The following is a 72,089-nucleotide window of genomic DNA, read 5'->3' on the forward strand; positions in this document are numbered from 1 at the left end:
GAAACATGACTGCTTGTGAACCCAAAGGGAACTGAAGAAAGATCCCAAAGGCAGTTGGTGTCACCACAACACTGGTGACATCACAGAAGATGCTAGGGATCTCTTAGATACAATAGATTGCCCAGTGAAGTGCTTACTGGTGATGTCACTGGAAAGTTCTATGGCCTACCTAATAACCAGCTCTCCCCAAACTAATGATTTTCTGTGGGGACCCTTTCCTCCAGTCTCTCATGTGTCGCTGGGAATACCATTTGGCAACCTCTATTTCAAAGCTAGATATTTCTCTCTGCTTCATTAGAAGTCAACAATGCTTTTGCTGGGGAGGGTTGCTTACAACCCTGAATTTGAGAGCAGATTTTTCTTAGCACCCAAATCTCTAGGGACCAAGGAGGAGGGAGACTTTACTTAAAAGTAAATCTACTACTTGAGACAATGCATGTGACACACATTTCCATTCCTAAGGTTTTCCCTTTTTCTGGAGGCCAATATATTTCTTCTATACCTCTGAGTGTATAAAACCTGGAAATATTTGCTTACTGTGCAGTCCTTGACAGCCGACATTGTTTCCATTTACATATCCATGTATTTCACAAAATCAATGGTCTATAATCCTATTTTTTTTTGCAATAAAAACTCCTTTTCCATGGGAACATAGGGATCAACTAGAGGGCATATATAAAAGAATAAGTTTCTGTCCATTTTATATATTATGTAGGATATCTTCCCTTTCTCAAATATAACAAGACAATTAAATTGGACATCAGTGAGCAAATGTCAACCTGGACCTTGTGTTACTACATTGTAACTACATAGCCATCACTTTTACAATATCATTCTTCCTGAATAGCCAAGTCCACGCATGAGAATATTGGGGGCTGCACCATGATCTTTTACTTCTAGCAAACATAACAATCAGGAGGACGGGAAGGGAGTGGAATGGCGTGAGGTCAGGTTGAAGCTCAATTTTAATGGGTCCATAAGTTCTGGAGGGTGTCCATTTGGCATTGTGATATGTGGATTCTGTCTTCTTATCCTAGGTTTTATAATCCCACCTGAATGTGTGCTATAATGCCACCAAACCTCACAGATGTAAGAGTGAAAATCATGTATGACGTTTCTGGGAAGAACTCTGCCTTTTACTACCATCTGGAGTTATACAACATCACTATACAAAGCTCAGAAGAGAGGGGTGCAGATGTGCGGGCCTTAGAAGTTGAGGATCTTTTCTTCTGATTAAGCCACTTGTTTTTCCTATGTAATTTTTCCCTTGCTCTTTTACTAATGGTAGCTGACTTCTTTCCTGGCCTGAGGCAAACTGGAGTCCAATCTTGTGGATTACTGAACCTTCTATTTTTGAGATGACAGGCCCACCAAGGGTCCTACTGCATAGAGAAGGTATGAGTAAGTCTCATGGGCTGGAGTAAGTTAAAAAGGTCTGTGACAACAAAGAACTGATTAAGAAAACAAGAGACCAGCTGCTCATCAAGATCACAGTTGTATGATAGTAAGAAAATGTGAATAGGGCATCAGCTGACAAGATAAATTAATTCGGAGTTCATAGGCCTAGAAGGGTTATCGTTTGCTCTCAGTGGAGCTTCCATTCTTTCTGCCATTCCTCGCCCTCTGCCACAGGACCAGAGACTTCCCCAGACAACTGGCTGGCCTTGCCAAAGACCTGGCAGGGCTTCTCCCTGCAGAATAGGACATGTAGAGTCCTTGAGGACTCACCAAGAGGTCTCCTCCACACAGGTTCCTTGTTGTCAAAGGGAAATGTTCCTGTAGAATCCTGCCATGGCAGCAGGAATTTCAACCTGGCTGCTCTTGGTCCAGCTCACTGGGTGCAGGCCTGAGGCCCAGGGGTATCTGGGGAAAGAAGCAGCACACACTACCTCACAGCTCTCTCTTTGTTGGATGCAACTGCTAGGACTGTGATAGGATTTTTGTTTCTTTGTGTGTTTATTAGAAATACCTACAAAGCTGATTAAAGTTGTAACAGGCCTTCATACCCAGAGTGCAGAATGTTTTTAAATCATTGTTGTTCCTGTTTTATGTTTGGATTTTGTTCTTTAATTCCCTCAGGAAATTTCCCTGTGCTTAGAATGTTAAGCACATGCTCAGGAGGGATCGATTATTCAAGTTAGGCAAAGGTTTTGTTCTCACCATCATTCCACAGATGATGCCATTACTTACTTTCAAATAAGAAAACAGTCATAGAAAAGTAAATTAACCTGTAAGCTATCACAGAAGAAACACATCATTATTGTGGAATGGTAACACAGTATTTTGTATTTCCTAATTTATTTTTATTTTAAACTTTTTTATTGGATTTTTTGGGTACATTTCATTTTTTTAAATCTTTAAAGGTATCTTTTATTCCTCTCCTCCCATTTACAAGGTGGAATTTCACCTGTGATTGTTAGTCCAGATGGTTTGGTCAATGGCTTAGATATCACCTTGGCCTAGTTTCCCTGGCATAAGCTGAGTTAGAAGCAGACACAAAGGTTCAGGACTCAACAAATAATGAATTCCACTACATCTGGATACCTAGCCTCACAGCCAGGAAGGGACTGTAATTCCATTCACTATTTAAAAAAAAGATGCAGTTCATTAACATGTAAAAAATTTCTCACGTATATTAAAGTGTTTACCATGGTCATACAGTTTTTCAAATACCTGGCATTCATCTTTTTCCAAATATTAAACTGTCTTTCTTATTCACATTTTTTGATTATTTTTTGGCATTAGTATCATTTTTTTAAATTTTAGTTTTTTTAATAGATATATATGTTTTATTCAAACGTTATTCCCTTTCCTAGCTTTTGGTCCATAAACCCCCTGCCGTGCCCTCTCCCATATATATGGTCCCCCAATCCATGCCACTTAGAAACCCCTTCCCGGACATTCCCCTGCACTCAGGGTCCAACTTTGTTAAGAACAAGGGCTTCCACTTCCACAGGTGCCCCAACAAGCCTATTCTCTCCTACAATTGCAGTTGGACCCCTGGGTCAGTCCATGTATAGTCTTTTGCTAGTGGTTTATTTGGTTGGCATTGCTGTTCTTATGGGGTTGCAAGCCCTTCAGCTCTTTGAATCCTTCCTCTAATTCCCATAAAGGGCGTCCTGTTCTCAGTTCACTAGTTTACTGCCAGCACTGACCTCTTTATTTGAAATGCTCTGGATGTGTCTCTCAGGGGAGATGTATATCCGGTCCCTTTCAGTAAGCACTTTTTAGCTTCATCAATCTTACCTAGTTTGGTGGCTCTATATATATGGGCCACATGTGGGGCAGGCTCTGAATGGCTGTTCCTTCAGTCTCTGCTTTAGATTTGGCCTCCATATCCCCTCCTATGGATACTTTTGTTCCCCATTTTAAGAAGGAGTGGAACATCTGCACTTTGGTCATCCTTCTTCTTGAGTTTCCTGAGATCTGTAGATTGCATCTTGGGTAATTTGAGGTTTTGGTCAATATCCACTTATCAATGAGTACATACTGTCAATGAGGGGTGCTGAGAATCTGGAAGAGAATGGGGGACAAGAGACGTGACGAAGGACTCCAAGACAAGAGTCTGATCAAGGCGACAATTTTATTTTTCCCCAAGGCTGAATTTGTACCATAAAAAGGGTAACAGAGAGAGGAGAGAAGTAAGAAACAATTACCCACGCCAAGGACACAATATTCATGTGGTCAGGGAATCGGCTGATGTTGACAGGTTGTCAGAAAGGTCACAGGTTTGTCATATCTATTAGTCAGCAGGATGATGTTGGTTTTTCAGAAAGGTTACAGGCCATGACATTGGGTATCTTAACGTCACACGTTATCATATGATTATTCATCTTGACCACCATATTTGTATTAGTCTTCTGCAGCTGGCTGGGGATTTTCCATGAACCCAGTCATACTTAATGCTAACCATAATAATAACATCAATAATGGAGGGCTTCAAGGCCATCGCTCCCAAGAGCATACCAAGTGTGTTTTTCTGTGATTGGATTACCTCACTGTGGATGATATTTTCTAGTTTTTTCCATTTGCCTATGAATTGAACGTAGTCATTGTTTTTGATAGCTGAGTGGTACTCCATTGTGTAGATGTACCACATTTTTCGAATCCATTCCTCTGTTGAAGGGCATCTGGGTTCACTTCAGGTTCTGGCTATTATGAATAAGGCTGCTATAAACTCAGTGGATCATATGTGTTTGTTTTATGTTGGAGTATCTTTTGGGTATATGCCCAGGACAGGTATAGCTGTGTGCTCAGGTAGTGCAATGTCCAATTTTCTCAGGAACCTTCCGACTGATTTCCAGAGTGCTTGTACCAGTTTGCCATCCCAGCAACAATGGAGGAGTGTTCCTCTTTCTCCACATCCTCACCAGCATCTGTTGTCACCTGAGTTTTTGATCTTAGCCATCCTGACTGGTGTGAGGTGGATTCTCAGCCTGTTTTGATTTGCATTTCCCAGATGACTAAGGATGTTGAGCATTTCTTTAGGTGCTTTTCAGGTATTCGATATTCCTCAGCTGAGAATGTTTTCTTTAGCTCTGTACCCCATTTCTTAACAGGGTTGTTTGGCTCTCTGTAGTCTAACTTCTTGTGTTTTGTGTATAGTTTGGATATTAGCCCTCTATCAGATGCAGGATTGGTAAAGATTCTTTCCCAATCTGTTGGTTGCCTTTTTGTCTGAATGACACTCTCCTTTGCCTTACAGAAGCTTTTCAGTTTTATGAGGTTCCCCCATTTGTCGATTCTTAATCTTAAAGCATAAGCCATTGGTATTTTGTTCAGGAAATTTTCCTTAGTTCTTATGTCTTCGGGACCCTTCCCTAATTTTATCTATTACTTGTAGTGTATCTGGTTTGATGTGGAGGTCCTTGATCCACTTGGACTTAAGGTTTGTACAGGGTAATAATGATGGGTCAACTTGCACTCTTCTGCCTGCTGACCTCTAGTTGATCCAGCACCATTTGTTAAAAATGCTATGTTTCTACCATTGGATGTTTTAACTCCTTTGTCAAAGATCAAATGACCATAGGTGTGTGGGTTCATTTCTGTGTCTTCAATTATGTTCCGCTGATCTGCCTGTCTGTATGCCAATACCATTCAAACTATTGCTCTGTAATACTGCTTGAGGTCAGAGATGGTGATTCCCCCAGAAGTTCTTTTATAGTTGAGTATAGTTTTTGCTATCCTGGGTTTTATGGTATACCAAATGACGGCAAATTGTACTTTCTACCTTTATAAAGAATTGAGTAGGAATATTGTTGGTGTTGGCATTGAATCTGTATATTGCTTTTGGCAAAATAGCCATTTTTTACCATATTCATCCTGCCAATCTATGAGCATGGGAGATATTTCCATCTTCTGAGATCGTCTTCAATTTCTTTCTTCAGAGATTTGAAGTTCTTGTCATACAGATTTTTTACTTGCTTGGTTCAAGTAACAGCAAGTTATTTTATATTATTTGGGACTATTGGGAAGGGTGTCATTTCCCTAATTTCTTTCTCAGCCTGTTTACCCTTTGAGTAGAGGAAAGCTACTGAATTGTTTGAGTTAATTTTATACTTGGACAGTTTGCTGAAGTTGTTGATCACATTAAGTAGTTCTCTGGTGGAATTTTCGTGTTGCTTAAGTAGACTATCATATCATCTTCAAATATTAGTGTTTTGACTTCATCCCTTCTAATTTTTTCTCATTGACCTAATTTCATTGTGTGATTGCTATGGCTAGGACTTTAAGTACCATATTAAAAAGTAGGGAAAGAGTGGGCAGCCCTGTCTACTCCCTGATTTTAGTGGGATTCCTTCAATTTTCTCAGTTTAGTTTGATGTTAGCTACTGGTTTGATGGATTTTGCATATTCCTATATTTAGATTCAGGCCTTGAATTCCTGAACTTTCCAGGACTTATTAATGAATTTTGTCAAAAGATTTCTCAGCATCTAATGAAATGATCATGTGGTTTTGACTTTGTTTATATGATGAATTTCGTTGATGGACTTCCGTATATTAAACCATCCCTGCATCCTTGCCATGAGGCCTACTTGATCATGATGGATGATCGTTGGAATGTGTTCTTGGATTCAGTTTGCAAGAATTTTATTGAGCTTTTTTGATCAATATTCATAAATCAAATAGGTCTGAATTTCTCTATCTTTGTTTTATCTTTGTATGGTTTAGGTATAAGAGTAATTGTGGCTTCATAGAAGGAATTTGGTAGTGCTCTGTCTGTTTCTATTTTGCGGAATAGTTTGGATAGTATTGGTATGAAGTCATCTATGAAGGTCTGATAGAATTCTGCACTAAATCCATCTGGTCCTGGGCTGTTTTTGGATGGGAGATGTTTAATAGTAGTTTCTATGTCTTTATGAGTTACGGGTTTGTTTCGAAGGTATATTTATTCCTGATTTAACTGTGGTACCTGGTATCTGTATAGAAAAGTGTCCATTTCCTCTACATTTTCCAGTTTTGTTGAATATACGTTTTTGTAGTAGGATTTGATGATCTTTTTAATTTCTTCAGATTTTGCTGTTATGTCTCCCTTTTATTTCTGATTTTATTAATTTGTATACACTCTCTGTGACCTCTGGTTAGTATGGCTAAGCGTTTATTTATCTTGTTGATTTTCTCAAAGAACCAGCTCCTGGGTTTGCTGATTCTTTTGATACTCGGTTATGTTTCTTCTTGTTTGATTTCAGCCCTGAGTTTCATTATTTCCTGCTTTCTACTTCTCTAGGGTTTATTTAATTTTTTTCTAGAGCTTTGAGGTGTGCTGTCAAGCTGCTGACATATGCTCTCTCTTGTTTCTTTTTGCAGGCACTCAGAGCTATGAGTTTTCCTCTTAGCGCTGCTTTTATTGTGTTCCATAAGTTTCAGTATGTTGTATCTTCATTTTCATTTGCTTCTAAGAAGTCTTTAATTTCTTTCTTATGTCTCCAATGACCAAGTTGTCACTGACTTCAAATTCCATGTATATGTGGGCTTTCTGTCCTATTTGTTGTTATTGATCAGTAGCCTTAGTCCGTGGTTTTTTGATAGGATACATGGGATTATTTCTATCTTCCTGTATCTGTTGAGGCCTGTTTTGTGACCGATTATATGGTCAATTTTGGAGAAGGTACCGTGGGATGCTGAGAAGAAGGTATATCCTTTGGTTTTAGGGTGGAGTGTTCTATAAATATATGTTAAATACATTTGGTTCATAACTTCTGTTAGTCTTTCTATGTCTCTGTTTAATTTCTGTTTCCCTGATATGTCCATTGATGAAAGTGGGGTGTTTAAATCTCCTACTATTATTGTTTGTGGTGCAAAGTATGATTTTTTTGAGCTTTAGAAAGGTTTCTCATTGTTTAGGGACACAACTGCTATATACTTGACAAATATAGCAATCACGCAGAACATCTGTAGAAAGCCTGTGACCATTGGCCATATGAGGATGAGTGTCTTTCAAAGATGATCATGATTTTTGGTAAGATCTTCCCTGTAATTGGTGGCATGGCTTCCCACAAACATGGTCCAGTTGTCTAAAATCTACTCCTTGGTAAGAATCTTTTTTTATCTGACTCATACACCAGATGCCAGAACTCAGCCTGTGCATGGTCATAGTCCTGAGGGAGGATCCAGTGGCGAATCTCATCCTAGTCCAGCTTCCCATCCTTGTTCAGATCTGGGAAATCATAGAACTGCTCCCCAGACAAAACCAAGTCTGTCTCAGGGCAATTGTCCTGGTGAGAAAAAGATGTTCACAATGTACTCATCCTGGTCCACAAAACCATCCCCGTTCTTGTCGATATCCTCCAGGGTTTCCAGAACTACAATCTCCTTCATATGTTCTAAATCCTCTTAGTGTAGAAAAGCAATGAACCCGTCCTGAGTAGCTGTCAGGTCACCGTCAAGGCCTTAAACCTCCTCTCATCTCATGGAGGCAACTTTTTAAAGTTGTGATGATCAGAGCTATCTTGGAATTCAGCAAGGTTAACCAGGTAGTAGCCATAGTTGGCCTGATTGTATTCTTCCCAGGAGATCTTTTCGTATATGTCCCTATCCCAATCGTTCCAGAGTTTAGCCACATTTTGGTTGATGTATCTTTTCTGTACCTGTTTTATCCAAACTTTCAGGTCTTCAGTAGTAACAAGGCCACCTCCATCACTGTCAATTGGATCAACAATTTTCCCCAGCCTCTCCTGCTCTCGTCCAGGCTTACTATCAAAGGTCTTGGAGTCCTCCTTGCCCAGGAAGTCCTCATGATGGTACAGGAAACTGTCCTAGTCCTCTGGTTGCCACTCGCCCAGCTCTGAATCGGGACAAACCATGTGCTCCTTGCTCATCATGCTCTTGGCCCTGAACACCAGGACCAGTGCCAGCAGCATCCCATGGGGAGTCCCAGGCTGACACCATACACCACAGTCGTGATCAAAGGGAGGCAGCAGGGAAGTAGTTGCTCAGAGCACCTTAGCCGCTGTCCATCCCCAGAGAGGGCTTTTATTACATTTCAAATGTTATCCCTTTTCCTGGTTTCCCATCCACTAAACCCCTTATAACAGGCCTCCCCCTTCTACTGTGAGGGTGTTACCACCCACCCAAACTCCCAGGCCGACCTGCCTCCCTGTTCTGGTTTCCTCTATACTGGGGCATCAAGCCTTGACAAGACCAAGGGCTTCTCCTCCCATTTGTGCCCAAGAAGGCCATTCTCTTCTACATATTCAGCTGTAGCCATGGGTCTGTCCATGTGTACTCTTTGGATGGTGGTTTAGGCCCTGGGAGCTCTGGGTGTTTCTTACTGTTGTTCTTATGTGGCTGTAAACCCCTTCAGCTCCCTCAATCCTTTCTCTTAACTCTCCATTTGGGACCCTGTTTTCAGCTAAATGGTTGACTGCAAGCATCTGCCTCTGTATTTGTCATGCTCTTTACCCCACTCTTTTGAGCAGATCACCACAGAGCAACGAAGATGTATTGTCTTGGCGTGATGATGTATAGACAAATAGTTGATTTCTTAATTCCTAATGATGGTTCTATAAGAATTCCTAAATTAGATTAGTAATTTTAAGCTTTTATAATAGGATTGCTATTATGTTTTCTCTGGTAATCAAAATTGCATTGAGATCTCTTCTATTCTTAAAGTTTCATGAGTGAATTGCTTCTCCAATACCAAGGAGGCATCTACAAATTAGAGCCCATCCTAAGAGGGTATAAACCAATTAACCAAAGTTCATAAAAAGAGAACGAATCATTTACTATAGGTGCAAGGACTGAACATAAATAACTGACTGGATTTGCCTATAGGTAATTTCACTTATTTTTTTCTCATAAAAATTACAGCTTTTAACTCTCCATGAATGTGCGGAGCTGGTGACAGATGGTGACTGTTTATCCTGAGGATTACTCTTCATGGATATGCATGTAAACATTCTCTGTCGTAAACTGATTATCCAACTTATGATTTGAATTCCTGTGCAAACTTGTGGTGAACATTTCACCATGTGATGCTGTGTTCAGAAAGATATACAAATACTGAGTACAAAGAGAGAGAAGCTTTTTAGACAGAACTGAACTGAAGAGAACAGAATTCAAGAAGAACTTAGAAGTAAAGGCATAGCGTTGAGAGGAAGGCCTTGAGAGTAAGGAAATTATTGTGTCATAAGAGCAAGAGGAAAGGAGATAAGAAGAAGAGAGCAAGGAGAACCTTTTAAGTCAAACTTTATGTATGCAAACTTTTCTCTTTTAGGAAAACTGAAGAACTTAGAAATAAAGGTTAAAATCACTGCTCTTCAGCCTTCAGTCAGGCTCACTGGCTAGCCTCTGCTCTTCAGTCAGGCTCACTGGCTAGCCTCTGCTCTTCATTCAGGCTCACTGGCTAGCCTCTGCTCTTCAGTCAGGCTCACTGGCTAGCCTCTGCTCTTCAGCCTGGCTCACTGGCTAGCCTCTGCTCTTCAGTCAGGCTCACTGGCTAGCCTCTGCTCTTCAGTCAGGCTCACTGGCTAGACTCTCCTCTTCAGCTGGGCTCACTGGCCGATGGAGCCCTAGCACATTGCTTAACCATCTGCTCATGACTACGTGACCACACTGACCACCTGACCGCCCTGACTTCTTAAAGTCATTCTCTAGAAAGAGCACAAGAAACCAAAGAGAAACACCACAGCAAACTTTTCCCATGGGCTCTGCTTTAACCTTAAGTGCTTTCATTATTTCTTTAAAAGAGTGAAATATAATTTAGGCTATTTATATGTCCAAGAGAACTGTGCAGTAGTCATTGCTTTAGGGAATTTGGTGCTAAATCAAAAGATTCCTTTATTCTATTACGATGTTATCTGTATGCTGTACGATGTATGTTTAGAAAACACAAAACTAAATTCCTAAATCTAGATGTTTTAAGACATCAGCTCATGGAGAAACATATCTGCTTACCTATCTAGACTGGCCTTTTTTGCTATACTGCAGGTAAAATCAATTTTCCACACTAATTCCATGATTTTCAAGAATGATTAAGAGTAAAATATGTTGAACATAATGGCCAGAAAGGGGGTTCTGTCAAGTTGTGTTATGTGGGTCAAGATACCAAGCTATAACTGGTCAACTTAAAACCACCTGTTCCCAAAACTAACAGAACTTACAGAAAATACATACTTTCTTATCATTCCTCCTCCCCAATGGTCAGTGATTTATTGAGCACCTACTACGATCCTAGCACTGTGCATCTAAGGGTGTAATGGTGAATAAAAAGCTTAATAAAAAGCCTCATTAACTAATAAAGAAAAATGAAACATAACTTTGAAACTCAGAATTCAATATAAGAAAACCACCATTTCTTTAACTGGTGATTTCTGAAAACTTCATCATTTTTTCCATGGGCTTCTACAGTAATGATACTCAGTCTTGATATTGTAAGTCACAAAAAGCAAGTCACACTTCTTTCTTGGCTCCCACAACTGTCAAAGAGAACAACACTGTCACTGTCCATTTTGCTTCCCTATCAATCCTGCTATGGATGGTAATGAATTCCAGTCTTTTCAATGTGAAAACAGGCCACCACTTGAGGGGAAAGGTTATTAAAATTACCCAAACCCGTATATTCTCTAAAATTTTCACATAGCATTTTACTGATATCACAATGTAAATTCACCACAAATATTTATCCAATGAAAATATTGAATAGCTCTGCAAATAGGAGCGATAATCATATATACTTGAAAACAACTATCATGGAAACAAATGACGTAATAGGAGAAAAGTTACATCACTAAAAAGTACAGAAGCAGCAAAAAAGACACTACATTTCTTAGTTTGAAAGTTAGGTGATACACTTGATCTCTAAAGACAGGCAATGTACTTGATTTTTAAGCCCCTTCAACTGTGCCCTGTCCACACAGAAACTACAGTAGATGACAATCTTTTGTAAGATTTATTTATTTATATGTGAGACCATGCAGCTGTCTTCAGACACAACAGAAGAGGGCATCAGTACTCCTTACAGATGGTTGAGAGCCACCATGTGGTCGCGGGCATTTGAACTCAGGACCTCTGGAAGAACACTTGGTGCTCTTACCCATTGAGCCATCTCTCCAGCCCTCACAATGGCCTCTTACACAGCATCACAGTGGTCTATTTCACTAGATGGATCCAGGGTGATAACAGAGAAACTTTCACAGTTCCTGAGCACTTCTGAGTTCAAACACCACCAGTGCCCACTCTGTGCTGTTGGCACATTCTGACCTTCTCCTAAGGGTTGTCAGCCACAAAAGGGACGGGTTAGCACCAGACAGCATTCACTGCCCAATCCTAAAAACCCCCTCGATTCTGAAAAAGCCACATTCCATGCTTGCTCCATATTTGAGGAAGCCAAATGGTTGATCTGGCTCAAGGCTCCTCTTTCCTTAGCTCATCAACTTTCTTTTTCCTGTTCTTGTCACAAGAAGTATGTTTTTATGCTGCAACTACACTGCAGTGTTTGAAGGAAACCACCATAAACTCTGGGTGTCACCTCTTGAAATTTAAAATTCACAAAACAATTCATGGCTTTCTAATCAGCACCATGGAAAATAAACAAAAACAAGAAAACTTGATCTGGAGGCCTGCTCATAGCAGGCAGGAAAGAATTAAATTATGCAGAACTGTAATCTGCATAAATTGCCTGAGGTATTAAGAAAATATATTCCCAAGATCCCCATCCTTTAACATACAATGGAAAAATTACAGGGAGTGTGCCACCAGGCTAAGCTGCCTCTGAAAAGCCTGTCCTGCCCTGGCAGGTACAGGTCATTTAATTCTAAGTCAATCTAGAGAGAGGTGACAACCCCAAGTTGCTCTGGGGATGTCAGAGCACAGCTCTCATGCACACTCCAGAGCACCTCTCCATTCTTTCCCAATGCCATAGGCTTTCCAATCCCTGCTTCAGCTCTCCATACATCCCTGAACCCTCCCTTCCCCTACCCAATGGGCTCACTTTGCATTGCCTCCTTCTGCCACTGCTTTCCCAGGGCTGGGGTGGGGGCGGCCCAGAAGGAGCTGTAGGAGGGACGCGGGTCTCCTATGTACCTTGATGATGCTGCTCTTAAGGTGCAGCCCGCCCTGCTTGCTGCTTGCTGTCCCTGGGGAGCAGACAGGAGGTCGGGCTAGGGGTCCGCCCAGGCGCCAGGCCTCCAGGTCCCCTGGCAGGACTAGCCTCGGCTTCTTCCCTGGAAACTTCAGGGTGGAGTCGCCCTTGGAAACCCCGCCACTGTCTTAGCGCGCCCTCCCGTGGCCGAGGTGACCCCCAACGCCGTTACCGCCCCCTTCTCTGTCAGCTTCTGATTTTTCTTTTCATTTTTTTCTTTTCTCTTTTTGTTCGCGACGTGGCGCCTGCGAAGAGCTCGTCTCCAGGAAGGAGGACGTCGTGCAGGCAGAATCACCCCTGGGCCCTGCCGGGGTCGGAGAGGGAGAGAGAGGAGTCAGCTTGGGCGGCGGAGCCCGGGCTGCTGGCACCTGCGAAAGGAAAACTCGCCCAGGCACACGCGCTGCTGCGGGCGCGAAATATAACGCGAGCGCCCCGCCCCCTCAGGCCCCGCGCTCACCCACGAGCTCCGCGTGCCCTGAGGCCGGGCTCGGGCGCGGTCGAGCTGCGGGGTGGGAAGGACACGTGTGCCCACTCCGTGGCGCAGACAACACGGGGAGGCGCGACACGCGGAGGCGCGTGGTGTGGATCTCCGGGCTCCGCTCAGGCCCGTCAGTCCCCTCTCAGGGCCCACGGAGGCCGGGGCGGCTTCTTCTGGCCTCCAGGCCCACCGTGACCAACCCGCGGCCATCACAGCCGGAGCTTCCTGGTGCCCCAGGCTGGAGGCTTGGGCATGGCGATTGTGGTTGCCACTCTCCTAGGCTGGCTCAGCAGGGCACAAGCCACCACCTGCTGTCCTCACCTGAAGGCATCCTGAGAGCCCACATCCAGCAGGCGAGCCTCAGGGAACCGGGCCATGGTCTTGGCTCTGCACCTTGTTGCCAGCCCCTCACACATATGGCAGCATCACACATATGGCTCCTTCTACCAACCGCCACTAATCACCATTTGGACATTCCATTACAGTGTTGTCAAGAAGAAAGATGCAAACAAACACAAAAAGAATGAAATTTAAAATCTTTTTTATCAGGCTGGAGAGATGGCTTGGTGGTTAAGAGCGCTGCTTCTCCATTGCTCCCAAGTTCAATTCCCAGCAACCACATGGTGACCGACAACTATCTGTAGTGGGATCCAATGCCCTCTTCTGTCTGAAGCTCTCTTCTGACATGCAGGCACACTCGCAGAGTGCTCATGTACATAAATAAATAAATCTTTAAAAATAAAACCTTCTAATCAGTTAATGTATCTACATCTAGAAGCTAGAAAAGGGTCACAGCAATATTAAAAATAATTCAGAAATGGTAAAGTGAAGTACAAGAGTCACAAAATTCACTGGGCAACATGGTGTATGCCTGGAATCCCAACACTCACAAGACTGAGGTAGGTGGATTGCCTTGATTTCAAGGCTAGACTAAAGTGTGAGACCTTATATTAGAAAACAAAACAATTGGGGAGGGGATGGAGAGAGAGACAGAGAGACAGAGAGACAGAAGAGACAGAGAGGGAGACAGAGACAGAGAGGGAGACAGAGACAGAGAGAGACAGAAACAGAGAGAGAGAGACCTCGATGTCATTTCCTGCACTGAACAAGCTACTGAAGAATGTGAATGTCTCCTACCAAGCACAGAGAGTGCTAATGACAGAATGGGTTTCTTATAAAGATATCATAAACTATAGATGGAAAAGTAAAGGAATGTATAATAATTAAAAGAGAAATCAGACATTGGAAAGCCTAAATTTAGAAGACTGTAAATGTTGGAGTCATACGGGAGGGGATGAGACGATGTGTGGGAGAGAATAATCAGAATAAATTATATATGCGTATAAAAATGTTAACTAAGACCAACCAATTAAAAGAGAAAAGCAGGTTTATTTTACAATGAAATTGAGCTCCCATATGACACTATGTAACATTTTGTAAATTGATTATATGAATTATCTGCCATAAAAAATCAATTGTTATTAAAGATGTGGTTGTGTTCATATTAATTAAAAATGTTTTAAATTCTTTTTATTTATTTGCTTATTTATTGATTGATTTTTTTTAAGATAGGGTTTTCCTATATAGACCAGGTTGACCTCCAAAAATAGATCCACCTGTCTATGCCTCCAAAGAGTTAGGATCAAAAGTGTATACTGACACATGAAAGTTACATTCTTAAAGTGATAAAAAAGAAAGTAAGTTATCAACTAGGTACAATTATTGAACAGTGATCAAGTGAATGGAAATATCAGAAACACATTTAAGGCATTAGGTCACTGTTGTTAAAAGGATCTTGAGCAGCATATATAATTCAAATCATTCAGGAGACACATTTTGAAAAAAAACAAGAAACTGGGTAAAATGATTTTAATATTTTTAATCTATTAAAAATTGTAACATGCATTCGATATGAAAGCTGTAAGTGATATACTTCACATTTTTGCTTATATACCATCTTCAATTTTATGTGCATTCTGCAAATATTGTCCGTGTTTATTCAGGCTCTTAATATTTCCCCATGACATTCACAGAAATCATATTGAGCAAACTGTATATGTTGATGTATAATAGAATTGTATTCTACACAGTATAGCATAGAAATATGTATATATAACTTCCCATATATGTGTGTGTATACATATGTAAATGGCTCAAGAAAATGAGTATCACTTTATCATTGAAGTATTATTTTCATCAAAATCCTGAGAACATTGAAATGGCATCAAATACTGACCAGATTGGCAAACAAAAAAAAAAAAAAAAAAAAAGAAAGAAAAAAAGACTCCAAAAAAATAAAACTCTTATAAAGAATCTAACGATACTAGCAAAAGATGCAAAAATATTAATGTCTCAATGAAAAAAAAAGCCCAGATGAAATACTGTATAATATTTTCTCATCTCTAGGATAATGTATTTTTTACAACTATCAATAAAAGGCCTGAATTTTAAAGAATTCAAAAATAGTGCAGTATAATTATGCAGTGGTCAATACTGTTGCATACCATTTTACATAACTGCATACACTCTCGTTCTTTTGTTCCGTGGTCTAGCAAGGAACTCGGGTAGAATTATGGGGAACTTGGGTAGATTCATGGGGAACCACTGCACTGTAGACTTAAACTGGATTAATTTGGGGATGAGTAAGTCATATTTTGTTAAAGTCACTTTAAAAATAAACCTTTGGATATTAGTACGGCAAGTAATTCTCCCTGAAGGAAAAACCAGACACCAAGAACCTAGACCACTGCTGTCCAGGAGAAATTTCTAGATGATAGAAATATTCTATATCTGCTGTGTTTCTGGCTATGGATTCTGGCTGGCTGTTTGCCTCCTGGTTTGCCTGCTGTGACTAAAGAGGGAGATTTTAGTTCTAAGTTAAGTTCATCTCAAATAGCCATGTGTGACCAGTGGGTGCCATTTGGACAGTGTAGCCACAGAAAACTGAAGCAGTGTAACCAAAGACTCACCTAGGAGTCAGTTGACCTCCTAGAAGGTGACTTGGGAAAACGTTGGCAATGATAGCCTCTTGGGGAGCTCAGCTTCACCAAAAGCAAACTGTGAATCCTTTACTCTTCTGCAATAGTCAGAATGTAACTGGTCTCACACCCACCCCAACCCTCACCAAAGACACTTGAGAGGGAGGGAGCTGAACCCACTGTGTGCTTTAGATTTCAGTGTAGAAAGCACTTCCTTCAAAGTGGAGCAGACTGAGATTGCCAAGTCCTTTGTGTGGCTCCAGGGACTTGGGCCTGATGTGGGTGAGTAGGAAATGAAGATTGACATTGGACACACATACATGGGGAAGGCTGGGTCCAAGAGCTGGAGAAAATGCAGCATCCCAGAAGCTCAGCATGTTTATTATATAGAGCTGGCCAGGAAGCAGGGCTGTTGCACAGGGCAGCAAGGAGGTGGGCATTACATGCAGATAAACAAGGAGGGGAGGACTATGCATATGTAACTGACAAGGGGCAGATTTAGCTAATCTCAGTAGGAGCAGTCTCTGCAGGGAACAGTCTTCAGGCTGTAAATATCCAGATGGGGCCAGGGAGAAAGGTAGAGTTGACTTTTTTTGCACACACTATCAATGCCATCCTGAGAAGGCTTTGTCATGTCTCTGAGCCTCAAGGGGCATGGGGGCCTTTGCCTTTTCCCCATGGATAAATGGCTCTGGGTCCATGGCATGGTCATATGATGTTTACAACACACATCCACTTAGCGCTGTACTTCCTCAGGGCTTCCTCTGTTCCCACAGTGAGATCTCAAAAGAAAAACAGAACCAAACAAACAAAAAATGTGCTCAGTGAACTGGTTAATTCCCTAAAGTATATGGATCCAGTGTCCTAAGTCTAGGACTTCCTCAAAGGCTACAGAAAATCCTGTGGACCTAAAATAAGCAAGAAAAATAAAAAGAAAAAAAGAAAAAAACAAAACATAGACCCTTGTCCCCAACATAAAAAATGAATGGGAGAAAAAATCATTAAAGGTTTTCATAGAAAATTGTTTAAGAAAAACACACGGGAATTGTACTTAATAGAGTTAGTGTGCTGAGATGTGAGGCCCACTCACAGCATGCAGCATTTGGAAGTCTCAGAAAACTTAACAGAAGAGGACTCCTAATTATTCTTTGTGACCACTCTCCACATAACTCACAGCTTAATACTAACCTTCATAATTGAGTTGGGGACAGTATTCACAATAGCAGATAATTGAAGCATAAGTACACACAGACACACACACACACACACACACACACACAAAACACACACACATTCAGGAGCACACACAAGAGAAATGCATATTCTATGAAGTTTCTTGGCATATTTTTATTTGTAAGCCTCAATGCTGGAGTATTCTTGGTTTTGCTTAAAGGGGGGAAAAATCAGGCTTCATTTTCCCCGTTTTGAAATGACAGATATCTGTGTGTTAAACATACTCTGATGGCTGTCCAGGCTGCCTCGGCCTATTTGACCGCATTCAGGTCACCTTGGTCAGGACAGTGGTTGCTCTTCTTATTGGCAACTGGTTTGCATCACAAGAGTTTTTCACATCCTTACCAATATTCGAAGTTTGGTGACACAAGCAGCTTGAGAAACAGTAAAATTATTGTGGTTTTGCCTTTCTGGAGGACATTAAAATTTACATGGTTTGCATATGGCTTTTTTTCTTAGCATTTAGTCCTGCTTTAGCACTGTTCAAATGTGGCCATGCAGCCAGCATCCCTTTGCTCCAGGCTCTCAGCACCCCATTCCCATCACTGATCTGATGGATACTTGGTCCCAGAGATGGACAGCAGAGGGACTTGACACACAGCATCCACTCTGCTCCACTGCTTTGCTTTTTGTAAATTCTTAACAATGGCTATTTCTTGATTTATTATTACTATGAACCTGACTTTTCTTGATATTTTGAGATAGGATCTTATTACGCAGCCCAGGGTGGCCTTGATTTCCCAATTCTCTGGACTTAGTCTTCCACCATTCCCTGATTCTCAATTTGTTATTAGAGGTAGTTATATGGCCCCATTTCCAAATTAAATGTTCTTCTGGCTTTTTTACTTTGCCCTTTCCACAGACTTTTATTAATTATGCAAAGTAGATGGTGTTTAATGTTTAAATACTAGATATATTAACTCGTCAGTCCCCAAGACAACTCTGTGACTTAAACACTCATTATCATCCTCAATGTGCAGATAAGGGAATTGAGTCACACAAGGTAAAATAACTTCTCCACGGTTGAACATCCAATGGGTATGAGAGCCAAGCTTTGAGTCCAACTACAAAGTAGATCAGACTATAATGTGTCTGGTGCTGCTGTATATTCGAATGCTGCTGCTGTATATTCAAATGGTAAATTCTGTACCCTAAGGTCTGGTTGCTCCAAGACAAGTTGATCCTCATGTATACCAGATTTTATTTTGCCTCCTAATTTATCCATGATTGGTTAGTAAAATCCCTACAACATGGGCTGGGCAGAAGAGAGTGGACAGAGCAAAGTTTCCCTGGGCCTGGGGGCTCAGGCAGGGTCCAGGGGAAGAGGGAAAAGACATGGAGACAAGGAAGGACACCACCCCATAGGGTAGGTGGATAGTGAGTGTATTGCCATGAGGGCCAGCATCTCAGAACAGGAGTGGCCCAGGCAGAGCATGCCAAGCAATACCTCGGGGTTATGGACAGGGAAGCAGAAAAAATAGCACAGAGGATTGATGTCTGCCCAGCTCTAGTACTTTAAGGCTTATTATAAATCTAAAAATTTTGTGTCTTTTATTTGGGAACTAAATGATCTACAGTGGGGTAGAAACCCCCTAATAATATTTACTGTAGCAATGGCCACTCAATTATTGTGGTATTTTAAATATAACACACATTGAATTTCACAATTCAGATGCAAGGGTTTTTATATTTCCAATGTGACTGTACACCTGAGGTCATGTCTAGGTATAGAGACAGAACATGGCAGAAATACCTAGAACATTTTAAGGTCATCACACTGACCACATGAAAGCCACAGGCTATACAGACTATGATGGATGAGGAGAAGGCTTAGTGCTCTCTGGAGTCCCCTTCCCTAGTCTTGGGATAAGACTTCCAGTAAGCCAAGACCATATTCCTCTTTCATTTCTCAAGGAGTCAGAGGTAGACCCACATATATCATTTCTTTGCCTGCAGGGTTTTTTCCAAGCGCTGCCCTGTTTGAGGACTTGGCAAAGGTCAGCACCATCAGAGGAAGGCCAGCATATAAATTCTGTATAACTCTGCTCTGACAGCATGTAGCACAATCCTATCAAGTACTGGAAGCCTTGCTGGAAAGATTAATCAACCTCTAGGATCAAAAGGAAGCAACCCGAGGGCCACAGGGCTGTAAATCAAGTCTGAAACCATAGCCCAGTAAGGAAGTTCATCCTTGGATCTTATGTCAAACAGCATTAGCATCCACAAGAAAAAAGAAACTGAAATGGAAAGGGGATGGGTAATGAGCTTATGGCAAGGATATCTAAGTCATGTGGAAAGATCCCAGTGCAAAGACATCTAGCAAAGACACATGTCCACGTAGCTGTCACCAAGAAACCCCATTCTGTGTTCCAAAATATTATATATACACACATACAGTAAATCTTCACTTTTGGTCAGCTATGGGGATTGATTCTCTGGGAACCTGAATTTGAGATAGAGATAGATGTATAAAGGTGTTTGACAAGTGCTCTTGGGGACCATGGCTGTGACAAAGAGGAGAGATGAAGATGGGGCGGAGAGCACTCTGGCTCTAATGCAGTCACAAGAGTATGCAGGCAGCCCTGTGTGGGGCTCAGGAGCTGGCTTGACCCTCAAGTCTTAGCCTGCACTGGAACAAGCAGGAGGCTTGGCCTTAAAGTCCCCATTGGCTAAGGATGAGTTTCCTGGTCAGAAACTAGTTGCCACATTGTAACCACATAGCCATCCCTTCTCCAATATCATTCTTCCTGAATTTCCAAGTCCAATCATGAGGATATTTGGGGCTACACTCTGATCTTTTACTCAGAGCAAACATAAAAATCAGGCAGAGGGGCAGAGAGTGGAATGGCCTAAGGTTAGGCTAATCCTCAATTTTAATGGGTCCATAAATTCAGGAGGGAGTCCATTTGGCATTGTCATCTGTGGCTTCTGTGTTCTTATCCCGGGTGTGCTGTCTCTGTGATACGATGCCACCTCACCTCACAGATGTCAGGGTGAAAATCATGTATGACTTTTCTGGGAAGAACTCTGCCTTTTCCTACCATCTGGAGCTATACAACATCACTAGGCCAAGCTCAGAAGAGAGGGGTAGAGATACTGGAGGCCTTAGAAGTTGAGGATCTTTTCTGATTAAGGCCCATATTTTTTCCTATGTAATTTTTCCCTTGCTCTCTCACTAATGATGGTTGACTTCATTCCTGGCCTGAAGTAAACTGGATTCCAAGGTTTTGGATTAGGGAAGCCCCTATTTTTGATGTGACAGGCCCAGCAAGGGATCCCACTGCATACAGGTTCCTATTCCCAAGGAAGTTGTTGCTGCAGAATCACAGCATGGGGGCAGCAGCACAGGATATCTCCTAGCTTTCTCTCCTGCACCTGCTGCAACTGTAATAAGGCTGGTTGTTTGTTTGTTTGCTTTTTATTGGAAATACCTACAAAGCTGGTCAGAGTTAATACATGATTTTAATTGCAGCACCCACAAAGTATTTTTGTTTTTGCATTTGTTTTTTATTTATTTCATTTCATTATTTCTGTAATTGTTGTTAGGATTCTTATTGTTTTCTTTGGTAATTCCCTCTAGCTCTTCACTCTGTACCTAGAATGTGAAGCCCATGCTCTGCATGGTCCTCTTATTCATGTTAAGGATTTTATTCTTACCACCAACACCACAGATGGTCACATTATTTACTTTTAAATCAGGAAAACAGGCATAAAGAACAGAGCTATGTTGTTTGGTCTCAGGTAACCAGCCAATCAGGAGTGTAGGATGGCTTCCCAATGTTTTGGATCAGGTAAGCTTCTGTTATTGAGATGAAAGGCCTCTGCTGAAGCCTCCAATTGAGTAATAGAGAGCCTGGAAAGGCTGAAAGAGTGGTTGCACCTTGAAGGTGAAGGCTGGCCCTTCAGTGCCTCTGCAGCCTGAGGCAGAGTTCTACTGGGAACAGAAGAGCACTTGGCCAGAGATCATAGGGGACTGCATTTTGGTTGAGCCCTGAGACCTGGATGAGCAGAGGCCTCCACAGTCCTGATAAAGGGAAGCAGAACCACATAGATGTGAGGGAACAATGGATCTTTGATCTGTGTGTTCTCCACTTCATTTATCTTTGCTGTGTACATAGTATATGTAAATGACAAGGGCATCCTACTTTATCACATCTAGTCTCTCTAGATGTTAAAACGTGTGGAAGTTTAAACATAGTAGAGTTCAGCAATACATTGTGTCCCATTTTGTTAAAGAACTTTATTTTATTTCTACTTATATATTTTTTCTTTTTCACTTTACGTTCTGCTCACTGACTACTGATACCTAATTACTCTCCCACAACCCTTCCCCAATCCTCCTGGCACAGTCTTCTCTGAGTGTATGAGGGCCAACTCTCTCACTACCTCCCCTCTTTTACCAAAGCCTTTCCTGGGGGCATTGGTGAGGATGCTGGTTTTGAATGCCTTGGACTTGGCTTTCTTCATGCTCCAGTTGGCTGGCTTTGAGAAGTTTGTGAAGAACTGTCTGTGAACTTGGTACTTCATCCAGATGGTACACAAGAGGCAATGGTGTTGTTAATATTCCTGGGAGTATATTTCAATCAAACCTTTCCTACTAATATCCTAACAATGACAAAGGTAATGGGAGGCTACACATCTATTTCATTAGTTTTCAGTTCTTCTCAGAGCAGCAGTGTAGAAGCCCACAAAGCTGGCAAAGTTAAGTGAGGTCACACAGGGGTCCTAAGAGCACAGTCCTACTTTCTTAGAGTAACTCCTAGGGACTTACTATATCCACACAGCCATAGCTCCATATGCACTGGACCCCAGCGAAGTGCTCAACATTCATTGCTTTTGTCACTCAGTTTACCACAAATGTTAGAAACCTGAAATGTTCAGGAAACTTGAAGATGTGAATAAGTCCCAGTGACTGGAGTAAGCTCAAACAGTCTGTGACAACAAAGAACTGACTGAGCATCCAAGAGACAAGAAGCTCACCAGGACCATAGTTTTATCCCAGTAAGAAAATTTGAATAATAAGGCTTCTGGTGAAGAGATAAATTAGGAGGTCTAGGCCAAATATTTTAACCTCTGGCCTCAAGGTTGCAGCCATTCTGTCAGACTTTCCTGGCCCTCTGTCCCAGGATCAGAGTTCTCACCTGGAAGCAGGAATATCTGGAAGGCACATAATACATATCCACAGACGACTCTTTGGGTACAAACTGACAGGCAACTTCAAGGCTTAAAGTAATTCTCTCTCTCTCTCTCTCTCTCTCTCTCTCTCTCTCTCTTTCTCTCTCTCTGTCTCTCTCCCTCTCTCTGTCTCTCTGTATGTCTCTGTCTCTGTCTCTGTCTCTCTCACACAGTTTTCTGCTGCACACACTCTGCATTCTTTTGTGCACTCTGCCTTTTTTATTGCAGTTTTCTTTTCTCAAACTCCCACAATCATGCACATGTCTGTTCATTACCCTTTCATTCTCACACACGATCTTCATACCCACCTCACACATATCTCACACACACCACATGCACTCTCCCGTCACTCACACACACACTCTTCACACACACCTCACACATCTCTCACACACATCACATGCACTCTCCTGTCACGCACACACACAGTCTTCATACACACCTCACACATATCTCACACACACCACATGCACTCTCCTGTCACACACACACACACTCTTCATACCCACCTCACACATATCTCACACACACCACATGCACTCTCCTGTCACGCACACACACACTCTTCATACCCACCTCACACATATCTCACACACACCACATGCACTCTCCTGTCACGCACACACACACTCTTCATACACACCTCACACATATCTCACACACAGCACATGCATTCTCCTGTCACGCACACACACACTCTTCATACACACCTCACACATATCTCACACACAGCACATGCATTCTCCTGTCACGCACACACACACTCTTCATACACACCTCACACATATCTCACACACACCACATGCACTCTCCTGTCACGCACACACACAGTCTTCATACATACCTCACACATATCTCACACACACCACATGCACTCTCCTGTCATGCACACACAGTCTTCATACATACCTCACACATATCTCACACAGACCACATGCACTCTCCTGTCACGCACACACACAGTCTTCACACACACCTCTTACATATCTCACACACAGCACATGCACTCTCCTGTCACGCACACACACAGTCCCACACACACCTCAAGTTCTCTCCTCACTCATTCTCACATGCTCTCCTCATGCTCTCTCCCTGGCTCTCACGTTTGTTCTCAGACTTGCTCTCTCATTAGCTCCCTCATTCACTATCACATTCTCTCTCCACTCACTCTTCACATGCTCGTCTCATGCTCTCTCATTTGCTCTCACATTTGTTCTTACATTTGCTCTGTCATTTACTCTCTCATTCACTCCCTCATGCTCTCTCTCATTTACTCTTCACATGTTCTGTAGCCTTTCTCTTGCCCCAGTCCTTTATTAATAATCCAAAAGCGGGTAGAAAAAAAGACATTTTATAATCATTGCCAAATCAAATGCAAAGTGTAACTACATCTCACCAAGAACTAAGAGTTACAACTGTGCCCCAAAGTTTCAGGCTTCCCCTATACCCAGACCTGTGGCCAATATAATAATAATTGTAAACTTATCATTATTTAAAATTTAACTCTTTACTTTTATACTTCAGAGTCCAAAGCTCCAAGGTCAGCTACCTGCATTTTCCTGTGACGCTCTAATGATAAATGACATAGGCAAAACTGCCAGGCAGTGGCCAGAAAGAATCAAGGTAACTCTTAGCACAGTAATTCCACTAGCGTTCTGTTCCTTGCACACAATGACTCTCATAAGAGTTCCAGTAGCTTGACTTAGTTTACTAGTATATTATTTTATATATTCTATACTTCCATATCCAGGAACCAGTCTGAAATATTATGGAAAATTTATATCCTAACTTCAATAACTTTTTCCTTTCTTAGGGTCCCAATGTTGTCTCTAATTCATTTTCTCTTATTTTCTTCAAGCTATCTTTGCAAGTCAAACCTTATTCTGGAACTACAATTGTGCAGTTATTACATTTTTTCCAAGATGAGAACACACACTATGTACCTGGGCAATTAGGGATGTGCTGTGCTGTGCCCCTATGCATCAATTTCAATTGTCTAAGAATCATAACATCAAGGGACATCTAGTTTCACAGAATTCACCAGAGAAGAAGGAGAAAGAAGTAAGAAAGTCAGATACAATAGAGTAATTATGCACACCAAGGCCAACTGATAGGCAGTCACACACAAATGAATTCTAAACAGCCCTTGTCCAGTGATAAGGTTAGGGAAATGGAAACAACCAGTTTTTACAAAGAGCTACTGCGGGCTACTGAGATGTCTCCATCCCGGACTGCTGCAGGCAGCCTCTTATTTCAGATGGTGGGTCCCCTGGAGATATGTGTCTCCTGATAGTCAGGGTTCCAGAAGCCACCCTACTTTACTAGGAGCTGCTGCTGGCTTCTGAGAGGTCTCCATCCCGGCCTACTGCTGGCAGTCCCTGTCATTGTATGTTGTTCCCAGCATTAGTCAGAGCAATCAGACAACAAGAGGAGGTCAAAGGGATACAGATTGGAAAGGAAGAAGTCAAAATATCACTATTGCAGAGGATAGGATAGTATACATGAGACACCCCAAAATTTACACCAGAGAACTCCTAAGCCTGATAAACAACTTCAGCAAAGTGGCAGGCTATAAAATTAACTCAAACACATCCTCTACACAAAGATAAACAACCTGAGAAAGAAACTCGGGAAATGACACCTTTCATAATAGTCTCAAATTATATAAAAATACCTCAGTGTGACTTTTATGAAGCAAGTGAAAGATCTGTGTGACAAGAACTTCCAGTGTCTGAAGAAAGAATTTGAAGGTCTCAGAAGATGGAAAGATCTCCCATGCTCATGGCTTGGCAGGATGAAGAGAGTAAAAATGGCCATTTTTCCAAAAGTGACCTACAGATTCAAGGCATTCCCCATCAAAATTCCAAATCAATTGTTCATAGGGTTAGAAGAAATAAATTGCAAATTCATTTGGACCAACAAGTAATGCAGGATAGCTAAAACTATCCTCAACAATAAAAGGACTTCCCTGGGAATCACCATCCCTGAACTCAAGCAGTTTACAGAGCAATAGTGATAAAAACTGTATGGTAGTGGTACAGAGACAGGAAGATAGACCAATGGAATAGAATTGCAGACCCAGAAATGAACCCACACACCTGCGGTCATTTGATTTTCAACAAAGGACACAAAACCATCCAGTGGAAAAAAGATAGCATTTTCAGCAAATGGGGCTGATTCCACTGGAGGTCAGCATATGGAAGAGTCCAAATCATCACCTTCTTATCACCCTGTACAAAGCTTAAGCACAAGTGGATCAAGGACCTCTACATCAAACCAGATACACTCAAACAAATAGAAGCAAAAGTGGGGAAGCATCTTGAACACAAGGACACTGGAAAAAATTTCCTGAACAAAACACGAATGGCTTATGCTCTAAGATCAAGAGTAGACAAATGGGACCTCATAAAGGTACAAAGCTTCTGTAAGACAAAGGACACTGTGGTTAGGACAAAACACCAACCAACAGATTGGGAAAAGACCTTTACTAATCCTACAACTGATAGAGGGCTAATATCCAAAATATACAAAGAACTCATGAAGTTGGACTGTAGGGAGACTAATAACCCTATTAAATATTGCTGTTGAGAGCTAAACAAAGAATTCACAGCTGAGGAATATGGAGTGGCTGAGAAGGACCAAAAGAAATGTTCAACATCTTTAGTTATAACAGAAATGGAAATCAAAACAACCCCGAGATTCCACCTCACACAAGTCTGAATGGCTAAGATAAAACAGTCAGGTGGCTGAAGATGCTTGCAGGGATGTGAGAAAGAGGAACACTCCTCCATTGTTGGTGAGATTGCAGACTGGTACAACCATTCTGGATATCAGTCTGGAGGTTCCTCAGAAAATTAGACATTGTACTAGCTGAGGACCCAGCTATCCCTCTCTTGCACATATACCCAAAAGATGCTCCAACATACAACAATGCACACCCTCCACTATATTCATAGCAGCCCTATTAATAATAGTCAGAAAATGAAAAGATCCCAGATGCCCTTCAACAGAGGAATGGAAACAGAAAGTGTGGTATATCTAAACAATGAAGTACTGTAGAGATATCAAAAACAATGACTTCTTGAAATTCATAGGCAAATAGAACGAACTAAAACATATCATACTGAGTGAGTTAACCCAATGACAGAAACACACACATGGTATGCACTCATTGATAAGTGGATATTAGCCCAAATGGTCAAATTCTCCAAGACTCACAGACCAAATGAAATTCAGGAAGGATGACAAAAATGCTGATGCTTCACTCCTTCCTTTAAAGGAGAAGAATAATCACTATTGAAGGGATAGGGAGGCAAAGTTTACAAGAGAGCCTGGAGGAATGTCCATTCAGAGTCTACCCCATGAGTGGCCTATACACATAGAGCCTTCAAACTAGATAAGGTGGATGAAGCTAAGAGGTGCATTGCTGACAGGAAGTGGATATAGATGTCTCCTGAGAGGCACAGCCAGATCATGTCAAATACAGTGGCGAATACTAGCAGCAAACCATTAAACTGAGAACTGGACCTCATTTGGAGGAATTACAGAAAAATTGAAAGAGTTGAAGGGACTTGCAACCCCATAAGAACAACCATGCCTGCCAACCAGAGTTCCCAGTGACTAAACCACTACCCAATCACTATACAGGGACTGTGCCATGGCTCCATCTGCATGTGTATCAGAGGTTGGTCTTCTTGGGCACAAATGGAATGAGCAGCCCTTGGTCCTGCCTAGGCTGGGAAAGTGGATGGCTGGTGAAGGGATACCTTATAGAAGAGGGGGAGGGCGATGGTATTCGGACTTATTTCTGGAAAACAAGGAAGGAATAACATTTGACTTCAAAATTAAAAATATCCAATTAAAATTCAACAACAACAAAATGGTGTTTAGAGCTTCAAATAAAAAGAGTCACAATCAGGAAACACAGAATTGTATGCCTCTGGTTTTCTTCAAATATGCTCAGGGCTCAGGTAGGTTCTGGAACCAGGCTTGACCAAGCAGGTTCCTGCCGCTGACAGCTCCTCTATTCCTGTTTCCAGAGGCATCATGCAGATTAATATTGGGCCAGAGATGTGGGAAGAGCTGGGTAGAAGTTGCTTTCTGTCCTGTGGTCTCAGGATTATCTGCATTCCTGGGTCGTCAGCACTCTCTGCCCCTGGATTTGGGTCCAGGCTTACCAATTGCTTAAACTCCCTTATACCATGTTTATATGTCCTGGGAGATGTTACAGAAAAATTAATGTTTATCCCATTAATTGGTTCAACACTCTCATCCACAGAGTATAATTTAGAGGTAACTATATATTTGACAGCAAGCATACACAGTGGGTAATGTATGCATGATGAACTTGAAATTCACAGAGTTGGAAACACAATGAACAGTGACTGTATAAATGCCTTTGAATCTCAGTAAGACTGATGCCCAGTCCCGATGAGAATGCAGAGATCCATCCCTCCCTGATAGCTGTGGGACTTCAGATCTTGACACTAATGATCAATAAAGAAGGTTCTTAAGAGTGAAGAGTTTGAGATTACTCCTTTATTGACCAGATAACATCCAATTTACTTGATAGTAACCAGATGCAGGTAGTCAATATATACAGTCTATATCCTTATCAAAATAGAAAAGCAAATGAACAAAACAACAACAGATAAATAACAAATCTTCAAATGAATAGAAGGAAAACCAAATAACCAAAAGAATTAAAAATTAACCAAACTTTAAATAGAGGAATTGCACTAAGCATTTTTTGCTGCTCGTTTTGCAGAATAGACTTATAGCCTGTGGCTTGCCTTGGAGACATAGAAGACAAGCAGTTAGTGATGGTAATAATATTTTAAAGAGGAGTGGAAGTAGGTCTGTTTTGTTGGAGTGGGGGTATTAAGGAAAACGCCTACCACTACTGAGTATAAATGATATTAAAGACTTTGTTTCATAGTCTTTCCAATATTGTGAACTGATCTCCATGAAACTCTTCTGGATGACCCATCAGGACAAGTACAAATTTTCACGTGCACAGTCTTTCTGGATGACCAGCAGCCCTTGATTGATGTGCATCAGCACTTCTCTGAGTCCCTCAAAAAGTGTACACTTGCTGGAGAGAGGCAAGGTGAAAATACAGCGTATTCAATCCAAAGAAATCAAACTAAAGGAGGAAAATGCAGTCCACAATGGCTATGGACATTACAGATGAGACGCAATAGTGGTGTATTTGCTGTGCACACTTAGTTCTCCTCCTGTAGCACTTCTCTCCAAGGGAGATCTTGTCCTGGTCTGTGTCATGTTTGAGTTTCTGCTGGAGAATTTCAGACCTAGCAGAGCAAGGGAATAAAGGTTTAGTGAGTGGTTGTCAATTCAGCTCTCCCCCTTACATCAGCTCTATTCAGTTGGACAATCCAGCATGACCTGTCAGCTGAGGTCAGTCCCTGCATCCCCAAGTGTCCTAGCGTACCTGTGCTTGGATTTATATCTCACCTTTCAAACTGCTAGAATTTGAACTGTGGACTATGCACTGTACTGGGATTAAGAGAAAAATGAGCATTTTTTCCCACTGGTCCAGGTATATGACATTGAATAATAACATTTTAGCTATGTCTGAATCTGAGTTCAAGAGAGGTATGAGCAACCTAGAATACCATGTGGATTCCTTCTGGAGAACATGCCCAGAATTGAGGTGAAACTTCTGATTATGTTAGCACTGAAGGAACCCGTCTAGTTTCCATTTGTAACCACTGTATCTGCAAATACACAGAGAAGCCATCTCACTTCAAATTCATGCTCACCGCACAGATCTTGTAATCACTGAGAATGTGCTCCATGCAAATCTTCCCAGCGTACACATGGACATTAAAGGTGATTGTGATGTAGAAACAGAACAGCACCCCTGTAAGTCTATGGCTAGTGTAAGGCAATTTGTGAGAGGACAGAAGAGAAAATGTCCTCAGATCTTTCCGGAGAGATCACAGGAAGAAAGGAGTAGAACATAGCAAGAAATCCAGAGGATCATATATATATTGTTTCATGGGCAAAATTCACATGAACTGTACCAGAACAATACTCTGAGTAGCTCTTTAACTGACTGAGGCTGAAATCCAGGTGGGGTGGTCATCCACCCAAAAAGGGTATTTATATAGGGAAGGATATTCAAATGGCCTCTTCCAGCCTATGTTCCTACCTGAACATTAATGCTTAATGTAAATATTCCCCAGGATTCGCTGGAGGCATAAAAACAAATGTTGAGTGGCATATGTACATAGTGGCCAAAGCCTATAGACAGCTCAGTCAGTGATGTGCTGTCCTCCCATAAACCGTCATAGACTCAGGGTTCTTTCTCCATTAACAATCTGGCTTAGCAAGTCCCAAAGGCTGTGTAGAGCTGTCTTGTTGCTCAGCAAAGGATCATATGTTGGTGGTGGACTAGACTCTTGTTCTTGTTCACTCTTTCAGACTTTCCCCAAAGTGTGCAACTTCTTCTAATCGGAGCTGTCTTTACCATAGCCTGAGTGACTTCATGCCCAAAGCTAGAATCATAGGAAATCTCCATAACCAGGATCCAAATCAACAAATTTTCTCCCCGTAATGTGATTGTTCCACAGATAATTTGAATAAGTAAGTAAAAGCTTGCATGGGTTATCTCACACTGAATCAGAATCTATGGAAGGGCTCCATCGTATGGTACACTTTTACTCCTTGGCTGATGGACGTCTGGATAGATTCTCCTTCAAGGTTACTCTGGGACCACTACAACATTGATGCTCCCTAGTTGCAATGGCAATACCTACTCCTTGTTGTGGAATCACTGGGTTAACTAAAACTTCTGTTCCACTTTCTGAACATGGCTTCTCATAGGGCTACCTGTTCTTACACTGTCAGACCCATTTGAAGCTCATCATTTCTCCTAACCCATTGAGGCTGAAATTAACTGAGAGAAAATGATGTTGATCGACCAGCACTTGCAGAATGCTACACAGATAACATAGGGAAGCGCTTTGGATTAACTGTGCACCTAAAGGGGCTCCTGAAACTGCCCTGTTCTTGCACCACAGCACAGCCATGGGTCTTTTTCTGGATGACGATACAACTCCAAGCAACTCAAATTCTCAATGAATAAAATCCAAGCCAAACTCCCAGGGGAAGTTGTAGGGTGCCAAGGAAGCTCGAAAGAAATGGTAGCAGGCAATGTGGAAAGCAACCTTGGAGAAGACACAGTGAGTGACACAACCTTCCAGTGGGCTTTCACAATTCACAAAGAACAGAGAAGCAGAATAAACTCATGGATTTTTCTAGAGAAGCCTTGCCCTTACCTCCCAGTACTCCATTCCTTTGATGTGCTCCAAAGGATTTCAATGCAGATCAGTAGTTCTGCCCCTAATCACTTGAAAATCTAACTTTACAGGTGTTTTTGTGTCCTCTTTTTGGGGGTTGCATTTCTAAAGGATTTTATTGTCCTGCTTCTACACCATAACAAAAAGGGACCTGCAAGCTCTTGGCCTGTACCATTTGTTACCCCTGTGAAACACAACTCACTTGAACATATTTCCACTCCTCCCCCAGACTTCACAAGATAATTCTGTTCTGAAATTTTTGGAAACAGAATAAATTAGTAATTTAAGTGTCCTTTTGCTGTACAGAGCTAGATGGAGATGCCAAATGACTGGGCAGCTCTATTTCATGTTTCATGGATGTAAAGTGAACGCTTAGAGTACTTTTCTCATGAAACTTGGAAATAGAGGGAAACACACGTTCACTACTGCAAACACACACACACACACACACACACACACACACACACCACACACACACACCACACACACACACACACAAACACACACACACACACACACACACAGAGACATACACAGATACTCACTCGCATGCACAAATGAAAACTTTGCTCTTATGCAGCACATTTCCTGTTGAGTGAGGAATTAGTGGGAACAATGCTGTGTACAAGTCTCTTAGACTCAAGCAAGATGTGCTGCCCTGGCTTGTACTCATTTCCACTTCAGGAAACATTTCTATGCAGATACTTGCCGGTCCGACAAGTAAGTTACATGTTCTGCACAGATAGCCTAAACAACACAACATCAAATCCCCAAGAGAGAGATTTCTAGGAAAAGACTCCATCGAGCTCTATGCTGACTCATCATAGGCCCCTCACTAAAACTACCCTGTTTCCTTCATAGAAGACTTTGGAAGCATCAGAGAAGACAGTATCTCATGGTCAGTTCCCAGGAACATTTGATCACATTAGAGTTCCTGTGATATTAAAACAACCTCAGTGTCAGTCAGAAAAAGGCCAAATAAATAACATACAGTGAATTTTCTGAAACGCAGCACTGTGTACAATATTGAGAGGGAATCTATCCTGAAAGAATGCAGTGCCCATGATATAGTCAGCAAAGCAATGTCAGCAGAGGGTTGCACTCTAGGATTCCATGCAATATCATGGTGAAGCCAATAAGACAATCCAGAATCTTCCCGGGGGATAACTCTGTTCAGGTAAAGTGAAGAAATCTAATCCTTATTTTTAAAATAGCTGAATGGTTTAAGAATGTGTTGAGACAAATGAGAGAGGGGGCTCCACTTGGAACTGGACTGGTGATGCAAAGACTGCTGGCCAGCACAAAACAGGAAGCTTCATGTTTGTTGAGAGACCTAGGCTTAAAGGACTAAGTTAGATAATGACTGGACAAAACTGCATGTCATGAACTGGCCTCCCCGCATGCTCCCTAAGATGCAGGTCAGCACAGCAATGCACCTTTCTTGGTGAGAATTGGGGTACATATGGACAACTTTGTTCTTGAAGTCTCAAGTCTCTCATGCCAACCCTCAGATTTGAGAAACCTTTTCCACATCCTTCTCTTCTAACCAGCTTCAGGTTGTAAGGCCCAGTTATGAACTCTCCAGGAGCACTCAAATAAGACAGGAATGACATGCTGATACACAGGCTCTGTAGTTACCAAAGATCTATGAAGCATGAAGTCACCATCTCCATATACAGGGACATGAGGGGAGGAAGAACAAAAGCCACCACAAATGACAATGAGAACCATTTCTTTGGCATTTCCACCAGGCTCTCCTCCTTGAAAACTACTTACTTCCTGAGTCTCACATGATCCCTGTAAAGAAAATGAGCTCCAGGATTTTGCTTCATCCCTCAAAGCCGTGTTCTAGTCTAAAGAGGGGCTCCCACATAGCACCCTCCATACATAATGGCATGTCGTGCTGTGCTGTGTGATCAACCTATCTCCCTTAATGAAGTGCAGATTCTCGAAGAGCAGGAGCATTTGCTTTCCAAACATGCAGTTTCTTGAAAAAGGGGCTATCTCCACAGAAAGCCTTGTAAACCATCACATGAATGAACACTTGGATGAGACCTAGGACAGGTCATGGATCAGTCAATAGACAGTTACATTGGTTTGTCTATGGTTATGGTAAGACCTAAGGACAACCTGACCCTGAGCCCTAACCCTACCTGCTGTTGCTTGGCTCTGGGGTCACAGATGTTCATTCCGGCCTCTTCACAGAACCTCTTTGTCTCCACAGAGGATGCTGGCAGTTCAGTCTGCTCCACCAGCAGTTTTCTCTTCTCATTCAGCAAAATCTGTATATTGTTCTTCAATTGAGCTTGTTCACGCAGGAGCTGGGATTGCCTGATGCTGAACCACAAACAAAAAATGGTAAATCCCAGGCAGCTTCTATTTGCCTGTCACTCCTGCAAGTCCAATCATCCCTTCAAGGGTCCTCATCCTCAGAAATCCCCAGAATAGAGCCACACTATACAAGTTAGCACCAATTAGAGGAGGTAAAATCCAGAATCCACATTCCACATGAATCACAGTACTTCTGAAAATCCTGACACTAAGACGGTGTATATAAATCAAGGAAGAAGAGATGGTCCATAAGGGAGCTCATATGTCCATGGTATGGTGAAACCATCTTCACGTTGTGGGGAAAGGCCTTCTGAGGGGTAGTTGAAGACCCAATAGCTATACAATCTTTCCATGTGTTTCTCCTGGATCACAGATCTTTAAATCTCCTGTCAGAGTCCTAGAGATTCAGAGTTGATTGATATTCCCATCATGGTGCAAACCTTTTCTATCTAGAGGATCTTTAACGGGGAAAATAACAATTGGAGGGTCTTCTACACCCTTCACATGTACGACAACTGAGTCCAAGAGCTACAAATCTAAGACCCTTGCCAGGAGGCAGGCTTCTTGTTAAGAGTCAGACACCATGGAACCAGAGCCCTGACTTTTGTTGAACGTCATACAGGACAGAAGCATTCCCTGCCTAGTGCTGGGTTCTTATCTCTGTCAGCGACTCACCGGTAGGAACTGTTCACTTGTATGAGCTCCTTATACCTCTCCATGGCATCACTTATTGAGTTGGTCATCATTTGCATAGCCATCATTCTCATCTCATGTTCAGATTGAAGGACTATCAATTCGACATGCAGCCTGGGTTAGGTCATGGCCAAAGGAACAAATAATGTTTTGAACTTACGATTTCAGAATTAGGTGAAATGTAAATAAAAATATATAATAAAAAATTTCAAATTCAAGGAATGGTGGAAGGGAAGAAAATGGCAAACTCAAAAACCAGACCAAAACCCAACAGTGAGACTCAATCCACAGAAAATATTTCTATTTAAATAAGCAAACATTGGTTTTGAAATAAGGACTCCCTGGAATCCTGAGAGATATGGTTCTGCAAAGACTCACTATATAGGAGGGGGCAGAGCCTGAGAGCTGCCTGTTTGGGAATAACAATGGTCAAGACCACAGTGACCATTTCTGGGTCACAATAAACAATCCCTGGATAGTTAGAAAAATAAAAAACTTAAGATCAAAGCAGGTGAAACAAATTAGGTAAAATCAGACTGTTCTCTCTATTACTTAAACTCAGTATGTACCACATACTTGCTCCTTCAAAGTATTTGTACTGGTTAAGTTTATTATCCTGGGCACAGGAAAACAGAGTCACGGTACCAGTTGGAGGGACCTGACCTTCAAGAGCTGGCCAGGTGAGCATGATGGAATTGACTAGTTCAGGAAGAAGATTCCTCCGGTCTGTGCCACAGCTTTGGGCCCAAGAGAAAGCTGTGATGACATTTCTCTTGTTTTGAAAGCAGGTATACTCAATCCTTGGTTTCTATCGTTACATGAATTCCCAGAGGGCATAACTAAGTTTGACAGGGAAGAGGATTTATAGCACCTCCTCCCCTCGGGAGAGTCCTGGGTGCCACCAAGGTATACAGAAGGAGCAAAGTGCTCTGTTGATCACTGTGGGCCTCCACGTACTCATCACTATCATGACTTGCAAACTGTTGATCAAACAAATCCTCAGACCCCATCAAAGGTCCCAGACGTCCTGATCCTGAGTAAAACACCACATGTACTTCCACATACATACATAGCAACCCATATCCAAACACATTTAGAATGCCAACTACATGCATGGAGGTGCCATAGAATCAGAGTATAATGAACAAATTCAGAGGAAAGAGTGATGACGTGCAGGCATTTCATTCACACACACTGTTGCAGCAAGTGTGACAAGGTCCTTCTAGCTGTTGACAGAACCAATGCTAATCCAAGAGGCTCGGGGTCAAGTACAAAAGAGGTTGACCCTAAACACACAGCACCTAGCTTATCTCACAAGCAAATGCCTGCCAAATCTCCTTAAAATCCAGGATGAGAGGTGAACTTTCTCGTGCTATGAATAAATCTTGAGGTGGTAGAGAGAGAGCGCAAGACAGTGAACAGGTTACTGGGCATAATGACTACCTGTGGTCCCACTCATCATAGATATAAAGATCCAGGTTTTGATAAAGTTCATCCCTCTCGAATTGACACTTCTGGATTTCAAATTTGAGTTCCTCCAGTTCCTTTAGACACTCCTCTTGCTTACTGATGACATTTTGGGATGATGCCTTCCTACCAAAACCTGTAGACAGATAAACCCAAGTGAATTTGCATATTTGAACCAATGGGCAGAATAGATCATTCTGAATCCGAAAAGGAGGTTGAGGAAGGGGAAATGGTAGAGACTGGGTGAATCCCTGAAAGAGCAGAAAAGCTTTCTTAAAGGTTGATTCTTAAGCTATGTCCCTCTTCCCAACCTCTAATGCCATACACGTGCCACACTCACTATTACACAACTCCCGGCACTGAAAGTTATAATCTGACTGAGACATAAACATCTGCGACATTGTTATCTCATATCAGATGTGGTGCAGATAATCCTGGAGTTCATAATGACTTCATAATGCTTAGCACTATCAAGCTCTAACCAAGTGTGGTCCAGCCCAAAGTGTCTGAGAACTCAATTCATGACTAGGGGTGCATCCTTCCTTGTTCTCGCCATCAGAGACTTATGTAACCTACAGTAATCTAGAGGATAAAGTGCTTCAACTCCCAACCATGGATGGTCACATTGTTAATCTCACAGTGCCTACTCCTGCCAATCATTGACACTCACAGTTAAAAAGCTTCAAGAAAAGACACTGAAGTCTTACAACTTTATGGCTTTCTCTCAAATTAAAGATCAGGAACTCCTGACTCTTGGTTTGCCTTTGAAAATCCGAAGGCTCCTGCTTGTAAGGCCTAGTCTTAGAAGGCACATCTCAAACCTACCTCCTTGAGGATGTTCCCCAACTCTGCCCACGACTCACCAAGCCTTCCCCAGAATGATTTCCTCCTTCCTGTTTCACTAGAGACGGGGTCAGCTTCCCTCTGACCTGGTGCGGTCTCTCCTTGATCAACACTTTGCTTCCGAAATAGCCTGAGCAGCTGGCGAAACATGCCTGCTTGTGAACCCAAAGGGAACTGAAGTAATATCCCAAAGGCAGTTGGTGTCACCACAACACTGGTGACATCACAAAAGATTCTAGGGATCTCTTATATACAATAGACTGTCCAGTGAACGTCTTACTGATGATGTCACTGGAAAATTCTATGGCCTACCTACTAACCAGCTTTCCCCACACTGATGAATTTCTGTGGGGACCCTTTCCTCCAGTCTCCCATGTGTCACTGGGAATACCATTTGGCAACCTCTATTTCAAAGCTAGATATGTCTCTCTGCTTCATTAGAAGTCAACAATGCATTTGCTGGGGAGGGTTGCTTACAACCCTGAATTGGAGAACAGATTTTTCTTAGCACCCAAATCTCTAGGGGCCAAGGAGGGGGCAGTTTTTTCTTAAAAGTAAATCTACTACCCGAGACAATGCATGTGACATACATTTCGATTCTTAAGCTTTTCCCTTTTTGTGGAGGCCAATATGTTTCTTCTATACCTCTGAGTGTATAAAACCGAGAAATAGTTGATTAGTGTGCAGTCCTTGACAGCTGACATTGTTTCCATTTACATATCCATGTATTTCACAAAATCAATGGTCTATAATCCTGTTTTTTTGCAATAAAAACTCCTTTTTCTTGGGAACATAGGGACCAACTACAGGGCATATATAAAATAATAAATTTCTTTCCCTTTTATATATTAAGTAGGGCATCCTCCCTTTCTCAAACATAACAAGACAATTAAATTGGACGTCAGTGAGCAAATGTCAACTTGGAGCTTGTGTTACTACATTGTAACTATATAGCCATCAGTTCTCCAATATCATTCTTCGTGAATAGGCAAGTCTAGGCATGAGAATATTGGGGGCTGCACCATGATCCTTTACTCCTACTAAACATAAGAATCAGGAGGATGGGAAGGGAGTGGAATGGCCTCAGTTCAGGTTGAACCTCAATTTTAATGGGTCCATACGTTCAGGAGGGAGTCTATTTGGCATTGTGATATATGGATTCTGTCTTCTTATCCTTGGTGTTATAATTCCACCTGAATGTGTGCTATAATGCCACTCCACCTCACAGATGTAAGAGTGAAAATCATGTTTGACCTTTCTGGGAAGAGCTCTGCCTTTTACTACCATCTAGAGTTATACAACATCACTTTACAAAGCTCAGAAGAGAGGGGTGCAGATGTGCACCCCTTAGAAGTTGAGGATCTTTTCTTCTAATTAAGGCACTTGTTTTTCCTATGTAATTTTTCCCTTCCTCTTTTACTAATGGTGGCTGACTTCTTTCCTGGCCTGAGGTAAACTGGAGTCCAATCTTTTGGATTACTGAACCTTCTATTTTTGAGATGACCAGCCCACCAAGGGTCCTACTGCATACAGAAGGTATGAATAAGTCTCATGGGCTAGAGTAAGTTAAAAACGTCTGTGACAACAAAGAACTGATTAAGAAAACAAGAGACCAGCTGCTCATCAAGATCACAGTTGTATGATAGTAAGAAAATGTGAATAGGGAATCAGGTGAAAAGATAAATTAATTAGGAGGTCATAGGCCTAGAAGGGTTAACCTTTGCTCTCAGTGGAGCTGACATTCTTTCTGCCATTCCTCGCCCTCTGCCACAGGACCAGAGACTTCCCCAAAAACCTGGCTGGCCTTGCTCAAAGACCTGGCAGGGCTTCTCCCTGTAGAATAGGAAATGCAGAGTCCATGAGGACTCACCAAGAGGTCTCCTACACAGGTTCCTTGTTATCAAAGGGAAATGTTAAGGCAGAATCCTGCCATGGCAGCAGGAATTTCAACCTGGCTGCTCTTGGTTCAGCTCACTGGGTGCAGGCCTGAGGCCAGGGGTATCTGGTGAAAGAAGTAGCAGGCACTACCTCACAGCTCTCTCTTTGTTGGATGCAACTGCTAGGACTGTGATAGGATTTTTGTTTCTTGTGTGTATATTAGAAATACCTACAAAGCTGATTAAAGTTGTAACATGCCTTCATACCCAGCGTGAAGAATGTTTTTACATCGTTGTTGTTCCTGTTTTATGTTTGGATTTTGTTCTTTAATCCCCTCAGGAAATTTCCCTGTGCTTAGAATGTTAAGCACATGCTCGGGAGGGATCGATTATTCAAGTTCAGCAAAGCTTTTGTTCTCACCATCACTCCACAGATGATGCCATTACTTACTTTGAAATAAGAAAACAGTCATAGAGAAGTAAATTAACCTGTAAGCTATCAAAGAAGAAACACATCATGATTGTGGAATGGCACCCCAGTATTTTGTATTTCCTAAGTTATTTTTATTTTAAACCTTTTTATTGGATTTTTTGGGGTACATTTCATTTTTTTTAAATCCTTAAAGGTATCTTTTATTCCGCTCCTCCCATTTACAAGGTGGAATTTCACCTGTGATTGTGAGTCCAGATAGTTTGGTCAATGGCTTAGATATCACCTTGGCCTAGTTTCCTTGGCATAAGCTGTGTTAGAAGCAGGCTCAAAGGTTCAGGACTCAACAAATAATGAATTCCAATACATCTGGATACCTAGACTCACAGCCAGGAAGGGACTGGATTTCCATTCACTATTTAAAAAAAAGATGCAGTTCATTAACATGTAAAAAATTTCTCAAGTATATTAAAGTGTTTATATGGTCATACAGTTTTTCAAATACCTGGCATTAATCTTTTTCCAAATCCTAAAATTTCTTTCTTATTCACATTTTCTTTTTTTGATTATTTCTTAGTATTATTATCATTTTTTAAAATTTTAGTTTTTCTTAATAGATATATACTTTTTATTCAAACCTTATTCCCTTTCCCATCTTTTGGTCCATAAGCTGCCCTGCCGTGCCCTCTCCCATATGTATGGTCCCCCAATCCACGCCACTTAGAAACCCCTTCCTGGACATTCCCCTGCACTCAGGGTCCAACCTTGTTAAGAACAAGGGCTTCCCCTTCCACAGGTGCCCCAACAAGGATATTCTCTCCTACATAGGCAGTTGGACCCCTGCGTCAGTCCATGTATAGTCTATTGCTAGTGGTTTATTTGGTTGGCATTGCTGTTCATATGGGGTTGCAAGCCCTTCAGCTCTTTGAATCCTTCCTCTAATTCCCATAAAGGGCGTCCTGTTCTCAGTTCAGTAGTTTACTGCTAGCTCTGACCTCTTTATTTGACATGCCCTGGATGTGTCTCTCAGGGGAGATATATATCCGGTCCCTTTCAGTAAGCACTTTTTAGCTTCATCAATCTTACCTAGTTTTGGTGGTTGTATATATATGGGCCACATGTGGGGCAGACTCTGAATGGCTGTTCCTTCAGTCTCTGCTTTAGATTTGGCCTCCATATCCCCTCCTATGGATATTTTTGTTCCCCATTTTAAGAACGAGTGGGAGCATCTGCACTTTGGTCATCCTTCTTCTTGAGTTTCCTGAGATCTGTAGATTGCATCTTGGTTAATTCGAGGTTTTGGTCAATATCCACTTATCAATGAGTGCATATTGTCAATGAGGGGTGCTGAGTATCTGGAAGAGAATGAGGGAGAAGATATGTGAAGAAGGACGCCAAGACAAGAGTCTGATCAAGGCGACAATTTTATTTTTCCCCAAGGCTGAATTTGTACCATAAAAAGGGTAACAGAGAGAGGAGAGAAGTAAGAAACATTTACCCACGCCAAGGACACAATATTCATGTGGTCAGGGAATCGGCTGCTGTTGACAGGTTGTCAGAAATGTCACAGGTTTGTAATATCTATTAGTCAGCAGGATGTTGGTTTTTCAGAAAGGTTACAGGTCATGACATTAGGTATCTTAACGTCACACGTTATCATATGATTATTCATCTTGACCACCATATTTGTATTAGTCTTCTGCAGCTGGCTGGGGATTTTCCATGAACCCCATCATACTTAATTCTAACCATAATAATAACATCAATGGAGGGCTTCAAGGCCATCGCTCCCAACAGCATACCAAGTGTGTTTTTCTGTGATTGGATTACCTCACTGTGGATGATATTTTCTAGTTCTTTCCATTTGCCTATGAATTGAACGTAGCATTGTTTTTGATAGCTGAGTGGTACTCCATTGTGTAGATGTACCACATTTTTCGAATCCATTCCTCTGTTGAAGGGCATCTGGGTTCATTCCAGCTTCTGGCTATTATGAATAAGCCTGCTATGAACTTAGTGCAGCATGTGTGTTGTTGTATGAGGGAGTATCTTTTGGGTATATGCCCAGGACAGGTATAGCTGTGTGCTCAGGTAGTGCAATGTCCAATTTTCTGAGGAACGTTCAGACTGATATCCAGAGTTCTTGTACCAGTTTGCCATCCCAGCAACAATGGAGGAGTGTTCCTCTTTCTCCACATCCTCACCAGCATTTGTTTTCACCTGAGTTTTTGATCTTAGACATCCTGACTGGTGTGAGGTGGATTCTTAGGGTTGTTTTGATTTGCATTTCTCTGATGGCTAAGGATGTTGAGCATTTCTTTAGGTGCTTTTCAGGTGTTCGATATTCCTCAGCTGAGAATGTTTTCTTTACCTCTGAACCCCATTTATTAACAGGGATGTTTGGCTCTCTGTACTCTAACTTCTTGTGTTTTGTGTACACTTTGGATATAAGCCCTCCATCAGATGCAGGATTGGTAAAGATTCTTTCCCAATCTGTTGGTTGCCTTTTTGTCCTAATGACACTGTCCTTTGCCTTACAGAAGCTTTTCAGTTTTATGCGGTCCCCCCATTTGTTGATTTTTGATCTTAAAGCATAAGCCATTGGTATTTTGTTCAGGAAATTTTCCTTAGTGCTCATGTCTTCTAGATTCTTTCCTACTTTTTTTTCTATTAATTTTAGTGTATCTGGTTTGATGTGGAGGCCCTTGATCCCCTAGGACTTAAGCTTTGTCCAGGGCAATAAGAATGGGTCAACTTGCATTCTTCTACATGCTGACCTCCAGTTGATCCAGCACCATTTGTTAAAAATGCTATGTTTCTACCATTGGATGTTTTAACTCCTTTGTCAAATATCAAATGACCATAGGTGTGTGGGTTCATTTCTGTGTCTTCAATTATGTTCCACTGATCTGCCGGTCTGTATGCCAATACCATACAAACTATTGCTCTGTAATACTGCTTGAGGTCAGAGATGGTGATTCCCCCAGAAGTTCTTTTATTGTTGAGTATAGTTTTTGCTATCCTGAGTTTTATGTTATACCAAATGAAGGCAAATTGCCCTTTCTACCTTTATAAAGAATAGAGTAGGAATATTGATGCTGGTGGCATTGAATCTGTAGATTCCTTTTGGCAAAAAGGCCATTTTTTTGTACCATATTCATCCTACCAATCTATGAGCATGAGAGATCTTTCCATCTACTGAGATCTTCTTCAGTTTCTTCAGAGATTTGAAGTTCTTGTCGTACAGATTTTTTTACTGGCTTGGTTCAAGTAACAGCAAGTTATATTATAGTATTTGGGAGTATTGTGAAGGGTGTCATTTCCTTAATTTCTTTCTCAGCCTTTTTACCCTTTGAGTAGAGGAAGGCTACTGAATTGTTTGAGTTAGTTTTATGCTTGGACAGTTTGCTGAAGTTGTTGATCAGGTTAAGTAGTTCTCTGGTGGAATTTTGGTGTTGCTTAAGTATACTATCATATCATCTTCAAATATTAGTGTTTTGACTTCATCCCTTCTAATTTTTATCCCTTTGACCTACTTTCATTGTTTGATTGCTATGGCTAGGACTTTAAGTACCATATTGAAAAAGTAGGTAAAGAGTGGGCAGCCTTGTCTATTCTCTGATTTTAGTGGGATTCCTTCAATTTTCTGTTTAGTTTGATATTAGCTACTGGTTGGATATATTTTGCATTTTCCTATATTTAGATATGGGCCTTGAATTCCTGATCTTGACAGGACTTTATTAGTGAAAGGGTATTGAATTTTGTCAAATGATTTCTCAGCATCTAAGAAAATGATCATGTGTGTCTTTTTTCCTTTGAGTTTGTTTATATGGTTAATTCGTTGATGGATTTCTGTATATTAAACCATCCCTGCATCCTTGCCATGAGGCCTACTTGATCATGATGGATGATTGTTTGGATGTTTTCTTGGACTCAGTTTGCAAGGATTTTATTGAGCATTTTTGCATCAATATTCATAAAGCAAATAGGTCTGAATTACTCTATCTTTGTTGTATCTTTGTGTGGTTTAGGTATAAGAGTAATTGTGGATTCGTAGAAGGAATTTGGTAGTGCTCTGTCTGTTTCTATTTTGCGGAATAGTTTGGACAGTATTGGTATGAAGTCTTCTATGAAGGTCTGATAGAATTCTGCACTAAATCCATCTGATCCTGGGCTGTTTTTGGATGGGAGATGTTTAATAACAGTTTTTATGTCTTTATGAGTTATGGGGTTGTTTCGATGGTTTATTTGTTCCTGATTTAACTGTGGTACCTGGTATCTGTATAGAAAATTGTCCATTTCCTTCACATTTTACAGTTTTGTTGAATATATGTTTTTGTAGTAGGATCTGATGATCCTTTTAATTTCTTCAGATTTTGTTGTCTCCCTTTTATTTCTGATTTTATTAATTTGGATACACTCTCTGTGACCTCTGGTTAGTATGGCTAAGTGTTTATTTATCTTCTTGATTTTCTTAAAGAACCAGCTCCTGGGTTTGTTGATTCTTTTAATACTCGGTTTTGTTTCTTCTTGTTTGATTTCAGCCCTGAGTTTGATTATTTCCTGCCTTCTACTCCTCTAGGGCTTATTTAATTTTTTTCTAGAGCTTTGAGGTGTGCTATCAAGCTGCTGACATATACTCTCTCCTGTTTCTTTTTGCAGGCACTCAGAGCTATGAGTTTTCCTCTTAGCGCTGCTTTTATTGTGTCCTATAAGTTTGGGTATGTTGTACCTTCATTTTCATTAAATTCTAAGAAATCTTTAATTTCTTTCTTATGTCTCCAATGACCAAGTTGTCATTGACTTCAACTTCCATGTATATGTGGGCTTTCTGTACTTTTTGTTGTTATTGATCAGCAGCCTTAGTCCGTGGTTTTTTGATACAAGGCATAGGATTATTTCTATCTTCCTGTATCTGTTGAGGCCTGTTTTGTGACCGATTATATGGTCAGTTTTGGAGAAGGTACCATGAGATGCTGAGAAGAAGGTATATCCTTTGGTTTTAGGGTGGAATTTTCTATAAATATATGTTAAATCCATTTGTTTCATAACTTCTGTTAGTCTTTCTATGTCTCTGTTTAATTTCTGTTTCCCTGATCTGTCCATTGATGAAAGTGGGGTGTTTAAATCTCCTACTATTATTGTTTTGTGCAATGTATGATTTTTTTGAGCTTTAGAAAGGTTTCTCATTGTTTAGGGACACAACTGCTATATACTTGACAAATATAGCAATAACCCAGAACATCCGCAGGAAGCCTGTGACCGTTGCCCACATGAGGATGAGTATCTTTCAAAATTCCTCATGATTTTTGATAAGATCTTCCGCATAATTGGTGGCTTGGCTTCCCTCAAGCATGGTCCAGTTGTCTAGAATCTCCTCCTTGGACAGCATCTCATGCTTGTTTTCGTCTGACTCATACACCAGATGATGGGCCTCAGCCTGTGCATGCTCATAGTTCTGAGGGAGGATCCAGTGGTGAATCTCATCCTAGTCCAGCTTCCCATCCTTGTTCAGATCTGGGAAATCATTGAACTGCTCCCCAGACAAAACCCAGTCTGTCTTAGGGCAATTGTTCTCATGGGAAAAAGATGTCCACAATGTACTCATCCTAGTCCACAAAACCATCCCCGTTCTTGTCGATATTCTCCAGCGTTTCCAGAACTACAATCTCCTCATATGTTCTAAATCCTCTTAGTGTAGAAAAGCAATGAACCCGACCTGAGTAGCTGTCAGGTCACCATCAAGGCCTTAAACCTCCTCTCATCTCGTGGAGGCATCTTTTTAGAGTTGTGATGATCAGAGCTATCTTGGAATTCAGCAAGGTGTCCCAGGTAGTAGCCATAGGTGGCCTGCTTGTATTCTTCCCAGGAGATCTTTTCCTCTATGTCCCTATCATAATCCTTCCAGAGTTTAGCCACATTATGGTTGATGTATCTTTTCTGTACCTGTTTGACCCAAACTTTCAGGTCCTCAGTAGTAACAAGGCCACCTCCATCATTGTCAATTGGATCAACAATTTTCCCCAGCCTCTCCTGCTCTCGTCCAGGCTTAGCTGATCAAAGGTACTGGAGTCCTCCTTGCCCAGGAAGACCTCATGATTGTACAGGAAGCTGTACTTGTCCTCTGGTGGCCACTCGCCCTGCTCTGAATCGAGACAAACCATGTGCTCCTTGCTCATCATGCTCTTGGCCCTGAAGGCCAGGACCAGTGCCAGCAGCAGCCCATGGGGAGTCCCAGGCAGACACCATGCACCACAGTTGCGATCAAAGGGAGGCAGCAGGGAAGTAGGGACTCAGAGCACCTTAGCCTCTGTCCATCCAGAGAGGGCTTTTGTTACATTTCCAATGTTATCCCTTTTCCTGGTTTCCCATCCAAAAAACCCCTTATAACACGCCTCCCCATTCTACTATGAGGGTCTTACCACACCCACCCAAATATCCAGCTCTCCCTGCCTCCCTGTTCTGGTTTACCCTATACTGTGGCATCAAGCCTTGACAAGAGCAAGGACTTCTCCTCCCATTTGTGCCCAAGAAGGCCATCCTCTTCTACATATGCAGCTGTAGCCATAGATCTGTCCATGTGTACTCTTTCGATGGTGGTTTCGGCCCTGGGATCTCTGGGTGTTTTTTAGTGTTGTTCTTATGGGGCTGTAAACCCTTTCAGCTCCCTCAATCCTTTCTCTTACTCCTCCAATGGGGACCCTGCTCTCAGCTGAATGGTTGGCTGCAAGCATCTGCCCCTGTGTTTGTCATGCTCTTTACCCCACTCTTTTGAGCAGATCACCACAGAGCAACGAAGATGTATTGTCTTGGAGTGATGATGTATTGACAAATAGATGATTTCTTAATTCCTAATGATGGTTCGATAAGAATTCCTAAAATTAGATTAGTAACTTTAAGCTTTTATAATAGGACTGCTATTATGTTCTTTCTGGTAATCAAAATTGCATTGAGAACCCTGCCATTCTTAAAGTGTCATGAGTGAATTGCTTCTGCAATACCAAGGAGGCATCTACAAATTAGAGCCCATCCTAAGAGGGGTAAACCAATTAACCAAGGTTCATAAAGAGAACTAATGATTTACTATAGGTGCAAGGACTGAACATAAATAATTGACTGAATTTGCCTATAGGTAATTTCACTTATTCTTTTCTCATAAAAATTACAGCTTTTAACTCTCCATGAACGTGCAGAGCTAGTGACAGCTGGTGATGATTTATCCTGATGATTACTCTTCATGGATATGCATGTAAACATTCTCTGTCATAAACTGATTATCCAACTTATGATTTGAATTCCTGTGCAAACTTGTGGTGAACTTTTCACTATGTGATGCTGTGTTCAGAAAGATATACAAATGCTGATGACAAAGAGAGAGAAGCTTTTTAGACAGAACTGAACTGAAGAGAACAGAACTCAAGAAGAACTGAGAAGTAAAGGCATAGCGTTGAGAGTAAGGAAATTATTGTGTCATAAGACCAAGAGGAAAGGAGATAAGAAGAAGGGAGCAAGGAGAATCTTCTAAGTCAAACTTTATGGAGGCAAACTTTTGTCTTTTAGGAAAACTGAAGAACTTAGAAATAAAGGTTAAAATCACTGCTCTTCAGCCTTCAGCCTCGCTCACTGGCTAGCCTGTGCTCTTCAGCCTTCACCTTGGCTCACTGGCTAGCCTCTGCTCTTCAGTCAGGCTCACTGGCTAGCCTCTGCTCTTCAGTCAGGCACACTGATTAGCCTCTGCTCTTCACTCAGGCTCACAGTCTAGCCTCTGCTCTTCAGTCAGGCTCACTGCCTAGTCTCTGCTCTTCAGTCAGGCTCACTGGCTAGCCTCTGCTCTACAGTCAGGCTCACTGTCTAGCCTCTGCTCTACAGTCAGGTTCACTGGCTAGCCTGTGCTCTTCAGTCAGGCTCACTGGCTAGCCTCTCCTCTTCAGCTGGGCTCACTGGCTAGCCTCTGCTCTTCAGTCAGGCTCACTGGCTAGCCTCTGCTCTTCAGTCAGACTCACTGACTAGCCTCTGCTCTTCAGTCAGGCTCACTGTCTAGCCTCTGCTCTACAGTCAGGTTCACTGTCTAGCCTGTGCTCTTCAGTCAGGCTCACTGGCTAGCCTCTCCTCTTCAGCTGGGCTCACTGGCTAGCCTCTGCTCTTCAGTCAGGAGTGGCTAGCCTCTGTTCTTCAGTCAGGCTCACTGTCTAGCCTCTCCTCTTCAGCTGGGCTCACTGGCCTATGGGGCCCTAGCACATCACTTAACCATCTGCTCATGACTGCCTGACCACAATGACAACCTGGCTGCACTGACTTCTTAAAGTTGTCCTCTAGAAAGAGCACAAGAAACCAAAGAGAAGCACCACAGGGACCTTTTACAATGGGCTTTTTTCAACCTTAAGTACTTTCGTTATTTCTTTAAAAAAAGTGAAATATAATTTCTGTAATTCATATGGCCAAGAGAGCTGTGCAATAGTCATTGCTTTATGGAATTTGGTGCTAAATCAAAAGATTCCTTTATTCTATTACGATGTTATCTGTATGTTGTAAGATGTATCTTTGGAAAACACAACACCAAATTCCTAAAATCTAGATGTTTTAAGACATCAGCTCATGGAGAAACATAACTGCTTACCTATCTAGACTGGCCTTTTTTGGTATTCTGCAGGTACTATCAATTTTCCACATTACTTCCATGACTTTCAAGAATGATTAAGAGAAAAAGAAGTTGAACATAATGGCCAGAAAGGGGATTCTGTCAAGTTGTCTTGTTTGGGAACGATACCAAGCTATGACTGGTAAGCCTAAAACCACCTGTTCCCAAAACTGACAGAACTTACAGAAAATACATACTTTCTTATCATTCCTCTGCCCCTATGGTCAGAGATTTATTGAGCACCTACTACGATTCTGGCACTGTGCATCTAAGGGTGTAATGGTGAATCAAAAACTTAATAAAAAGCTTAATTAAGGAATAAAGAAAAATGAACCATAATTTTGAAACTCAGAATTCAATATAGGCAAAACCACCATTTCTTTTTTTTTTTTATTAACTTGAGTATTTCTTATATACATTTTGAGTATTATTCCCTTTCTTGGTTTCCGGGCAAACATCCCCCTCCCCCCTCCCCTTCTTCATGGGTGTTCCCCTCCCCATCCTCCCCCCATTGCCGTCCTCCCCCCAACAATCTAGTTCACTGGGGGTTCAGTCTTAGCAGGACCCAGGGCTTTCCCTTCCACTAGGTGCTCTTACTAGGATATTCATTGGTACCTATGAGGTCAGAGTCCAGGGTCAGTCCATGTATAGTCTTTCGGTATTGGCTTAGTCCCTGGAAGCTCTGGTTTGATGGCATTGTTGTACATATGGGGTCTCGAGCCCCTTCAAGCTCTTCCAGTTCTTTCTCTGATTCCTTCAATGGGGGTCCTATTCTCAGTTCAGTGGTTTGCGGCTGGCATTCGCTTCTGTGTTTGCTGTATACTGGCTGTGTCTCTCAGGAGCGATCTACATCCGGCTCCTGTCGGCCTGCACTTCTTTGCTTCATCCATCTTGTCTAATTGGATGGCTGTATATGCATGGGCCACATGTGGGGCAGGCTCTGAATGGCTGTTCCTTCTGTGTCTGTTTTAATCTTTGCCTCTCTATTCCCTCAAAAGGGTATTCTTGTTCCCCTTTTAAAGAAGGAGTGAAGCATTCACATTTTGATCATCCGTCTTGAGTTTCATTTGTTCTAGGCATCTAGGGTAATTCAAGCATTTGGGCTAATAGCCACTTATCAATGAGTGCATACCATGTGTGTTTTTCTGTGAGTGGGTTACCTCACTCAGGATGATATTTTCCAGTTCCGACCATTTGCCTAATGAATTTCATAAACTCGTTGTTTTTGATAGCTGAGTAATATTCCATTGTGTAGATGTACCACATTTTCTGTATCCATTCCTCTGTTGAAGGGCATCTGGGTTCTTTCCAGGTTCTGGCTATTATACATAAGGCTGCGATGAACATAGTGGAGCACGTGTCTTATTTATATGTTGGGGCATCTTTTGGGTATATGCCCAAGAGAGGTATAGCTGGATCCTCAGGCAGTTCAATGTCCAATTTTCTGAGGAACCTCCAGACTGATTTCCAGAATGGTTTTACCAGTCTGCAATCCCACCAACAATGGAGGACTGGTCCTCTTTCTCCGCATCCTCGCCAGCATCTGCTGTCACCTGAGTTTTTGATCTTAGCCATTCTCACTGGTGTGAGGTGAAATCTCAGGGTTGTTTTGATTTGCATTTCCCTTATGACTAAAGATGTTGAACATTTCTTTAGGTGTTTCTCAGCCATTCGGCATTCCTCAGCTGTGAATTCTTTGTTTAGCTCTGAACCCCATTTTTTAATAGGGTTATTTGTCTCCCTGCGGTCTAACTTCTTGAGTTCTTTGTATAGTTTGGATATAAGGCCTCTATCTGTTGTAGGATTGGTAAAGATCTTTTCCGAATCTGTTGGTTGCCATTTTGTCCGAACCACAGTGTCCTTTGCCTTATATAAGCTTTGCAGTTTTATGAGATCCCATTTGTCGATTCTTGATCTTAGAGCATAAGCCATTGGTGTTTTGTTCAGGAAATTTATCCCGTGCCCATGTGTTCCAGATTCTGCCCTAGTTTTTCTTCTATTAGTTTGAGTGTGTCTGGTTTGATGTGGAGGTCCTTGATCCACTTGGACTTAAGCTTTGTACAGGGTGATAAACATGGATCAATCTGCATTCTTCTACATGTTGACCTCCAGTTGACCCAGCACCATTTGCTGAAAATGCTATCTTTTTTCCATTGGATGGTTTTGGCTCCTTTGTCAAAAATCAAGTGCCCATGGGTGTGTGGGTTCATTTCTGGGTCTTCAATTCTGTTCCATTGGTCTATCTGTCTGTCTCTGTACCAATACCATGCAGTTTTTATCACTATTGCTCTGTAATACTGCTTGAGTTCAGGGATAGTGATTCCCCCTGAAGTCCTTTTATTGTTGAGGATAGTTTTAGCTATCCTGGGTTTTTTGTTATTCCAGATGAATTTGCAAATTGTTCTGTCTTACGCTTTGAAGAATTGGATTGGTATTTTGATGGGGATTGCATTGAATCTGTAGATCGCTTTTGGTAAAATGGCCATTTTTACTATATTAATCCTGCCAATCCATGAGCTTGGGAGATCTTTCCATCTTCTGAGGTCTTCTTCAATTTCATTCTTCAGAGTCTTGAAGTTCTTATTGTACAAATCTTTTACTTGCTTGGTTAAAGTCACACCGAGGTACTTTATATTATTTGGGTCTATTATGAAGGGTGTCCTTTCCCTAATTTCTTTCTCGGCTTGTTTCTCTTTTGTGTAGCGGAAGGCTACTGATTTATTTGAGTTAATTTTATACCCAGCCACTTTGCTGAAGTTGTCTATCAGCTTTAGTAGTTCTCTGTTGGAACTTTTGCGATCACTTAAATATACTATCATATCATCTGCAAATAGTGATATTTTGACTTCTTCTTTTACGATCTCTATACACTTGACCTCCTTTTGTTGTCTGGTTGATCTGGCTAGAACTTCAAGAACTATATTGAATAAGTAGGGAGAGAGTGGGCAACCTTGTCTAGTCTCTGATTTTAGTGGGATTGCATCAAGTTTCTCTCCATTTAGTTTAATGTTAGCAACTGGTTTGCTGTATATGGCTTTTACTATGTTTAGGTATGGGCCTTGAATTCCTATTCTTTCCAGGACTTTTATCATGAAAGGGTGTTGAATTTTGTCAAATGCTTTCTCAGCATCTAATGAAATGATCATATGGTTTTGATCTTTCAGTTTGTTTATATAATGGATCATGTTGATTGTTTTCCATATATTAAACCATCCCTGCATGCCTGGGATGAAGCCTACTTGATCATGGTGGATGATTGTTTTGATGTGCTCTTGGATTCGGTTTGCCAGAATTTTATTGAGTATTTTTGCGTCCATATTCATAAGGGAAATTGGTCTGAAGTTCTCTTTCTTTGTTGGGTCTTTGTGTGGTTTAGGTATAAGAGTAATTGTGGCTTCATAGAAGGAATTTGGTAGTGCTCCATCTGTTTCAATTTTGTGGAATAGTTTGGATAATATTGGTATGAGGTCTTCTATGAAGGTCTGATAGAATTCTGCACTAAACCTGTCTGGACCTGTGCTCTTTTTGGTTGGGAGACCTTTAATGACTGCTTCTATTTCCTTAGGAGTTATGGGGTTGTTTAACTGGTTTATCTATTCCTGATTTAACTTTGGTACCTGATATCTGTCTAGGAAATTGTCCATTTCCTGCAGATTTTCAAGTTTTGTTGAATATAGGCTTTTATAGTAAGATCTGATGATTTTTTGAATTTCCTCTGAATCTGTAGTTTTGTCTCCCTTTTCATTTCTGATTTTGTTAATTTGGACACACTCTCTGTGTCCTCTCATTAGTCTGTCTAAGGGATTATCTATCTTGTTAATTTTCTCAAAGAACCAACTTTTGGTTCTGTTGATTCTTTCTATGGTCCTTTTTGTTTCTACTTGGTTGATTTCAGCTCTGAGTTTCATTATTTCCTGCCTTCTACTACTCCTGGGTTTATTTGCTTCTTTTTGTTCTAGAGCTTTTAGGTGTGCTGTCAAGCTGCTGACATATGCTCTCTCCTGTTTCTTTCTGCAGGCACTCAGCGCTATGAGTTTTCCTCTTAGCACAGCTTTCATTGTGTCCCATAAGTTTGAGTATGTCGTACCTTCATTTTCATTAAATTCTAAAAAGTCTTTAATTTCTTTCTTTATTTCTTCCTTGACCAGGTTATCATTGAGTAGAGCATTGTTCAATTTCCACGTATATGTGGGCATTCTTCCCTTATTGTTATTGAAGACCAATTTTAGGCCGTGGTGGTCCGATAGCAGGCATGGGATTATTTCTGTCTTTCTGTACCTGTTGAGGCCTGTTTTTTGACCAATTATATCGTCAATTTTGGAGAAAGTACCATGAGGAGCTGAGAAGAAGGTATATCCTTTTGCTTTAGGATAGAATATTCTATAAATATCTGTTAAGTCCATTTGGCTCATGACTTCTCTTAGTCTGTCTACGTCTCTGTTTAATTTCTGTTTCCATGATCTGTCCATTGGTGAGAGTGGGGTCTTGAAGTCTCCTACTATTATTGTGTGAGGTGCAATGTGTGTTTTGAGCTTTAGTAAGGTTTCTTTTACGTATGTAGGTGCCCTTGTATTTGGGGCATAGAAATTTAGGATTGAGAGTTCATCTTGGTGGATTTTTCCTTTGATGAATATGAAGTGTCCTTCCTTACCTTTTTTGATGAATTTTAGTTGAAAATTAATTTTATTTGATATTAGAATGTCGACTCCAGCTTGCTTCTTCTGACCATTTGCTTGGAAAGTTGTTTTCCAGCCTTTCACTCTGAGGTAGTGTCTGTCTTTGTCTCTGAGGTGTGTTTCCTGTAGGCAGCAGAATGCAGGGTCCTCATTGCATATCCAGTTTGTTAATCTATGTCTTTTTATTGGGGAGTTGAGGCCATTGATATTGAGAGATATTAAGGAATAGTGATTATTGCTTCCTGTTATATTCATATTTTGATGTGAGGTTATGTTTGTGTGCTTTTCTTCTCTTTGTTTTGTTGCCAAGACAATTAGTCTCTTGCTTCTTGTAGGATATAGCCTGCCTCCTTATGTTGGGCTTTACCATTTATTATCCTTTGTAGTGCTGGATTTGTAGAAAGATATTGTGTAAATTTGGTTTTGTCATGGAATATCTTGGTTTCTCCATCTATGTTAATTGAGAGTTTTGCAGGATACAGTAACCTGGGCTGGCATTTGTGTTCTCTTAGGGTCTGTATGACATCTGTCCAGGATCTTCTGGCTTTCATAGTTTCTGGCGAAAAGTCTGGTGTGATTCTGATAGGTCTGCCTTTATATGTTACTTGACCTTTTTCCCTTACTGCTTTTAATATTCTTTCTTTATTTTGTGCGTTTGGTGTTTTGACTATTATGTGACGGGAGGTGTTTCTTTTCTGGTCCAAACTATTTGGAGTTCTGTAGGCTTCTTGTATGCCTATGGGTATCTCTTTTTTTAGGTTAGGGAAGTTTTCTTCTATGATTTTGTTGAAAATATTTACTGGTCCTTTGAGCTGGGAGTCTTCACTCTCTTCTATACCTATTATCCTTAGGTTTGATCTTCTCATTGAGTCCTGGGTTTACTGTATGTTTTGGACCAGTAGCTTTTTCTGCTTTACATTATCTTTGACAGTTGCGTCAATGATTTCTATGGAATCTTCTGCTCCTGATATTCTCTCTTCCATCTCTTGTATTCTGTTGGTGAAGCTCGTATCTACAGCTCCTTGTCTCTTCTTTTGGTTTTCTATATCCAGGGTTGTTTCCATGTGTTCTTTCTTGATTGCTTCTATTTCCATTTTTAATTCCTTCAACTGTTTGATTGTGTTTTCCTGGAATTCTTTCAGGGATTTTTGTGACTCCTCTCTATGGCCTTCTACTTGTGTATTTATGATTTCCTGGAATTCTTTCAGGGATTTTTGTGACTCCTCTCTATGGGCTTCTACTTGTTTATTTATGATTTCCTAGAATTCTTTCAGGGATTTTTGAGATTCCTCTCTGTAGGCTTCTACTTGTTCTCTAAGGGAGTTAGTTCTTCACGTCTTTCTTGAAGTCCTCCAGCATCATGATCAAATATGATTTTGAAACTAGATCTTGGGGCTGGGGATTTAGCTCAGTGGTAGAGCGCTTGCCTAGGAAGCGCAAGGCCCTGGGTTCGGTCCCCAGCTCCAAAAAAAAGAACCAAAAAAAAAAAAAAAAAAAAAAAAAACTAGATCTTGCTTTTCTGGTGTGTTTGGATATTCCGTGTTTGCTTTGGTGTGAGAATTGGGCTCCGATGATGCCATGTAGTCTTGCTTTCTGTTGCTTAGGTTCCTGCGCTTGCCTCTCGCCATGAGATTATCTCTAGTGTTACTTTGTTCTGCTATTTCTGACAGTGGCTAGACTCTCCTATAAGCCTGTGTGGCAGGAGTGCTGTAGACCTATTTTCCTGTTTTCTTTCAGCCAGTTATGGGGACAGAGTGTTCTGCTTTCGGGCGTGTAGTTTTCCCCATCTACAGGTCTTCAGCTGTTCCTGTGGGCCTATGTCTGGTGTTCACCAGGCAGGTCACTTGCAGCAGAAAGGTTGGTCTTACCTGTGGTCCCAAGGCTCAAGTTTGCTCATGGGGTGCTGCCTACAAGCTCTACGCGGGGACAGCAACCAGGAAGATCTGTGCCACCCTTTCCGGGAGCCTCTGTGCACCAGGGTTCCAGATGGCGTTTGGTGTTTTCTTCTGGCGTCAGAGATGTGTGCAGAGTGCAGTCTCTTCTGCTTTCCCAGGCGTTTCTGCCTCTCTGAACGTTTAGGTCTCCCTCCCACGGGATTTGGGTGCAGAGAACTGTTTATCCGGTCTGTCCCTTCAGGTTCCAGCAGTGTCTCAGGCGCAGAGGTCCTGCAGCTCCTGGGCCCTCCCCCACCAATACCACCATTTCTTTAACTGGTGATTTCTGAAAAGCTCATCATTTTTTCCATGGGCTTCTACAGTAATGATACTCAGTCTTGATTTTGTACATCACAAAAAGCAAGTCACACTTCTTTCTTGGCTCCCACAACTGTCAAAGGGAACAACACTGTCGCTGTCCATTGTGCTTCCCTATCAATCCTGCTATGGATGGTAATGAATTCCAGTCTTTTCAATGTGAAAACAGGCCACCACTTGTGGGCAAAGATTATTAAAATTACCCAAACCGGTATATTCTCTAAAATTTTCACATAGCATTTTACTGATATCACAATGTAAATTCACCACAAATATTTAACCAATGAAAATATTGAATAGCTCTGCAAATAGGAGCGATAATCATATATACTTGAAAACAACTATTATGGACACAAAGAACGTACTAGGAGAAAAGATACATCACTAAAAGCTACACAAGCAGCAAAAAAGACACTACATTTCTTGGTTTGAAAGTTAGGTGATACACTTGATCTTTAAAGACAGGCAATGTACTTGATCTTTAAGCCCTTCAACTGTGCCCTGTCCACATAGAAACTGCAGTAGATGACAATCTTTTGTAAGATTTATTTATTTATATGTGAGACAATGCAGCTGTCTTCAGACACACCAGAAGAGGGCATCAGTACTCCTTACAGATGGTTGTGAGCCACCACGTGGTTGCTGGCATTTGAACTCAAGACCTCTGAAAGAACACTTGATGCTCTTACCCACTAAGCCATCTCTCCAGCCCTCACAACAGCCTCTTACACAGCATCACAGTGGTCTATTTCACTAGATGGCTCCAGGCTGATAACAGAGAAACTTTCATAGTTCCTGAGCACTTCTGAGTTCAAATACCACCAGTGCTAACTCTGTGCTGTTGGCACATTCTGACCTGTCTCCTAAGGGTTGTCAGCCACAAAAGGGATGGGTTAGCACCAGACAGTATTCACTGCCCAATCCTAAAAACCCCATCAATTCTGAAAAAGCCACATTCCATGCTTGCTCCATATTTGAGGAAGCCAAATGGTTGATCTGGCTCAAGGCTCTACTTTTCTTAGCTCATCAACTTTCTTTTTCCACTTCTTGTCACAAGAAGTATTTTTTTATGCTGCAACTACACTGCAATGTTTGAAGGAAACCACCATAAACTCTGGATGTCACCTCTTGAAATTTAAAATTCACCAAACAATTCGTGGCTTTTTAATCAGCACCATGGAAAATAAATAAAAACAAGCAAAACCATTCCAAAGGAACTTGCAGATCTGGAGGCCTGCTCATAGCAGGCAGGAAAGAATTAAATTATGCAGAACTGTAATCTCTCAGAGCTTTGGAGGCTAAAAAAGAGGAAATCTCTGTTTATGTTCCCTTTCCCCCAGTAATTGAAGGAGTGTATTTTACATCCTCCAAATACAATTTCTTGCAAGGGGCAACCAATTACAAAGTAGATCAGAAGAAATCTATTAAATAATACATTCATTGCCTGAGGTTTTAAGAAAATATTTTCCCACGATCCCCGTCCATTAACAGCACACTCCAGATTACCTCTCCATTCTTTCTCAATGCCATAGGCTTTCCAATCCCTGCTTCAGCTCTCCATACATCCCTGAACCCTCCCTTCCCCTACCCAATGGACTCACTTTGCATTGCCTCCTTCTGCCACTGCTTTCCCAGGACAGGGGGACCAGGGGGGGGGGGGGGCGGAGCCAGAACCAGGGAAGTAGGGACGCGGGTCTCCTACCTACCTTGATTCTGCTGCTCTGGCGGTGCAGCCCGCCCTGCTTGCTGCTTGCTGTCCCTGGGGACCAGACCGGAGGTCGGGCTAGGGGTCCGCGCGAGCACCACGCCTCCAGGTCCCCTGGCAGGGCTGGCCTGGGCTTCGTCCCTGGACACTGAAGGCTGCAGTCTCTGTTTGAAACCCCGCCGCTATCATAGCGCGCCTGCCCTAGGCCGAGCTGACCCCCAACGCCTTTAAGGCCCGCTTCCCTGGCTGCTTCTTCTGCTTTTTCTTTTCTTTTTGTCTTTCTCTTTTTGTTCGCGACGTGGCGCCTGCGAAGAGCTCGCTTCCAGGAAGGAGGACATCGTGCAGGCAGAATCACCTCTGGGCCCTGCCGGGGTTGGAGAGGGAGAGAGAGGAGTCAGCTTGGGCGGCGGCGCCCTGACTGCAGGCACCTGCTGATGGAAAACTCGCCCAGGCACACGCGCTGCTGCGGGTGCCAAATATAACGCGGGCGCCCCGTCCCCTCAGGCCCCGCGCTCACCCACGAGATCCGTGTGCCCTGAGGCCTGGCTCGGGCGCGGTCGAACGGCGGGGTGGGAAGGACACGGGTGCCCACTCCAAGGTGCAGGCAACCTGGTGAGGCGCAACACTGGGAAGCGCGTGGTGAGGAGCTCCTGGCTCAGTCCAGGTGGGTCAGTCCCCTCTCAGGGCTCTGGGGAGGCGTAGGGCGGCTTCTGTGGCCCCCAGGCCCAGCGTGACCTAACTGTGGCCAAAGCCTCAGGAGCTTCCAGCTGCCCCAGGATGGAGACTTGGGCATGGTGATTGTGGTTGCCACTCTCCTAGGCTGGCTCAGCAGGGCGCAAGCCACCACCTGCTGTCCTCACCTGAAGGCATCCTGATGGGGCTGAGAGCCCACATCCAGCAGGCGAGCCTCAGGGCAGGGGGCCATGGTCTTGGGTCTGCACCTTGTTGCCAGCCCCTCACACATATGGCAGCATCACACATATGGCTCCTTCTACCAACCGCCACTAATTACCATTTGGACATTCCATCACAGTGTTGTCAAGAAGAAAGATTGCAAACAAACACGAAAAGAATGAAATTTAAAATCTTTTTTATCAGGCTGGAGAGATGGCTTGGTGATTAAGAGCACTGCTTCTCCATTGCTCCCAAGTACAATTCCCAGCAACCACATGGTGACCTACAACTATCTGTAGTGGGATCCAATGCCCTCTTCTGTCTGAAGCTCTCTTCTGACATGCAGGCACACTCGCAGACAGAGTGCTCATGTACAGAAATAAATAAATCTTTAAAAATAAAACGTTCTAATCAGTTAATGTATCTACATCTAGAAGCTAGAAAAGGGTCACAGCAATATTAAAAATAATTCAGAAATTGTAAAGGGATGTACGAGAGTCACAAAATTCACTGGGCAAGATGGTGTATACCTGGAATCCCAAAACTCACAAGGCTGAGGTAGGTGGATTGTCTTGAGTTCAAGGCTAGACTAAAGTGTGAGTCCTTGTATTAGAAAACAGAACAATTGGGGAGGGGATGGAGAGAGAGACAGAGAGACAGAGAGACAGAGAGACAGAAGAGACAGAGAGACAGAAGAGACAGAGAGGGAGACAGAGACAGAGAGACAGAAAAACAGAGAAAGACGGAGAGGGTGACAGAGACAGAGAGAGAGAGAGAGAGAGAGAGAGAGAGAGAGAGAGACCTCGATGTCATTTCCTGCACTGATGACAAGCTACTGAAGAATGTGAATGTCTCCTACCAAGCACTGAGATAATGCTAATGACAGAATGGGTTTCTTATTAAGATATCATAAACTGTAGATGGAAAAGTAAAGGAATGTATAAAAAATAAAAGAGAAATCCTACATTTGGAAAGCCTAAATTTAGAAGACTGTATAAGTTTAAGTCATAGGGGTGGGAATGAGACGATGTGGGGGGAGAGAATAATCACAATAAACTATATATGTACATGAAAATGTTAACTAAGTGCAACCAATTAAAAGAGAAAAGCAGGTTTGTTTTACGATGAAATTGATTTCCCATATGACACTATATAACATTTTGTGAATGGATTATATGAATTATCTGCAATAAAAAAATCAATTGTTATTAAAGATGTGGTTGTGTTCATATTAATTTCAAGTGTTTTAAATTCTTTTTTTATTTGCTTATTTATTGATTGATTTTTTTAAGATAGGGTTTTTCTATGTAGACCAGGTTGACTCAAAAAAGAGATGCACCTGCCTATGCCTCCAAAGAGTTAGGATCAAAAGTGTATACATACACATGAAATTTACATTCTTAAAGTCATAAAAAATTACAGTTATCAACTTGGTACAATTTTTGAACAGTGATCAAGTGAATAGAAATATCAGAAACACATGTAAGGCATTAGGTTACTGTTGTTAAAAGGATCTTGAGCAGCATATATAATTCAAATCATCCAGGAGATACATTGTGAAAAAAAAACATGAAACTGGGTAAAGATGATTTAAATTTTTTAATCTATTAAAAATTTTAAAGTGCATTTGATATGAAAGCTCTAAGTGATATACTTCACACTTTTGCTTATATACCATCTTCAATTTTATGTGCATTCTGCAAATATTGTCCATGTTTATTCAGGCTCTTATTATTTCCCCATGACTGATAACATTCACAGAAATCATATTGAGCAAACTGTATATGTTGACGTATAATAGAATTGTATTCTACACAGTATAGCATAGAAATATGTATATATAACTTCCCACATGTGTGTATATACATATGTAAATGGCTCAAGAAAATGAGTATCACTTTATCATTGTGGTATTATTGTCATCAAAATCCTGAGAACATTGAAATGGCATCAAATAGTGACCAGATCGGCAAAAAAATCCACAAAATAAAACTCTTATAAAGAATCTAACAATACTAGCAAAAGATGCAAAAATATTAAAGTCTCAATGAAATAAAAAGCCCAGATGAAATATTGTATAATATTTTCTCAACTCTAGGATAATGTATTTTTGTAAAACTATCAATAAAAGGCCTGAATTTTGAAGAAATCAAAAGTAGTACAGTATAATTTTGCAGTGGTCAATATTGATGCATACCATTTTACATAACTGCATAAACTGTCTTTCTTTTGTTCCGTGGTCTACCATCGAACTCAGATAGATTTATGGGGAACCATTACATTGTAGACTTAAACTGGATTAATTTGGGGGTGAGTAAGTCATTTTGGTAAAGTTGCTTTAAAAATAAACCTTTTGATATTAGTACAGCAAATAATTCTCCCTGAAGGAAAAACCAGACACCAAGAACCTAGACCACTGCTGCCCAGGAAAAATTTCTAGATGATAGAAATATTCTATATCTGCGGTGTTTCTGTCTATGGATTCTGGCTGGCTGTTTGCCTCCTGGTTTGCCTGCTGTGACTAAAGGGGCAGATTTTAGTTCTAAGTTTAGTTCATCTCAAATAGCCATGTGTGACCAGTGGGTGCCATTTGGACAGTGTAGCCACAGAAAACTGAAGCAGTGTAACCAAAGACTCACCTAGGAGTCAGTTGACCTCCTAGAAGTGACTTGGGAAAACATTGGCAATGATAGCCTCTTGGGGAGCTCACCTTCACCAAAAGCAAACTGTGAATCCTTTACTCTTCTGCAATAGTCATAATGCAACTGGTCTCACACCCACTCCAACCCTCACCAAAGACATTTGAGAGGGAGCTGAACCCACTGTGTGCTTTAGATTTCAGTGTAGAAAGCACTTCCTTCGAAGTGGAGCAGACTGAGATTGCCAAGTCCTTTGCGTGGCTCCAGGGACTTGGGTCTGACCAGGGGTGAGGAGGAAATGAAGAATGACATTGGACACACATACATGGGGAAGGCTGGGTCCGTGAGCTGGAGAAAATGCAGCATCCCAGAAGCTCAGCATGTTTATTATATAGAGTTGGCCAGGAAGCAGGGCTGTTGCACAGGGCAGCAAGGAGGTGGGCATTACATGCAGATAAACAAGGAGGGGAGGACTATGCATATGCAACTGACAAGGGGCAGATTTAGCTAATCTCAGTAGGAGCAGTCTCTGCAGGGAGCAGTCTTCAGGCTGTAAATATCCAGATGGGGCCAGGGAGAAAGGTAGAGTAGACTTTTTCTGCACACACTATCAACACCATCCTGAGAAGGCATTGTCATGTCTCTGAGCCTCAAGGGACATGGGGGCCTTTGCCTTTTCCCCATGGATAAATGGCTTTGGGTCCAAGGCATGGTCATATCATGTTTACAGTACATATCCACTTAGGGCTTCAGTTCCTCAGGACTTCCTCTGCTCCCACAGTGAGATCTCAAAAGAAAAACAGAAACCAACAAACAAAAAATGTGCTCAGTGAACTGGTTAATTCCCTTAACTGTACAGATCCAGTGTCCTAAGTCTAGGACTTCCTCCAAGGCTACAGAAAATCCTCTGGACCTAAAATAAGCAAAAAACAAACAAACAAACAAAAAGAAAACCAAAAAAAAACAAAAAGAAAACAAAAACCAAACAAAGACCCTTGCGCCCCCCCCCAAAATGAATGGGAGAAAAAATTATTAAGGTTTTCATAAAAATTGTTTAAGAAAAACACACGGGAATTTACTTAATAGAGTTAGTGTGCTGAGATGTGAGGCCCACTCACATTATGCAGCATTTGGAAGTCTCAGACAACTTAACAGAAGAGGACTCCTAAATATTCTTCGTGACCACTCTCCACATACTACTCACAGCTTAATACTAACCTTCATAATTGAGTTGGGGACAGTATTCACCATAGCAGATAATTGAAGCATTAGTGCACACAGACACAGACACAGACACAGATACACACACACTCATACACACACTCACACATGCACACACACACAAAACACACACTCACACGCATACACACACACTCACACATGCATACACACTCACACACATTTCACACAGAGACACACAGACACTCACACACACAAGTACACACACATACACACATACTCACACATACACATAAAACACACACAAAACACATACAAATCACACACTCTGAGGAGCACACACAAGAGAAGTGTATATTCTATGAAGTTTCTTGGCATATTTTTATTTGTAATCCTCAATGCTTTAGTATTCTTGGTTTTGCTTAAAGGGGGGAAAAGTCAGGCTACATTTTCCCCGTTTTGAAATGACAGATATCTGTGTGTTAAACATACTCTGACGGCTGTCCAGGCTGCCTCGGCCTATTTGACAGCATCCAGGTCACCTTGGTCAGGACAGTGGTTGCTCTTCTTATTGGCAACTGGTTTGCATCACAAGAGTTTTCCACATCCTTACCAATATTAGAAGTTTGGTGACAGAAGCAGCTTGAGAAACAGTAAAATTATTGTGGTGTTGTCTTTCTGGAGGACATTAAAATTTACATGGTTTGCATATCGCTTTTTTTTCTTAGCATTTAGTCCTGCTTTAGCGCTGTTCAAATGTGGCCATGCAGCCAGCATCCCTTTGCTCCAGGCTCTCAGCACCCCATTCCTGTCACTGATCTGATGCATACTTGATCCCAGAGATGGACAGCAGAGGGATTTGACACACAGCATCCACTCTGCTCCACTGCTTTGCTTTTTGTAAATTCTTTACAATGGCTATTTCTTGATTTATTATTCCTACGAACATGACTTGGCTTGATATTTTGAGATAGGATCTTATTAGGCAGCCCAGGCTGGCCTTGATTTCCCAATTCTCTGGCCTTAGTCTTCCATCATTCCCTGATTCTCAGTTTGTTACTAGAGGTAGTTATATGGCCCCATTTCCAAATCAAATGTTCTTCTGGCTTTATTACTCTGCCCTTTTCACAGACTTTTATTAATTATGCAAAGTAGATGGTATTTAATGTTTAAATACTAGATATATTAACTCATCAGTCCCCAAGACAACTCTGTGAATTAAACACTCATTATCATCCTCACTGTGCAGATAAGGGAATTGAGTCACACAAGGTAAAATAACTTCTCCACAGTTGAACATCTAAAGAGTGTGAGAGCCAAGCTTTGAGTCCAACTACAAAGTAGATCGGCCTATAATGGGGTGGCCTGTGGTGCTGTATATTCAAATGCTAAATTCTGTACCCTAAGGTCTGGTTGCTTCAAACAAGGAGACCCTCATGTATACCAGATTTTTTTTTGCCTCCTAAGTTATCCCTGATTGGTTAATAAAATCCCTACAACATGGGCTTGGAAGAAGAGAGGGGACAGAGCAAAGTTGTCCTTGGCTTGGGGGCTCAGGCAGGGTCCACGAGGAGAGGGAAAGGACATGGAGGAGAAGGAAGGAGACACCACCCCATAGGGTAGTTGGATCATGAGTGTATTGCCATGAGGGCCACTTTGTTAGAACAGGCGTGGCCCAGGCAGAGCGTGGCAAGCAATACCTCAGTGTTACTGACAGGGAAGCAGAAAAAATAGCACAGAAGGTTGATGTCTGCCCAGTTCTAGTACTTTAAAGCTTATTATAAATCTAAAAGTTTTGTGTCTTTTATTTGGGAACGAAATGATCTACGGTCTGGTAGAAACCCCCTTATAATATTTACTGATTCAATGGCCACTCAATTATTGTGGTATTTTAAATATAACACACATTGAATTTTACAATTCATATGCAAGGCTTTGTATATTTCCATGTGACTGTACACCTGAGGTCATGTGTAGGTATAGAGACATAACATGGCAGAAATACCTAGAACATTTTAAGGTCACCCCACCGACCAAATGAAAGCCACAGGCTATACAGACTATGATGGATGAGGAGAAGGCTTAGTGCTCTCTGGAGTCCCCTTCCCTAGTCTTGGGATAAGACTTCCAGTAAGCCAAGACCATATTCCTCTTCCATTTCTCAAGGAGCCAGGGGTAGACCCAGATATATGATTTATTGCCTGCAGGGTTTTTTTTTCTGCAAGCGCTGCCCTGTTTGAGGACTTGTCAAGGGTAAGCACTGTCAGAGGAAGGCCAGCATATGAATTCTGTATAACTCTGCTCTGACACCATGTAGCACAATCCTATCAAGTACTGGAAGCCTTGCTGGAAAGATTAATCAAACTCTAGGATCAAAAGGAAGCAACCCGAGGGCCACATGGCTGTAAATCAAGTCTGAAACCATAGCCCAGTATGGAAGTTCAGCCTTGGATCTTATGTCAAACAGCGTTAGCATCCAAAAGAAACACAAAATTGAAATGGCAAGGTGACGGGTAATGACCCCATGGAAAGGATATCTAAGTCATGTGGAAAGATTCCAGTGCAAAGACATCTAGCAAAGATACTGAAAGAGTGTACCCCAAAACGGGGAGCCCCATCTCTCGCTCTGATCGTGGGCTGGGGTGCCCCCAGGAATCACGAGTAGCCATTCTTGATGTAACTGCAAGAGGTAGCTTTTATTAAGGGGATCCCGGGTCTTAGCGGGATCCCGGGTCGATCCGTGTCTCACACAGGAGAGAGAGGAATCGACCCCGAGCCTCCAATCTGGGGGGTTTATATAGGGGAGGTTAGGGGCATTCGCAGGGTTACACATGATTGGTCACTTCAAATGGTGCACAGTTACTTTCGGCACGAAATTACATCAGCAAGGAGTATGTGCTCTCTAGCAGCTCGGCAGGCAGGTAGGGTGGCTCATCTCACTCAGGGGGGTGAAGGAAGGGGAGGGGGTGGCTACTGATGGTCAATGTCCTTGGGGCTGGTAGCTGGTCCGGCAAGTCCTATCTCTGTCTCTCCCTCAGGCACATCCGGCCCTGCACATCCGGACTCTGACAATGAGTAACCTTTTTAAAACTCTAGTTCTACATTCCCTTCTCCTTTTTTGTTAATAGTTCTAATCTTAGAACTTCATGGAGAACTCAGCTTCATCTAGCATAACAGCTTGGTATTGTTGTCTTAACATGAGGATTCTAATCTGGACACTATCTAAGCCTATACACCAAGGTCATGACTAGCTTTTAGAACTTCTAAGCTTATACAGACTGTGATCCCTGAGGCACGGTCCCAAGAAGTATTAAGAGTACTAACATATGCAGTATTACATCATTTGTAATGGAAATCAAGCCTATCCCACACCTATCTTGATAGAACCCGGGACAAACATGACTGAATTTCCCTCTAGGTCCCAGCTCTCAGCCCCAACAGCTAGTACACGACTGGTGAGGGCTGAGAATTGACAGCTGTCAGGGTGGTCAGCAGCACCAGGTATGGTCCTTTCCAGCGAGGCTCAAGTGTCTGGGCTCAGTGTAGCTGCAGTCTCCGACCTGGAACTGATGGGATGTCTCAGGGGTCTCCAGGGCATAGGCTGCTGTCAGCTGTGAGCAGATTTCTTTCTGTATCACCTGTAGGTCTTTTAGCCTGGCACACAAATCATTATTACTATGGCACTATGACGTGTTGGTTCAGTAACATCATCTAATACAGTCAGGGGGGCTGAGGCCTCATATAAGATCTCAAAGGGGGTAAGGCTGAATCTGGAAGGGGTATTTCTTGCTCTGAAGAGAGCAAGAGGGAAGGAGTGTCACCCAGGCTGTGCCAGTCTCCATGGTTAATTTAATTTGGTCAGGGTCTCTTTTAGAGTTGTATTTATTTACTCTACCTGTCCTGAACTTTGAGGTCTGTAGATACAATGTAATTTCCAATCGACCTCTAAATACTTGGCCACACCCTGGCTTACCTTGGCAACGAAAATAGGACTGTTGTCTGACCAGATTACCTTGGGTACTCCAGACTGGGGGAAGATTTCTTCCAGTATCTTCTTGATGACTATCGAGGCCATCTCTTGCAGTTGTTGGCTTCACCAGGGCATCCAAGAGATGGTAAAGGCATCTGAAGTGCTGATGTGCTGGGGGTAGAAGTTCAGCCATCCCAGATGACATCGTGTTGTCCACCATGGCAGCACCCACTTGTCTCTGACCTTCATTCATGAAGAGAACTGTTCCCGTTTGTGGACAAGGTCCTCGGCTTTCAGCAGGGGTCAATCAGCCAGTTGCAGAGGTCTTTCCTCCACCCATGGGCTTCTGTCAGTGCTTGACACTCGTGCTGTGGTGGCTCCAGGTCTGGATTGGGCAGCAAGGTGACCAGATTGTCCCCAACCATTGGAGAACCTAGTCCATGGCAGCTGACCAGTGGTCCCGTCTTTTGGGACACTCTATTTAAAGGCAAAACATCAGCCACTCTATCACAGTTTAAGTCCTGGATTGGGTGATAATTGCCAGTGCCCGGCTGGCAGGAACGGTGTGTTCCAAGCAGAACAGCGCTAAGCCACACACCTCCCAGCATCAGGTACTGGTCCACTGAGACAGGTCTTAAGCTCCACATTCACAGTCTGTAGATATGCATACACATGGCCTCACCCAGCGATTTCAGCCCACGCAAGCCAATTTGGAGAGCAATTTTCTCATGAGTAGGGATAGGGGCAGTCAGGGATGACCATGAATTAGTGGGTGGGTTACCCGGCCCACCCCAAGGTCCACTGTTCTTCGGGCAGTCCATAAGTATTGTTCGTTGCCAGTAGCCCCTTGCACTCAAGGTTTTTGGATATTGGCCCACTGGGGGGCATAGGAGCACAGAGCATTGGGTCCCTCTCCAGCACTCTAGGACCAAGAAGCTCTCCAGTGGCCCCTCTTGTTCTTTCTTGGGCAGTCCCTGCCACAGTGTCCTTTTTCTTTGCATTAGGCACACTGATCTTTAGCCAGGAATTCTCTTCTATTGCCAGGTACTATCTTCCTAGGTTCCCTAACTACTGTGGCCAGTATATGTTCCTCTCTCATCTTTTATCTCTCTTTAGCTCTCTAACTTCTTCTTCTTTTTGTCTCTTTTCTTCCCTAGCTTCCTACTCTTTTTATCCTCTTTCTTTCTTTCTTTTTTTCAATCTCTCTGTCTGCACCTTCTTCTACAGCTATTTTTCTCTGCAACTTATAATAACTCTCTCAGTGACTTAGCTTAACCCTTCAAGTTTCTGTAACTTTCTCTTCATATCCTTTCCTTATCTTAGCCAGATTGGTGGGGCATTTTCCAGCCCCTCAGAGACCCACCCTTGGAGCCTGGCGGCAGACATGGAGCACTCCCTACCTTCAGGCGTCTGAAGAGAGCACGCAGAAGTGAGGGCCTTCTATCCGTGTCTGGAACATTTTTTCTGGCCTCTAGTAGGATCCCGTCTTTCCTCAGTGGTAAAGAAAACCTGTAACAGTTATTAACAAGCATGAAGAGGGCAAACAGCATTTAGTCACACAGCTAAACCAGGAGGCCTTCTTGGACAAAAAGCCATTGTACAAATAAGCACAAGCTTTGTCTATGAAACGGAAAGGTGAGCAGAGAGGCAGCAGATCTGCTATCGACTATCTCTCTAGACTTAGATTTTTCCCTCAAGGAGTATAACCAAAGGATGGAGAGATGGTTAGAACCTGGGTGCTAGATGACAGGTGGCTGACAAAAGAATCGTAACCAATTCACCTGGGGCTATCAGGACCTCAGTAGCAGCCCTTTACCAAACTGTCTCACTGGGTTTAAAGGCCCATGGAAAAGAAAACATTAATCCTGACCTTGGCCACCGCCTGATAAGGCAGGCTCCCTTAAAGAACTTCTCTAAATGAGCGCTCTCCTACTGTGAGCAAATGTCAGAAATTCCTTTCTTGTTCTTGTTTTCCTTATAGTCCTCTCCCACCTCGCTCTCAGCCTTTTCAGATAGTTCCTCCTGTAGCATTTCTAACACAGCCTGTCTCTCTCTCTCTTTTTTTTTTTGATAGCCTGTTGACAGCATTTCTGATCTTTTAGGCAGCTACGCACTAAGTGTCAAAACGGCTGAAACTCTGCCTTTAAGATTCCTTACTCCCAAGCAAAATTTAAATCTTTCTCTAGCTTATCTCAGCTGGCTGCGAGCACAAGCACAGAGAAAACACTGTTTTAAAAATTAACTTTGGCTATCAACCAACACACCGCCACTAGAGCAGGGTCCATAAGATTAAGTTTCTTACTCACTAAGCATTAAGGGGACCAAGTAAAACTCTTCGACGAACAAAGCATAACATGATTTCAAACACAGTCGTCAGTCCAAGATTTTAAACACAGTCAGATCTTTTTGACTGTCAGTTGCCGGGTCCTCCCTGCAAAATTCAGCTCGTGTAACGGTCTCATGCGTCCCAGAACCTGCGCGATTGGGGCGTCCCCCTGTGCACTTTCTACAAAGGAAAAAGAAAAAAAAAAGACTATTCGGAGTAGGAATCCTTCATCTACTCACAGGCGCCTATTCGGGGTGGGGAACCTTCTTCCACCCGTGCACAGGGCAGGAATCCTCCTTCTGCCCAGACAGTGCACTCTCAAGCTAGCTTTCTACTGGGTGGGAATCCTTCTTCCACCCGTGCACAGGGCAGGAATCCTCCTTCTGCCCAGACAGTGCACTCTCAAGCTAGCTTTCTACAGGGTGGGAATCCTTCTTCCACCCGTGCACAGGGCAGGAATCCTCCTTCTGCCCAGACAGTGCACCCTCAAGCTAGCTTTCTACGGGGTGGGAATCCTTCTTCCACCCGTGCACAGGGCAGGAATCCTTCATCTGCCCAGACAGTGCACCAAGACCTTAAACCGGTACTGAAAAACACAGACTACAAGACTTAATTCACACAAACTCACACACAGCAGCCGCTTTCCAGCACTCACATTAACGTACCTCCAAGTGGCATTCGGGGTTCCGGGGGGGGGGGTGGGGGTCACGCTCAGATCCCGGACGAGCCCCCAAATGAAAGATCATACCCCAAAACGGGGAGCCCCGTCTCTCACTCCGATCGTGGGCTAGGGTGCCCCCAGGAATCACGAGTAGCCATTCTTGTTGTAACAGCAAGAGGTAGCTTTATTAAACGAGACCCCAAGTCTTAGCGGGATCCCGGGTCGACACGTATCTCACACAGGAGAGAGAGGAATCGACCCCGAGCCTCCAAACTCGGGGGTTTATATAGGGGAGGTTAGGGGCATTCGTGCGGTTACACATGATTGGTCAATTCAAATGGTGCACAGGTACTTTCGGCACGAAATTACATCAGCAAGGAGTATGTGCTCTCTAGCAGCTCGGCAGGCAGGTAGAGTAGCTCATCTCACTCAGGGGGGTGAAGGAAGGGGAGGGGGTGGCTATAGATGGTCAATGTCCTTGGGGCTGATAGCTGGTTTGGCAAGTCCTATCTCTGTCTCTCCCTCAGGCATATCCGGCCCTGAACATCCGGACTCTGACAATGAGTAACCTTTTTAAAACTCTAGTTCTACAATACATGTCCATGAAGCTTTCACCAAGAATCCCCATTCTGTGTTCTAAAATACTATATATATACACACACACAGTGAATCCTAATTTATGGTCAGCTATGGGGATTGATTCTCTGGGAACCTGACTTTGAGATAGAGATAGATGTATAAATGTGTTTGACAAGTGCTCTTGGTGACCATGGCTGTGACAAAGAGGAGAGAAGAGGATAGGGTGGAGAGCACTCTGGCTCTAATGCAGTCACAAGAGTATGTAGGCAGCCCTGTGTGGGGCTCAGGAGCTGGCCTGACACTGAAGTCTTAGCCTGCACTGGAACAAGCAGGAGGCCCCGCCTTAAAGTCCCCATTGGCTAAGGACGAGGTCCTGGTCAGAAACTAGTTACCACATTGTAACCACATAGCCATCCCTTCTCCAATATCATTCTTCCTGAATTTCCAAGTCCAATCATGAGGATATTTGGGGCTCCACTCTGATCTTTTACTCAGAGCAAACATAGAAATCAGGTGGATGGGCAGGGAGTGGAATGGCCTAAGGTTAGGCTAAACCTCAATTTTAATGGGTCCATAAGATCAGGAGGGAGTCCATTTGGCATTGTCATCTGTGGCTTCTGTGTCCTTATCCCGGGTATGCTGACTCTATGATACGATGCCACCTCAACTCACATATGTCAGGGTGAAAATCATGTATGACTTTTCTGGGAAGAACTCTGCCTTTTCCTACCATCTGGAGTTATACAACATCACTATGCAAAGCTCAGAAGAGAGGGGTGGAGATTGTGGAGGCCTTAGAAGTTGAGGATCTTTTCTGATTAAGGCACATATTTTTTCCTGTATAATTTTTCCCTTGCTCTTTCCCTAATGATGGTTGACTTCATTCCTGGCCTGAAGTAAACTGGATTCTAAGGTTTGGATTAGGGAAGCCCCTCTTTTTGAGATGATAGGCCCAGCAAGGGATTCCACTGCATACAGGTTCCTATTCCCAAGGAAGTTGTTGCTGCAGAATCACAGCATGGGGGCAGCAGCACATGATGTCTCCCAGCTTTCTCTCCTGCACTTGCTGCAAGTGTAATAAGGCTGTTTGTTTGTTTGTTTGTTTTTAATTGGAAATTCCTACAAAGCTGGTCAGAATTAATACATGCCTTTAATACCAGCACCCACAAGGTATTTTTGTTTTTGCTTTTGTTTTTGTTTTATTTCATTTCATTATTTCTGTAATTGTTGTTAGGATTCTTATTGTTTTCTTTGGTAATTCCCTCTAGCTATTCACTCTGTACCTAGAATGTGAAGCCCATGCTCTGCATGGTCCTATTATTCATGTTAAGAATTTTATTCTTACCACCAACACCACAGATGATCACATTATTTACTTTCAAATCAGGAAAACAGGCATAAAGAAGAGAGCTATGTTGTTTGGTCTCAGGTAACCAGCCAATCAGGAGTGTAGGATGGCTTCCCATTGTTTTGGGTTAGGTAAGCTTCTGTTATTGAGATGAAAGGCCTCTGTTGAAACCTCCAGTTGAGTAACAGAGAGCCTGGAAAGACTGAAAGAGTGGTTGCACCTTGAAGGTGAAGGCTGGCCCTTCAGTGCCTCTGCAGCCTGAGGCAGAGTAATTTTGGGAACACAAGAGCACTTGGCCAGAGATCATAGAGGACTGCATTTTGCTTGAGCCCTGAGACCTGGATGAGCAGAGACCTCCACAGTCCTGATAAAGGGAAGCAGAGCCACATAGATGTGAGGGAACAATGGATCTTTGAACTGCATGTTCTCCACCTCATTTATCTTTGCTGTGTACATAGTATATGTAAATGACAAGGGCATCCTACTTTATCACATCTAGTCACTCTATCTGTTAAAGCATGTGCAAATGTAAACACAGTAGAGTTAGTTCAGCAATACATTGTATCCCATTTTGTTAAAGAACTTTATTTTATTTCTATTTATATATTTTTTCTTTTTCACTTTACGTTCTGCTCACTGACTACTGATACCTAATTACTCTCCCACAATCCTTCCCCAATTCTCCTGGCACAGTCTTCTCTGAGTGTATGAGGGCCAACTGTCTCACTGCCTCCCTTCTTTTACCAAAGCCTTTTCTGGTTGCATTGGTGAGGATGCTGGTTTTGAGTGCCTTGGACTTGGCTTTCTTCATGCTCCAATTTGCTGGCTTTCATAGTTTGTGAAGAAATGTCTGTGAACTTGGTCCTTCATCCAGATGGTACACAAGAGGCAATGGTTTTGTTAATATTTTTGAGAGTATATTTCAATCAAACCTATCCTACTAATATCCTAACAATAACAAAGGTAATGGGAGGCTACACATCTATTCCCTTAGTTTTCAGTTCTTCTCAGAGCAGCAGTGTAGAAGCCCACAAAGCTGGCAAAGTGAAGTGAGGTCACGCAGGGGTCCTAAGAGCACAGTCCTACTTTCTTAGAGTAACTCCTAGGGATTTACCATATCCATACACCCGTAGCTCCATATGCACTGGACCCCAGGGAAGTGCTCAACATTCATTGCTTTTGCCACGCAGTTTGCCACAAATGTTAGAAATCTGAAAAGTTCAGGAAAATTGAAGGTGTGAATAAGTCCCAGTGACTGGAGTAAGCTCAAACAGTCTGTGACAACAAAGAACTGATTGAGCATCCAAGAGACAAGACGCTCACCAGGACCATAGTTGTATCCCAGTAAGAAAATTTGAATAATAAGTCTTCAGGTGAAAAGATAAATTAGGAGGTCCTAGACCTAAAATTTTATCCTCTGCCCTCAGGGTTGCAGCCATTCTTTCAGACTTTCCTGGCCCTGGGTCACAGGATCAGAGTTCTCACCTGGAAGCAGGGTTATCTGGAAGGCACATAATACATATCCACAGACTCCTCTTTGGGTACAAACTGATAGGCAACTTCATGTCTTAAAGTCATTCTCTCTCTCTCTCTCTCTCTCTCTCTCTCTCTCTCTCTCTCTCAGCTTGAGGCTGCACACACACTGCATTCTTTTGTGCACTCCGATTTTTTTATTGCAGTTTTCTTTTCTCAAACTCCCACAATCATGCACACGTCTGTTCATTACCCTTTCATTCTCACACACACTCTTCATACACACCTCGTACATATCTCACACACACCACATGCACTCTCCTGTCATGCACACACACAATCTTCATACACACCTCACACATATCTCACACACACAGCACATGCACTCTCCTGTCACTCACACACAGTCTTCATGCACACCTCATACATATCTCACACACAGCACATGCACTCTCCTGTCACGCACACACACAATCTTCGTAAACACCTCATACATATCTCACACATACCACATGCACTCTCCTGTCATGCACACACACAATCTTCACACACACCTCACATATATCTCACACACAGCACATGCACTCTCCTGTCACGCACAAACACAGTCTTCACACACACCTCACATTCTCTCCTCACTCATTCTCACATGCTCTCCTCATGCTCTCTCCCTGGCTCTCACATTTGTTCTCAGACTCGCTCCCTCATTAGCTCCCTCATTCATTATCACATTCTCTCTCCACTCACTCTTCACATGCTCTTCTCATGCTCTCTCATTCACTCTCACATTTGTTCTTACATTTGCTCTGTCATTTACTCTCTCATTCACTCCCTCATGCTCTCTCTCATTTACTCTTCACATGTTCTGTAGCCTTTCTCTTGCCCCAGTCCTTTATTAATAATCCAAAAGCGGGTAGAAAAAAGAGATTTATAATCATTGCCAAATCAGATGCAAAGAATGACTACATCCCACCAAGACCTAAGAATTACAACTGTTCCCCAAAGTTTCAGGCTTCCCCTATACCCAGGCCTGTGGCCAATATAATAATAATTGTAAACTTATCATTATTTAAACTTTAATTCTTTACTTTTATACTTCAGAGTCCAAAGCTCTGAGGTCAGCAAATTGCATTTTCCTGTGACACTCTAATGATAAATGACATAGGCAAAACTGCCAGGCAGTGGCCAGAAAGAATCAAGGTAACCCTTAGCACACTAATTCCACTAGCGTTCTGTTCCTTGCACACAATGACTCTCATAAGGGTTCCAGTAGTTAGACTTAGTTTACTAGTATATTATTTTATATATTCTATACTTCCTTAACCAGTCTATAATATTA

At 42.2% G+C, this 72,089-nt stretch overlaps 1 protein-coding gene across 2 annotated transcripts; it reads right to left on the reverse strand.

Moving 5' to 3' along the window:
- Positions 1-27,968: 27,968 nt before the first annotated feature.
- On the reverse strand, positions 27,969-56,155 carry LOC134480508 (uncharacterized). 2 transcript variants are annotated; one of them, XM_063268017.1, is made up of 5 exons: positions 55,683-56,155; positions 35,237-35,396; positions 33,776-33,907; positions 32,923-33,106; positions 27,969-28,756 (listed from the first exon to the last, which is right to left on the reverse strand). In XM_063268017.1, the coding sequence occupies exons 3-5, from the start codon at positions 33,865-33,867 to the stop codon at positions 28,751-28,753; spliced, it is 282 nt and encodes a 93-aa protein (XP_063124087.1). In that variant the 5' UTR covers positions 33,868-33,907; positions 35,237-35,396; positions 55,683-56,155; the 3' UTR covers positions 27,969-28,750. The 2 variants fall into 2 exon arrangements, with proteins under 2 accessions (XP_063124087.1, XP_063124086.1); XM_063268016.1 differs by lacking the exon at positions 55,683-56,155 and adding an exon at positions 36,124-37,889.
- Positions 56,156-72,089: the final 15,934 nt, after the last annotated feature.

This window comes from Rattus norvegicus, chromosome 9 (assembly GCF_036323735.1).
Source record: "Rattus norvegicus strain BN/NHsdMcwi chromosome 9, GRCr8, whole genome shotgun sequence".
In the NCBI taxonomy this organism is placed as follows: domain Eukaryota; kingdom Metazoa; phylum Chordata; class Mammalia; order Rodentia; family Muridae; genus Rattus; species Rattus norvegicus.

Coding starts and splice junctions, on each gene's coding strand:
- LOC134480508 (XM_063268016.1), bottom strand. CDS start 36,253: ATGTTTCGCCAGCTGCTCAGGCTATTTCGGAAGCAAAGTGTTGATCAA. Junction 35,397..36,123: donor ATCATTCTGGGGAAGGCTTG/GTGAGTCGTGGG, acceptor ATCTGTCTACAG/GTTTTGGTAGGAAGGCATCA. Junction 33,908..35,236: donor TATGATGAGTGGGACCACAG/GTAGTCATTATG, acceptor GACCTAACCCAG/GCTGCATGTCGAATTGATAG.